Source organism: Vigna umbellata, chromosome 2 (genome assembly GCF_029865625.1).
Source record: "Vigna umbellata cultivar VRB3 chromosome 2, Vumbellata_1.0, whole genome shotgun sequence".
NCBI classification, from domain to species: Eukaryota; Viridiplantae; Streptophyta; class Magnoliopsida; order Fabales; family Fabaceae; genus Vigna; species Vigna umbellata.
The window spans coordinates 9639925-9711770 of NC_142166.1; the positions used below are offsets into that span (position 1 = coordinate 9639925).

General features: G+C 31.5%; 8 protein-coding genes across 18 annotated transcripts; 5 read left to right on the forward strand and 3 right to left on the reverse strand.

The window, feature by feature from the left end:
* The first annotated feature begins 12043 nt into the window (after positions 1-12043).
* Positions 12044-15461, forward strand: LOC124845714 (protein Dr1 homolog). Its single transcript, XM_047322860.2, has 6 exons — positions 12044-12213; positions 12310-12365; positions 12497-12586; positions 13151-13245; positions 14286-14354; positions 15071-15461. Exons 2-6 carry the CDS (start codon positions 12311-12313, stop codon positions 15230-15232), a joined length of 471 nt encoding a protein of 156 aa, XP_047178816.1. The 5' UTR covers positions 12044-12213; position 12310; the 3' UTR covers positions 15233-15461.
* Positions 15462-15875: 414 nt separating this feature from the next.
* On the forward strand, positions 15876-17920 carry LOC124845712 (protein MIZU-KUSSEI 1-like). Its single transcript, XM_047322859.2, has 2 exons — positions 15876-16039; positions 16779-17920. Exons 1-2 carry the CDS (start codon positions 15917-15919, stop codon positions 17577-17579), a joined length of 924 nt encoding a protein of 307 aa, XP_047178815.1. The 5' UTR covers positions 15876-15916; the 3' UTR covers positions 17580-17920.
* Positions 17921-21877: 3957 nt separating this feature from the next.
* Positions 21878-32744, reverse strand: LOC124845716 (kinesin-like protein KIN-8A). 8 transcript variants are annotated; one of them, XR_015784089.1, is made up of 9 exons: positions 32135-32744; positions 31198-31471; positions 30811-30861; positions 30628-30720; positions 30180-30545; positions 29337-29987; positions 28917-28939; positions 22681-22763; positions 22345-22480 (listed from the first exon to the last, which is right to left on the reverse strand). XR_015784089.1 is itself a non-coding variant. In XM_088106041.1 (8 exons), exons 1-8 carry the CDS (start codon positions 32527-32529, stop codon positions 22327-22329), a joined length of 2067 nt encoding a protein of 688 aa, XP_087962167.1. In that variant the 5' UTR covers positions 32530-32744; the 3' UTR covers positions 21878-22326. The 8 variants fall into 8 exon arrangements, 4 of the variants coding, with proteins under 4 accessions (XP_087962167.1, XP_087962168.1, XP_047178818.2 ...); XR_015784090.1 differs by having other exon boundaries at positions 22464-22480; positions 28917-29078; XM_088106041.1 differs by lacking the exon at positions 28917-28939 and having other exon boundaries at positions 21878-22480.
* A 2836-nt stretch (positions 32745-35580) lies between these two features.
* Positions 35581-41785, forward strand: LOC124845701 (DEAD-box ATP-dependent RNA helicase 27-like). The gene is made up of 11 exons (XM_047322847.2): positions 35581-35984; positions 36070-36441; positions 37536-37619; positions 38467-38508; positions 38688-38759; positions 38842-39141; positions 39843-39881; positions 39984-40088; positions 40483-40551; positions 40651-40776; positions 41471-41785. The coding sequence occupies exons 1-11, from the start codon at positions 35673-35675 to the stop codon at positions 41579-41581; spliced, it is 1632 nt and encodes a 543-aa protein (XP_047178803.1). The 5' UTR covers positions 35581-35672; the 3' UTR covers positions 41582-41785.
* Positions 41786-42033: 248 nt separating this feature from the next.
* Positions 42034-43185, reverse strand: LOC124845720 (protein ASPARTIC PROTEASE IN GUARD CELL 1-like). Its single transcript, XM_047322869.1, has one exon. The coding sequence runs from the start codon at positions 43183-43185 to the stop codon at positions 42034-42036; it is 1152 nt and encodes a 383-aa protein (XP_047178825.1).
* A 5638-nt stretch (positions 43186-48823) lies between these two features.
* LOC148203357 (uncharacterized) lies at positions 48824-49453 on the reverse strand. The gene has a single exon (XM_088107590.1). It carries the CDS (start codon positions 49451-49453, stop codon positions 48824-48826), a length of 630 nt encoding a protein of 209 aa, XP_087963716.1.
* Positions 49454-57013: 7560 nt separating this feature from the next.
* LOC124845710 (uncharacterized) lies at positions 57014-59018 on the forward strand. 2 transcript variants are annotated; one of them, XM_047322856.2, is made up of 4 exons: positions 57014-57418; positions 57530-57651; positions 58399-58566; positions 58706-59018. In XM_047322856.2, exons 1-4 carry the CDS (start codon positions 57197-57199, stop codon positions 58797-58799), a joined length of 606 nt encoding a protein of 201 aa, XP_047178812.1. In that variant the 5' UTR covers positions 57014-57196; the 3' UTR covers positions 58800-59018. The 2 variants fall into 2 exon arrangements, with proteins under 2 accessions (XP_047178812.1, XP_047178813.1); XM_047322857.2 differs by having other exon boundaries at positions 57279-57418; positions 57517-57651.
* Positions 59019-61965: 2947 nt separating this feature from the next.
* LOC124845708 (protein CHUP1, chloroplastic-like) lies at positions 61966-64365 on the forward strand. 3 transcript variants are annotated; one of them, XM_088106043.1, is made up of 4 exons: positions 61966-62225; positions 62387-62462; positions 62549-63169; positions 63339-64365. In XM_088106043.1, the coding sequence occupies exons 1-4, from the start codon at positions 62008-62010 to the stop codon at positions 64245-64247; spliced, it is 1824 nt and encodes a 607-aa protein (XP_087962169.1). In that variant the 5' UTR covers positions 61966-62007; the 3' UTR covers positions 64248-64365. The 3 variants fall into 3 exon arrangements, with proteins under 3 accessions (XP_087962169.1, XP_087962170.1, XP_087962171.1); XM_088106044.1 differs by having other exon boundaries at positions 62017-62225; positions 62383-62462; XM_088106045.1 differs by having other exon boundaries at positions 62017-62207; positions 62383-62462.
* The last annotated feature ends 7481 nt before the right edge of the window (positions 64366-71846 follow it).

Consider the following 71846-nt stretch of genomic DNA (forward strand, 5'->3'; position numbering starts at 1 on the left):
GTGTAAAGAAAATATAAAAATGCCTTTTTTTAACTCATGACTTACAAAAGGAGAAAAGACTTCAATCATATCTTAATACACACATGTATGAAATAATTGCAAAAATTGAACAACACCAACTGCCTGCAAGAAAAACATGGCGAAATTTAATCAACTCACTCAATTCATTTGGACACACAGTTGAAATTCAACTCATTAATCCTTATTTGTCGTTTCTTAAACAAAAACAATGGTAAAATAATTTATTCTAATAATTAACATAAGAATTTGTGTTTTTACCAAAAAAATCAAATATTGCTTTAATGGGTCAAACAGATGATGGTGATATTGTAGATTTTGTCTTAGATTTATAATGAAATTAAAAAATATTTTTACTCGTTTTAAGAATACAAGTCACTAAATGAGACTCTTTAAAAGATAAAGAAATAGACTAAATTTAATCCTAGTGATAAAGGATAGATGAATGGTTTAACATATATCTTTATGGCGTTAATCCCATTTAAGTTGAATATTATTTTATGTGATTGAGCAAAACTCTTCAAAAAAATTATCTAAATTAAAAAAAATTTAGAATAATATTTTACTCTTGTTAACAATTGGGTTCTTTACTTCATTTTTTATACTTTTCAGATGCCATTAATTAGTTCTGTGAAAATGGGTTGTAACCCGCGAGTCAATCCAGCCCACCACGGGTTTGAGTCAAGTTGGATTTAAAAAAAAAATTAATTTTTTGTTAGCCTTTTTTATTATAATGTAGATGGAGATAAAAAAAATGTTTCAAGAGAAAAATTATCAATATTCAAAACTTATTTGTTCGTCTTTTGTGTTTGTTTTTGGATTACGCTTGGATTGTATAATATTTTTTTTATTATTTTGAATTGTCTTTGGAGTTTAACATCGTTTTAGAATGAAATTTATTTAGATTTGAATTACAAAATATATATAATTTTTTATTTAAAAAAAACTTATAATTAAGTGAATCAGTGAACGAACCCGTTTAATCCACTAACTCGTGGTAGGTCGAGCCGGTTCAAATTTATTCAGCTCGCTAATAAGTGAATCGGGTTGAGTTGGTTCAGTAAGTGATCAATCCGTAGTGGACCGAACCGGCCCGTTTTGATAACTCTATTAATTTAACCAATTTACAATAAATATGTCGATTCACTATATGTTTAGGTTTTTTTTTTCTCTTCTTCTTTTTCTCCGGATACTCGCACTATTTTTTTCACTTGTTCATTAGACTAATTATTCTATTACGTAGATAACACTACTACGAAAAAAATCCAATGATAATATAGATGATAAAAAATAATATATTTTTTTCTTATATATTCCCTCATATGAAATTAATGTGTGATTATTTATTATTCCACCAAACATCAATAATATCTTAGGATTGTCGACACAGGTTCTTCTAGAAGTTATAGGTTTGTCTAGAAATTATAACTCTGTGAGAATTTGCAAATCTGCCCTTACAAAAAACACCGGAATTTGTAACAAGTTCTTAACGGAAGTTGCTCCCTCCACCACCACAGCCTTCTTCGGGCACCTCCTCAATTTATTTTTTTTTCCAAAAATATCCTTAAGTTAAATTTTTTTACTTTTACCATTAACTTTTTATACTTTTAATTAAAAACTCTAATTTTATATCTCAGTGTACACCACACACACCCACCCCCTCTCTCTTCTTCTTATCTTTCCCGTCACCCACCCTCACACCTACCACTCGTCCCTCCTCCTTTCCATTTCCGTACCTACTGCCTTCAAAATCAAGGCCTAACAATGCTAAATGAAAGCACATACCTATGTTCAAATTTACTGGAATTCGTTAAAGGTAAAGGAAACCATCTTCGCCAAAATGTCCAGTTGGATCAAGAAGTGATTGGAAATGGTTTAGATGGGCAATTTATTGTTGAATCTGAAACTAAAATTCATGGGCTCAAAAGCGGTACTGAGGGTTTAGTAAGGAGTTTGCAGACAATGTCTTTTCTTTATTGTTGGTAAACTAGCTACGATAAATGATCAATTATCTGAGGTAAATTTCTTCATAAAGTTTTACTTAATGGAATTAAATTGTGAAACCTTTGTTCTACTGTCTGCATGTTGATTTATTTTAAATCTGTTTTACATAATTTGTTCATTGAAAATTCATGTTGATCATGTTGATACTTGTATAGGATTCTTTAAGAACTGAACTTAAAGTAGAATGTTTGTTGGAGCTTATTAAGAGAGAAACTGTACTCTAAAGAGCTCCAAGCTGAGCAGATGGAAGTTGCTAGCAGTGAGAACCGTTAAAGGCCAAAACGGATGTCAAAATTGGTTTGGCCTTCAACGGATATGGATATTCAGATATCCCATGTCCGTTTGGCCATAACGGATATCGATATCTGTCAACGTGTTTTTTTTTACGTTTTAACTATGGTAGTCTCATTTTTATTGAAGGATAATTGTGGAATGGGTAGTCCAGGAAGAAATCTGTGGTGGTGCAGGAAATAACTCCCAAATATAAAATATGACGGACGGATGTCAACATCCGTTGAAGGTGAAACAGATGTTGACATCCGTTTTAGAGAAGGGCAAAATTGGTATGGGGTGGTGCAGGGAGCATTTGGTGGTGGTGGAGGGAGCAAATGTCGTTCTTAACTTATATTAATTTGTTTCAAAGGTGGGTGGAAGATTTACGGTCAAATTTTTTTTTCTCTTAAGTCTCCTAAAGTTGCATTTGGTGTTTGTTACAAAGTTTTTTATAATATTTAATATTCCAACCTCAAACTGTAAGTACATGTCAAAGACACTCTGACACTCAAATCAATTATAGGTTAATCGGTTATTACAATAAAGTCTTAAATTTATAATAAATACAATCACCTATCTTCTTACTTTACTTCTATATTTATAGGATTCAAAATAGATTTTTAATTAGGATTAACCAAATCATGGTCCAAAAACTGATAAATGTGTTTTTGTTTTCAATTTGTAATGTGATCACCTAATAGTTGTTTGACCAAACAATGACTTACTCTTTGGATCGATTGTTTCGTTTGTAGAAAGTAAGTACATATGTGAGAATGTTGACCCTCACTCACCTAATACTCATCTGAGAACGTTGACCGTCCGACTGATAGGGGATTAGTTAGTCACGCGGTACAATTTGTATAAATTGCCCTGATAATTACTTTAAAAATTATGTCACAAAACAATAGTGGTACTATTTCCTTATTAAATGTATTAAAAATATTTATTAAAAAAGTGAAAAAAATAATATAGCGTAACAAAGAAAGTATAGTATGTTCAGAACTTAAAAAAAACACTTTACTTCTTAAAAAAATAATAAGATGCTTAATAACAATTGTTGCTATTAGTTTGGTAGTGAAAAAATAATGATAAAAGTATTAAAGTGCCTTTGCATGATTCGTATAGTTGTGGCAAAATGGGATGCCTTTGCAATAAACTTTACATCGTCTAAAGAAAAAATGTCATTATTTTACACTTTGGCGTTGCATTGATGCCTTGTATGATAAGAAAATGTTAAAATAATGGATGACACATAGGTTTAACGTGCCCATAACATTTTAAAGGTAGAACTAAACCTAATAAAGTTTTGAAAAACAGAATTAAAAAATATTATAGTTTTAAAGCCAATTATCACGTATAAGATTATCCACTTTGCCGTTTAATGACTTTGTCATTAAAATGTCTCTTTTTGGATCAATAGGTATTGGCTTCTACTTTTAACCCTTGCAACAAAGTTTTTGATGTTTAAGGTTTTGAATTTATTTGTCTTCAACAAATAGTATTGCTGGAGATCTAAATTTTGTTGAGATAGTTTTTTTAGAGTCAATTGTATCCTATGTATTATTCCTTTTGGAGTCCAAGACTCCACTCACGTTTTTGTTTTTGAAAAATATTTCAAAAAATTGAAAGAAAAATATGTATTTAAGTTATCTCTAATTGTGATTCCTAGATAATTAAAGTATGAAAATGAATTAATATTTTAATATCAAATATGTTAAAATAGAATTATTAAAATGAAAGATTAAATATGTTTTTAATCCATAAATTTGAAAGTAATATTAGAATTTATCTATTACCAACTTTAATACTTTTTAGTCTTCCCATTTTGAAAATAAATGAATGGATATAATTATTTTTAATCAAATTGTATTGAATTTTTTTATATGTCAAACACAGGTTAATGTACGAGTTGTTTATATTGTTTATATGTTCAAATGTGAATTTAAAACTTCTTTTAACAAATTAAAAAGGAAAATAATGTTACTAGATTAAAAAATTATACCAAAATTTAAGATAAAAAAAAATTTTAATTTTACGTTAAAATTTAAAAACTCAAAACATAAGTAAATCTTCACGTTCAAAATATTATACAATCTAATTCATATAAATGTACTTCAAAATATTATACAATCTAATTGATATAAATGTATATGAATAGAATAACATGAACAAGAGAATACAAAAGAGTGGTGAAAAAACAAAACATTTGGTTACGCATATAGCTTTTGAAAAGGAACAGTTGAAGCAAGACTCTCCTACTTTCCTTCCCCACTTAGTTCGGTGCCATGCCAATTACATTGACACTTCATTGCCTTTTACAAAGTTTGAATGACCAACAAGTTAAAGATAAGGGAAAATGATACCATGTGATGAAAAAGTAGAGAAAATTAATTTAAAAACATATTATGAAAATATGTGAACAAAACTATGTTACTTAAATTAGCATATTGGTAACTCCAAATTGAAATGGGATAGAAGAAAAAGGTACCAAAAGAAAAATAATCTTGTTTCAATGTTTTCTTGGTGAATGAACATTCTATTTTTTTTTTTTGTGTGAAACATGTTAAACCTTTGAATAACTGATTTGGACTAAAAATGATGCTTTTTGTCTCTATGCAAAGGGTGAAGTATGATGTCACTTGTGGGTTTTAGAGGACACTTCCTATCTTTGACCTTTATTATCCTTGTCATTTAATTATTTCAGTAAACTACCTCACATTTAAAGAAAAAGCAACCTCACTAACAAAGAATTATTTTAAAGATATCAATAGTGAAAGAATGTCTATTTTTTTGTTAAATAAATTAGCTTAAGTTAAATGGAGTTTTATTTATAAAATTTTCTTTTTGGAGTTTTTATCACATCAATGAAAAAACATTTATAAGAATTTATTGCATTAATTACAATCATTTATTGTAATGAATGATGTAGTGATAATTTTACAAATACGAAGAACTTATATATTACTTCAAATTTTAACTTAGTGATTGAATATTATAATATGTAATAATTTTTTAATACAATTATTTTACTGGAAAGCAAACTCCGTGACCTTAACATTAATTTTAATTATTGAGTTAAACGCTTATAAACCAAAAATTATAATTCATTCTTTTGTATATCTTTTTTTGTGTGTAGAAATTCAAATATCACAATTCTAGCTATTAAACTTATTTTCTGTTTACAATGGAATAATTAATATTATCTACAATAATAAAATTTTATATAATCATTCCAAGAAAGAAATTGTCTTAATTAGTAGCTTTTATTGTGAATGGTGAGTTTGAAGGTAGCCAAGGGTAGAAAAAGTGGTAGAAACAAGTGAGTTCATTTCCAAGAACCCATTTATTTATAAAAAAGCTGTTTATTTCAAGAATTTTACATTTAGTTTATGAATATTAATAATATATTCAATAAATTAAACCAACTAACTTACAGTTGACAGATTTTCTTTGTCAGTTTTATTGGTTCTCACTCAAAAACCAACTTCCCCTATTAATTTTTGAACATATTTTGTTAGCCCAAAATTGGTTATGGTAATGGTTTTTCTTATACAATTTTGTTTCTATTATTTTTTAATTCAAAACCCATTTATGTTATTGGACTCAATTTTCATTTGGGCCGATATTCCAATCTCTAAGCTTGTAGCTTCTGCACCTCCATAAATCTACCTGTACCTTATATAAAAATGATTTTATTTTTGTTTTTTTGTTGTTGTATAATTCAGAGTTAAAAGTGATTTTCAAAAGTTAAAGAAAATCCAGGAAAATAATAGTTTCTGAATTTCACAACTAAGAAAAGAAAAAAGTAAAAATGAAATTTTTTAATATGGAGTGCAGGATAAATTCACTAAAGTATACGAAGAAGCTAACGATATTGTCCATTTTAGTTGAACTTTCAGTTTCTATCCCTTATATGCAAAACCATAAACACGTACCTTCATGAAATATAAGCTTTAAAGAACATGATTTTTTTTCTTTTGTTAATAAGTGGTTACTTGAAGTTGTAGAACATTTTTGTAATGATATATAATTTAAAGTTTCTTATGTTTATGTTTGTAATGAAAGAAATTATTGTGATAAATGAGTTAATTTCGTTTTTGATTTGTAAATTTTATCCTCAGTTTAATATAACTCTCATACTTTTTATTCTTTTCTTTTATTTTTTAATAAATTTTCTAGGTACCAGATATATCAAAATTCATAATAATAACATGACTTTATGTGAAAATCTTTCTTGTTTTTACAAATAATAATTTAATGAAAATTTATATGTGATATGATTCCATATGATTTTAGTTTTTTTTAGTACTTTTAGTTTTAAAATTTTTACATCCTTTTTAAGAATTTTGCTAATTTTATAATTACCTATAGTTAATTTAACATTAAAAATAAATAAAGAATAATTTAATTAAACAATGGATTATTTTTATATTTCATAACTTAATTAAGTGATATTTTTTTAATATAAATAAAATAGTTTTATGTATTATTATTTTTTTAATCAATAATTTACATTCATTCATTGATTTTTTATTAAAATTAATATAATTTATGTAGACACTTATACTTTATTTTTTATATATTAATTTTGAAAGATTTTAAAATTTTCTAATATATAATGAAAGTTTATCTATGGAGATAAAAACTATAAATATTTATATTATTATTATTACTGGTTATAATATATTAAAATTACAATAAGATAATCAATGATCATTAATATTTTTATATTTATATGTGACATTCCATTTTAATAGTTTTAACATTATTGTGGAAGCATTACATAGTTAATAAACAAGAATGGTTAATTTAAAGAAAATGTATTAGAATTATCTAAATTTAACCATAACATCAAACTTAACTTTATATACAATTTCTAAAATTAAGAGTACCTATACATAAACTAAATGTTTTAAAATACTTTTTCAAAACTTCAAATATACATAAGAACTCATCCTACTATTTATACATTAGTTACCTCGCCACCGAGCACCTACTCCACTGAAATATCATTCTAGGCTTACACCAATCAGACAACAATAAGATGATCATTGCATAAGAAAAACACAAGCAAACATATAAATAAAACAAATGATAAGTTAATTTTATCAAAGAAATAAACATACATTTTAGTTAAGAATAAAATAATTGAACACAAACAAATCCCAAGCATACATACATTAACTTTAGACTTGACCATCCAGATACATGTATTAATGTCAAACTTTGGCAAGTTCTACACTTGTAGTGGTGAAACAACTTGTCCACCTAAGCTACCACACAAGGTTAGTCCGTCTAACACATATGGCCAAGGAATATCATATTATAGACTAAGACCTCCTACTACTCCTCACAACATAACCCACACTTCTCTACTTGACATATGATGGTTATTAGAATGTCAAGATAATCCTTGAAACGTAATCCCTACATCAATACATACACTACTTGAAACAATCATAAGAAATTCCATTTAGAACTTTTTCCATAACATTCTTTAATCATGCATACATCCATGTTCATCAACCATAAAACATCCATAATTTTGACATAGGTAACCATTGAATGTATAAACAAGAATAAAAAAAATACAAAAAGCAGAACATGACTTGAAATAGGACGCTTAACGCCAGGACTGACACCCAGCGAATCAGGTCTCTTCGCCCAACAAGTCAACCTCCCGCCCAACGAATTAAAGAGAAAAAGGGTCCAAACTTGTAGGGGGAGAAGTTGCACTCAACACCCAAAATGGTTGCTTAGCACCTTGGAGTCAAGTGACTTTCTAACTTTCTAGAGCTTAGCGCCACACTTGATTTGGATGCACTCAAGACCTATCCAAATGATAAAATCGGTATCTTTAACACTGTAATTGATTTGAAAACATTTTTATACCTCATATTTGATACCAATTTGCTTAATTGATTTGTGACTCAGTCCATCAGATCAAATCAATTACCATTACAACCCCAAACACTAATAAACATACTAAAGACTCCATTTCAGCAAAATAAATGGATAACGAAGTCCTAAATGACCTAAAAACAAACTCCAAGCATCAAGTTCATTCAATGTACCACTCCCACAAAATTTCACTTGTTAAAACCCCTCTATTTTAGACCAAAAACCAACCATAACTCAGTCTTTCACTCCACTAAGATCTAGCAACAATTCTCAACTAATTATAACATAAAATCCACTAGCTCAAACAACCAAAACAAATAACATTCACCAAGAAATCATAATAAGGCTCTTGCAATACCAAACAACATATATTTAGACCAAGTTTAATCAATCGAGCTTTTCAAAAATCCTATTTACTCAATCTCCACAACTGAGTCAATTTAATCCAATTAGATCGCATTAACTTGGATTATCAAAGTACTAAAACAATAGAAATGAGATATTTAACTTCCCTTACCTATTAGAAGCTTAAATAGCTCTAAAGAATCTAAAAGTGCTTCCTTAGCCTAAGAAACTCTATTTGTTCTTACAAAACATTGAATCATGATCAAGGTACGCGGTTAAAACCACTTATCAATAGAGAACCTAAAAGAAAACTTAAACGACACATGCGACAAAGCCAACATTGCATGTATTGGAAAAATATGAAACTAGAGAAAATAATAGAAACTAACTTACTCTTTGAAAAAACTGATCGAATAGAAATGAATATATTATCATAATGACCACTTAGACACGTCCTAATATTCAAAGAATGAGTTTTAAAGATTTAGTATGTGTTTTAAGTAATGAAATTCATTAACAAAATTCTATTTGTACTTTTAGCTTTTTAATATTAAAATAACATAGTCTCATCATTTAAACCACGTTATCAAATCTATAACTTATTTTCTAAGTTATGACATTACGCAATTAAAAATAATATAAATAAAATTTTAGGCATAAAAAAGTAATATTAACAAAGTATGAAATATTTAGAAATAAAAGAAATTACCGAAAAATATTCCAATACTTACAAATAGTTAAGTGAGAAAACATGGTTATCCCTTAAATATTCCAGTAATTAACATACTTACAATAACATTGATTAAATAATAAATTGTTATCCCTTTATTAATACTCGGAGAAACGTTTGTATTATCTATTTTTTTTTAATATGTGATACTTCGTTACTTTTATATTTCATATAAATATCTATAAGTTGAATAAAAGTAATTTAAGAAAATAAATTTGTATAAAAAGGATTGTAGCTGTAATTGAAGTGCGCACAGTTAGATCAATTGATAATTTTGAAAATATAATTAAGGATAAAATAAAAATATGAAATGTGTAAGAAAAGGAAGAATCGGTCTGAGAACTATATTAACATAGTACATATACGTAAACTATTAAAATTCTTTAAAATTAAAGAGTTCATATACATATTTAAGCTTGTAGGTCTTCGCTTACCATGAAAGGTGTATCAACCATTATCTTATACTCTACTCATATCAAAATAATATGATAATTGTAAAAGAAAAACAACATAGAAAAGACAAGAATGCAGGGTAAGTTAGTGTTAAAAATTAAACTTCATACAATAATTTAACTATATTTTATATTAATTCAACATTTATAAAGTAATATAATTCATATAAACATACATATAATTGACTCTAAACTCAATTATCTAGATACATGCTTTGACATAAGGATTCATTGTAGGTGTACACTCGAAGTAGTATTTATACTCTGCAAAGTCATAAGCACATGGCCTATCACCCTCCTACTAAGGAGGTTAATATTTCACGCTTAAGACTAAATGTATCGTGAAAGTCGTCCAGCGAGACTTGTCTTGCCCATCCAGTATCAAGTCAATGAGTTCTTTAACTTTGATTTCGTTAGTGAGTAAATTCTCGCCCAATGATCACCAAGTCAATAGATCTTTGACTTTGACCTCGTCCAACGAGTATATGCTCTCACAATGAGTTTGCTTAATTATATAGAATATAATTATGTAGATTTATGTCACGCAAACCTCTTCAATTCAGTCTAACACTAACCACAGATACTAAAACAATCAACCATCATATTATGCAAAATTCAATAACTTAATTTACTTCAATTACAAGATCAATAATTCAACACATCAAAATTCCAATCACCTTATATTATTAAAGATAATTCAAATCCCTAATCTCAACTCAATAAGTTAATTTTTATCAATGTAACTAGTTTATCTTATTTGAAAGATGATCAAACGACTTTAAAAGTCCTAAAAGAGTTCCACAAACACATGAAACTCTATCCACTCCTACGAACAATAGAAATACAATTAAGATACACAGTTATGACAATAAATCAACAGAGACTCTTATAAAAAATTCATGCCTCACATGCAAGCCAGAATCGTTTTCATGCACAGAAAAAGAAAAATACACAAATAAAGGAAAAAAGTAAAAACTAACTTACTCTTTTATAGATAAAAGAAACTGATCAGATAGAGTTGAAGATTTCGTCTGAAAGATTATTCCGACAATCTTTAATCTTCAAAGAGATATTATAAAAAAAAGAAAAAAAGTTCTTATAAACAAACTTTAAAAAAATTATATAATTTTAAATAATGAAATTTATTATCTAACTTCAATCTTTAATTTAAGCTTTTAATATTAAAACAACTATGTCTCATATTTAAAACTTGTGATCAACATTTAAAACACAAATTTCAAGGTTCTTACATATATATATATATATAATAATAATTATATTAAATAAGTAATTAACAATATTTATCTTTCACATTAAGTAATATAATTAAAAGTAAAGATAAAAGGCTAGTTAGAAAATGTGGAAGGTTTAAACTTAATAAATATGGATAACTGTAAAGAAACACATAATTTATGTACAAAAGAAACATATCCCTGCTTCATATTTAAAAAAAAAAAAGTAACCAGGAAAAGCTAACCTTGTAGTAATGAACAGGACCAAACTCGGACGACGAAATTCAGCTCCATCAAACGTGTGTCTGAAAATTATATATTTTTTTAAAAATAGTTCTCTTAAAATTAAAACTTCAAATTCCGTTTAAATATTTTAAAACAAAAAATTATCGTAATTTTACTTATTTAATTTCAAAATATTTTATTTATAATCTTTGAAGTATATTTCATAACTATCTAATGAATACAATGAAAAGTTTTGACAATATAAATTTTATGTTCGATCTTCAATACTGTCATTAAAAAACAGAAAATTGAAATCACTTTAAAAACCAAAATTATAATATTTTTTAATATTATTAATTTAGTTATAGTATTTTTTAGTTGTTATGATATAATGGATAAAGAATAAAAGGTATATTTTGTTTGACGGACGTGATTGATACATTATTTTAAAGCTGACAATAAATAATTAGTAGGTGCTTGCATGACATATTATTTTTTAATCAACCCACAGAAATAAATTTTGAGATATATTTTTTAATTACTGATAAGAAACTTAGAAAAAAATATTTTTAAAATAAAAATTAAATGAGGACCTAATCCTAAAATAATTTTAAAGGACCAGGGAGAAAGAAAAAAAAAGTTTTAGAATTTTATAATTAGGGAAGAGAGAAAAATGAATTATTGAGGAGATGGAAACAAAAGAATGACGTGGGGAGGAAGTAAGATATTGGTTACGTGACAACAGAAAGTTTGTTGTGGGGTCCCGCAAGCAGTGGGGAACGCGCTGGGGGAGCGCGTGGGGGAGGTTGACGTCAACGTGCTTTTGGGTTGCCCTAACGCAAGGGAGGGCATGACGGAAGAACTTGCTGTTTCTCTCTCTCTCTTGTTCTTATCCATCGCATTGAAAAGCAGCACCATCACCACACCACACCACACCTTGTTTTCATAAATATGGGACTCTCAGCCTCAGCCTCAGCCATGTCCACCATCTTCCCTTCTTCTATCAGTTGACTCTTCCACCTCTATTCATTAGGTGTGTTCTTCTTTCTTCGCTTCTATTTTTCTCAGATCTGCTTTTTCTGTTTCTCTTTTTCTTTCTCTCCTTTTGTTCACTCGTTTTCGATCTCAGGATGGAGCCTATGGACATAGTTGGAAAGGCCAAGGAAGACGCTTCGCTTCCTAAAGGTATCTCGCTAGATCTTTTTTCTTTCTCAGATTTGTTATTTTGGATGCTTAATTGTAAAGGAATGTATTTTTTTTTTCTAAATTCAGAGAAGTATTTTTATATAGTGTTTGAAAGATCATCTTTCTCGCAGCAACAATGACGAAAATTATTAAGGAGATGTTGCCCCCGGACGTGCGTGTTGCCAGAGATGCGCAGGATTTGTTGATCGAATGTTGTGTCGGTGAGGCTTGAAAAACGAAAACGCTTTTCGAATTTTGTTTAATTTATTGTTGAGTGAAATTTTGTTAGTTCCAGTGTTGTTTTTGAACTTTTTTTGTGTTCCGTTTTTTTTAGGTTTAGTGGTCTCTTGTGTAGTTTTATTTTCTGTGCTGAATGGTGTCTGTTTGTCACACTGTTCTGTTGTTTTTGTGTCAACTGTGGTTTTTTTTGGTAGATTAGGGTTAAATGGTGTTCGTTTTTTTAATTTCACCTTGGGTGTGTACGATTTGTTAGTGACACACTGGTCTTGGGTAGAAAGTAACAAAGGGGAGGGGAGAATTTACTAGATCGTGTTGTTTGACCTGTAAATGATGTGAAATGGAAAGATGGATTTTATGTTTGAGGGTAAATGCATTTTTATTTTTATGTCCAGACTTTTGCTAATTGCGGTTTTTGCTCGTGTATGGTATGTATGGGCAGCAATACATGTTGCGTTGGATTTAATTCTGTTTGGGGTTTCTAATCTTTTGTTCAAATTTTTCTCCTTACTGAATGTGATTTTGTATGTTGATCTGTATCATTATAGAGTTTATAAACCTTGTCTCATCTGAGTCCAATGAAGTCTGTAACAAAGAGGAAAGAAGGACGATTGCACCAGAGCACGTGTTGAAGGCTTTAGGGGTATTTTTCTAATGATTGATCTGTTGTTTTACTAAAGTTTTCATGCGGATGCTTTCCAATTTGTATTTCGTTATTTATTTGATATCTTCTTTGATGTGCTGTATTCTGTATTTTATTATCTTACATTTGTTTTTTGCATGAACAATTGAACATGTGCGTTTGTATGTGTGATTCTCAATTTACTTTGTGTTGTATTGTAGCTTGATACTCAAATGTTGCAAGTGACATTAGTCTGATGAGCTGATTCCTTGATTATACTCTGTCTGACTGTAATCAGAATATGGGCAATATAATTTATTTTCGTTGTGTATGGAATTCTGGATATGTCCGAACATGACTATACAATTTTATTTATTTGCTACATAAGTTTGCACTGTAGCACAAACAATTTTCTCTTGGATGGCGATACTATTAGCTGGTAATGGCATTGGATAAAGATTCTTCGTATTTTGGAATATGGTTCTAAAAGCAAAAGTTAGTAATAACAATGCCGTCTTTTTTATTCTTGTATTTTTATTTGATAGTCAAAATGAAACCCCTAGGAATTCACCTCTTTTCACATCCCCAGTGAGACTGGGCTACTGCTTTCCAAATCACGGAATGAATATCTCCAAGTGCTTTCTCTTTAGCCTGTCCTTTCTTGCTTATTATTTTTCCTGTCCATCCTAAATGTTGTCATGTGCTTCGTGCTTTCCAGACATTGAAATGTGTCAACTCATGTATACTCTTATTTTTAGAAGTAAAAATTGTTCATTCCCTTCTTTTTATGCAAACATTGTTGATAATTGATTGGAGCAATATGCATCTTTGTTATAAATATATATTTAGTATTTTATCTTTGTCGTATAAGATTTTGTTTAGAATCTTTTAAATAAAATGATTTCTTTTCAATGACCAAGTGTTCCAAACATAGTACGTATTATATTATTTCCTCTGTTGTTACTATATTAAATATTCTTGAAAATGTTATTATCAATACAAGTAATTTGTACGCTTTTAAGTGATTGGGTTGGTTATTGATTTCCACATGTTTTTGACAGGTTCTTGGATTTGGTGACTACATCGAGGAAGTTTATGCAGCATATGAACAACACAAGCTGGAGACAATGGTGATTGTTTAATGTTTAATGGGTTCATGGGCATGATATATTACCATTTGACATTAGAATTGTTTGTCTTCTATCTTTCCACAATTGTTTATCGGTGAACAATATTATAAACCATTTCTTAGCTTTTATTTGATGATCTTTGTACCACACTAGTGGAGTTGCCAGCCTGTCTTAATGTCGTCTGTCATAGGGGAGAAGACCAGGTTGACCATGGTTCTCTTGTTATCATACTGATTGCCTGGTAGTATGACCCATGCAAGTGTTGGAGATCATAATGGTCCTGATACCTAGGGTTTACTCCCCTTCTCCGCTATTCTGTTTATAGTCTGTTGTTCGGGAGCATGATCTGTTGTGTGGTTTTGCCCTAGTCTAGGCTCTTGTACGACTTGTAGAGGAACCCACTAAATTTTTTTGGCTGGTGAAATTGATTTATGAATCTCGAATTGTGTATATGGTTCATTCTATATGCTTGTGGGAAAGTATTATGTTATCGAGATTCATGATGCACGACTGATCCATCTTGGCTATTGGTTGATGAATGGCATGGCATTTTTGTTTTCATAGTATCGGTTCTGAATTTTTTGTATTAATGCTCATTGTGGTCACTATTGATCAATATGATTAGAAAAGCGAATTTTCCAACATCAAATACACTATTGTTTATAGATTGGCTTGAGCAAAGAAATATTTTCTGATTGGTTTTTTTAAAATTCCAGCAAGACTCTTTGAAAGGTGCCAAGTGGAGCAACAGGGCTGAGATGACAGAGGAAGAAGCATTGGCTGAGCAGCAAAGGATGTTTGCAGAGGCACGTGCTAGAATGAATGGAGGAGCCATTACTTCCAAGCAGCCTGACGCTGACCAAAGTTTAGAGAGCTAACTTAGGACCTTTATTTTCTTAAAGCATAGGCAAGCATCTCCCGACTCTGTCCTATGCGTTGATTAGCTCGATTTTGCACAAATACCCATTCACTAGTTTGATGGTCTACGTGAATGTGCTCGACATTTGTGTTCTTTTTAGTAATCCATATTTGTAAGTTAATGATGTAATTATTGGAGTTCGTCTAAACCTTCGTTTATTTAGAATTACATGTAAATTATTTCATTTACCTATTGTATCTCCTAAACTAGAAGCACTTGGCTTAATTTTGACAATAGTAGCTATATTAGATTGTAACAATCTATTATAATCTGTTATAGTTAATATGTGAAAGGCCATGAAGGTTTCCATAGAAATTAAGTTCGCTGACAACTTCACATTCATATGCCCATTTAGCTCTAGTCTAATCTTATATTCATTTAAACGAGTTTATGTCACAAATGACTGAACGAATTTATGAGTGAGAATATTTGATATTAACATTTTAATTCTCATGTATTGACAAATGCCTAAATGCCAAAACCAACTTTAGTATGGGAAGTCATTAAAACAAGTTTTGAAATATATTTCTTCTATGATTGGTTTTATTCAGTCAACTAATCCAAAATATTGCGATATCAGTTGGTGAAATTAGTTTTCACACATGGTGGGATTGAGAATTGAAGACAGAATCTTCCCAATACGATGAATATTGAAATAATTATCGGAGGCATATCCTTGCCTAGCCCTGACATGAATATAGAAAGTCTCAGAAGATGGTATACTGATACCAGTTTCAATTTGAAAGGCCGACTCGAATTCAACAATGTGAGTTGATGGTTTATATCCTTTTAATTCATGATTCCTCTTTCTATAATAAGGAACTGGGGTGATGATTTTGGGTAGAATTAGAAAGTTGTCTTTGAAGAAATTAGGAGTAATAAGATGGAGTAGGGAGGACTTTTTGTGGGGCCAAATGGGGAGGTGTCAGTTCGTAGGTAGGTGTAATGTAGTGTCTGGAGGCAACATGAAGCACGAGAATTCAGTAACTCTCAACTGATGAGTGATGATGTCACCACCACCGTGAACCGTTGCACTAGAAGACATGGATGCAGAAGAGAGTGGCACGTTGAGATTCAACAGTGATAGCTTTGGGGTTTGTTTGTTTTGGCTTTATTTTTTATCCTTTTCTACCGTTTCGGGTCCTCAAGTCAAAAGAGTTAGTCAAGCACAATCCCCTCTCCCTACCCTACAAGAAAGTGAAATTACGAACACTATGTCTCCTTAGATTCCTTTCTTTTTCCACTTGTAATGCACATTATCCCATCTCTTTTCGATTTACTACATCAACTGGTGGGGACTGCCCATGTTTCTTTTGTCAGGATTCTCTTGCACCACTATATACCAAAGGAGAGGCCTGGAATCACAAAGAACAATTAATTAAATTTAAGGCCTCACATATCCATCGCCAGGAATAAAAAAGAAGCAGCTAGATTCTCTCTCTGTCTCTCTGTCTTTCCCATCTATTCTTTAAGCAGCAGCCACCCTTTTGGTTTTTCTTTCTCAGATGAATACAGTCATGGCCAGAAGCTCTCAAGAAATGTCCTCCAAGAGGCACTTTCACTGGACAAACAAGGTTGGGACCGAAGATGGTGAAGCTCCCACTTCAGAATCATTCTCAACCCTCATCCAGGAGGAGAAAAAACAGGATGACAAGGTTTTTGTTGCTCCTGAGACTCAACCACCTACAGCAGCCACAGCACATGTAACAAGGAAGAAGCTGCAGGCAGTTGCGGTCTCCAGGATTCGCTCTGTTCTCACTGTTTTCAACAAGAACCGTTTGAACTCATCTTTTGGCCTTGGTTCTCGCGTTGTAGGCACACTCTTTGGCTATAGACGTGGCCATGTACATTTTGCATTTCAGAAGGACCCCACTTCCCAGCCAGCCTTCCTGATCGAGCTCGCAACACCAATCAGTGGTTTAGTTCGTGAAATGGCATCTGGGTTGGTCAGAATTGCCCTGGAATGTGATAAGGAGAAAAGAGCCGAGAAGAAGTCTGTAAGGTTGCTGGAAGAGCCTGTATGGAGGACTTACTGCAACGGCAAGAAGTGTGGTTTTGCAACCAGAAGAGAGTGTGGGCCGAAGGACTGGGATATCCTCAAAGCAGTGGAACCAATTTCAATGGGTGCAGGTGTTCTGCCAGGAAATAATAACAATGGAGCTGAAGCAGGGCCAGAGAATGAAATCATGTACATGAGGGCCAAGTTTGAGAGAATTGTTGGGTCCAGAGACTCTGAAGCCTTCTACATGATGAATCCAGATAGCAATGGAGCTCCTGAGCTCAGTGTCTACTTGCTTAGAGTCTAGTAACCTTCCTAGATCTGTTTATTATACTTAGTTTTCCTCTTTGTTTTGGGTTATTGGTATACTACTTGCTTAGCTCTTCAATCATGAAAATGGTGGTCTAATTCTCTTCTGTTTTGTTTTTTTTTTCATTTTGTTTCCTGTGGTATAAGAAGTGGGTTTACCTTTTTTTTATCTCCCTTTTTTTAGAATAGGCGAGTAGGCTAAGTAAGTCAGGAAGGTGGGGAATATGGGTAACCAATACTTTACAGCAAATTGGTGTGGGTTGGTCATGAAAGGTGTATATGTGTAATTTTTCTTTTCCAATCCTTTAATTAATGACGAGAGACGGAGGTTAATGCAAATCATCATTGTCTTGACACTTTAAGTTGGTTGAATAGCTTTTGCTAAATTCATCATGCCATTTTGTTCAATTCCAAATGGTGAATTGCCCTCTCCGCCGTTTTGTCCTAATAGCTTCTCCATTCAATTAATTCCCTATAATTGAAGTGCTGCCACAACTTAAGTGGATGTAGCACTCTTCCAATTTTAAATTTACACTCAAAAGAAGAAACAAACATTGTGGCCACATCTTATTTTTCTATTATTGGGTTTAATATGTTTTATGTGCCCTTAATCTGTATTCTAATGCTTTCTTTCCCTGTTTAGTTGGGACACTTTATCAGTATCCCCAATCCCACAAAAATTCAGTATTTGGCCTAAAAGTTACTATTGTTGCAATTTTCCTTTTATGCGCAACTATTGTTAGTGAAATGATCCCAATAAATTTTATTGAACCCCAATCATCAAAGTCATAGAAAACTGTGTATATATATGCTAAAGGAAATTTATATCCGATTACTGACAGCAGACCCCATCTTCTCCTTTTTCCTTTTTTTATACATTGGCCATTAACTTTACCTCTTGTTGACTGCTTTTCTTTACTTTGTCTAATTCAAATGCGTGCTACATTTTCATAAGTTTATACCTCATAGTAGTTTGTGCAGCATGAGTTGAAACTTGTAGACTAGCCCAGTTCCCACCACCATTAATGTGGAAGAAGATGGAGCTTTTGCATCATTCTTTTTCGTATTTGCAAGCTAAAAACAGCACTAAAAACTCCTCCAAAATTAAATTTACAAAGAAAAAACTGAAAAGAAAAGAGTGAAGAAGATCTTTTCTGTGGCTATCTGGGTCTCAGCAGTGAAAGTGTGGTACTCTTTTCCTTGTTTTCTGGCTTTCAATTTTCTACTATTTTCCTTGCAACTTGAGAAACCAAACTCCCAAGATTTCTTTCACCAAAACCGAAGTTGTTCATCATCCAGTCATGATCTTCTAAATAAAAGCCAATTGCTGCACATAAAGTCTGGCAAATGCTTTTTACAACCATAATGGCTCCAATTACTACACCAAAATCCCTTAATCCACCACTGGGAAGAGAGATGGAAGAAGAGAGCAATTACAAAAGTTCATTTTGTTTCCACTTTTTAATTTTTAATTGTAGGGTCTATTTGGTGTTGCTGCCTGCATCCTGCTACTAGTTTGGTGGATAACCAATTGATTTCCTGAAGAAAGAAAAACAAAACAAGAGAAGAAGTGACCACCCTGGTGGGCTACATGTCATTATGAGTAATGTTATAATTGAAGAAGCACATCAGGTTGTTGTTTGATTAAGGACAGTCTTTGTGTATATTTTCATAAGACGGCTACCCCATATAAGGACTTCAAGGCACCACCACAACTTGTCCCTTCTCTGGGATATGTGCTGTCTTGGGTCCCACTTCAATGACTGGATCAGATAATTCATTTCATTAAAAGATTCCAATTTCAGATGGAATGCAATGCAGGGTCAGAAAATTTCATGTAGGGTCTTGGAAAATATTTTGGTAGGTCCTCTGGGCCAAGGAACAAGAAAAATTGCTTGGATGAGTTTATGTCTATAACATTAACATATGCTTGTTGTCTCTTAATCCAAACGTAAATAGCACTACCAATAGTTCCATCGTTAATGCTGAGTATATGAAATGTCTAATCATGTGTTAATGTATCATATTCATGGTTCAAAAGAGTATCCAAGATGGCAAAGTCAATACAAAGCTCTTGTCAATTGGGTATGAAAATTGATATAATATTAATAAATGAGTTTATTAGGTAAGATATGTGATTACTTATATACTAAAAATTGGTTTTATATAATTAATACGAGATTTTGAACATTTATAAAATTATTATCAAAATTAGAGTCATATTTGTTGTATTTGTTGGTTATTTTATTGAAGGAAAGGTTGAGAGAGTGGAACAGAGAAAAATGAGAGAGTGGAACAGAGGAATATAAAACTGCTTAATATTAATTTTTGGAGTGCAATTGCTTTTATAAAGCAAATAAGTGAACGTAAATGTACGAAAATGTTGGCCTCTATAACCACTAACAAACTAGTGCTCTTAGTGCCTAGAAAATAGCAAATAAATTCTACTAGTCAACATGACTTTTATTTTCCTAAAAAATAGCATAACATATAATTTTAATTTTTTTTAATTTCCAATAGTCATTAATCAACAGTATTTATACGTAGTAATTACAATGAGTATCGAACACTTTGTTATTTTTCTCTTCAATTTTAATATATAAGCGTGTTGGAAATTAATATAAGTATGAGTCTAAATCTTACATTTGATGAAAATTACAAAGTTAAATACATATAAAAATACAATATCACTATAAAAGTGACATAGACTTTATAAAAAGTAAAGAATAATTAAAACGAACTATCTTACTTGTTTATTGATTAAGAAATAAGACCTTTAAATAGGCGTACATTAACAATCACTATCAACTAACATTCCTTTTGACTAGAAAGAAAAAAAATAAAAAAATACAAACGTATCTAACAATTCCTCTCTTAAACTAATATTTCTAACATTAGTTTAAACTAAAAATCTTTTATCATGTCTACTTCAAACATCTTTCTCAATTTCTAAAATATATCTATCTTGACATCTTTTGTGAATAAATATGCAATTTTATTCTCACTTCTACAGTAAACAAGATTAATAACTTCATCTTATACTATACTTCTAAGGAAATGATATTTGACATCGATGTATTTGTTTCTTCTATGCAAAACAAGATTCTTAGACAACTTTATAGTTGAGCTATTGTCACAATAAATTATTGTTGGTCCATGCTTATTAAGTATATTTCTCAACCAAAAAGCTTGATATGTCCCTACTGTTGCAGTTACTAACTCAGCCTTAGATAAAGTGACAATTGGTTGCTTTCTTTAGCACCATGAGATGGTTGCAAAACCCATCATGAATACATATCTTGTCCATTTTTTCTATTATAAAGATCACGTGCATAATCACTATATGTGAAACTAAACAAATATGACTTTTCACCCTTTTGATAGAATAAGCCATATTCAATTATCTCTTTCAAGATTACTTTTGCTGCAAGAAGATGTATTTATTCTGAACATTCCGTCTATATGCTAATAATACTTACAACATTCATTATGTCTACCCTTGTCATTGTTAAGTACAATAGACTTCCCACAACTTGCTTGTAAACAATGTTGTCAACCTTCTACCTTCATATTCTTTAGCCAACTTCATACCTGCAGCTAATTGTTTTACTTCAATGCCCAAAAAATAGTACAATTTTCCAAGACTTGTCATATCAAATTCAAGCATCATAGGCTTCTTAACATTCTCAAACATAACACCATCATTTCTAGTGAAGATTAAATCATCAATATATAGATACACAATTAACATTCTCCCTTCATCACCATTCTAGACAAAATATGTAGGTTCATATGGGCATTTTTTGAATCCTTCCTTCAAAAAATAAGCATCAATTCAACTATATCAAGCTCAGCTTGTTTTAGTCCATACAAGACTTTCTTTAACTTAATATAGTCAGGAGGTTGATCAATGAATACATGTTTTGCAAATTCTCCATGCAAGAAAGCTTATTTCACGTCCATTTGAAAGGTAGGCCAAGAGTTTTGTGCCACAAAGCAATCACAAGTCTGATTCTATCATGTCGAGCAAGTGGAGCAAAAACTTCCCTATAATCCACACCAAATTCTTGCTTATAGCCTTTTGCTACTAAACATGACTTGTGCTTATCAATCTCTCCATTATCTTTCAATTTTGTCTTGTATACCCACTTAACACCAATTGTATTTTTCCTTGTTGGAAGTTTATTAATTCCCAAGTATCATTTTTCTCTACGGCTACGATTTCATCATCCATTGCTTATCTCCATTTTGATTCTTTGGTTGCTTCCTCAAAGGATACTCTACAGAAGGGGTAGAGTGAACAAGTGGATCATTGGATTGGGTAATTCCTACCATTTCAAAATCACTCATCTATGCAGGCCTCCTTCTATTATGTGGTGGTTTAAGCTCTTTTATAGTTGTTGGAATTTGTTGGGTTGCACCTTGCTTATCTTTTGAAATGTTTGTTAGTTGTTTTTTTGTTCCATTTTCATCACAAAAATCTGGAAAAATAAGTTGTTGGCCTTGCTGACATGCATCTTTATTACAATTTCAAAAAATTTCTTCATCAAATACAACTTCTCGACTTATGACATATTCTTAACGTTAGGATTATACAATTTATAAGCCTTTGAAATATCACTAACACTAAGAAAAATACACTTATCTCCTTTGTTGTTCAACTTGCTCCTCTGCTAATTTGGAATGTGAACATATGCAATGCTCCGAAAAATTTTAAAGTGGCTAACATCTGGTCTCCGACCACTTCACGTTTCCTTCGGTGTCTTATTTTTAACAGCTAATGTTGGACTTCTATTCAGAATGTGAGTACTCCACTTGACTGCTTCAGGCCAAAAACCTTTAAAGATGTTGCTCAATGTCAAAATACTCCTCACGATGTTGAGAACGGTCTTGTTTTTCCTTTTACAAAAAATTGCAAACCCATTAGAATAATATTCTCCACCATGATATGTGCGAAGGGTCTTGATAACCTTTCCTGATTCATTTTCCATTTGAACTTGAAGCTTTTAAATATAGAAAAAGCTTTTGATTTTTCTTGCAAAATATTGACCCAAACTTTTATAGAAAAATCGTCAATGAAAGTAATTATAATCTTCTACCTCCATTGGATGTAGGTTTGATTGGCCCACATAAATTTGAATGCGCTAACTCCAAAACATCCTTTGTTCTTCATGATTTGCCACTGGAAAATAGAGAACGATGTTATTTGTTAACAACACATTCTTCATAAACTTGAGAGAGAGTAGTAATTTGTGAATGGCCTATCAAAGTTCAAGTGACCATAACGGTAATTCCATAACCATATGAATGATCATTTACTTTAGCCATTAAATTGGGTTGAATGCTTTCAATCTTGAGTGGAAATAACCTCTTTGAACTCATTTGTACAACAACAATAACACCTCTAATATGATCATAAATTTCACAAAAAGCTTTACTAATGGTGATAACATAGCCATTTTCTTGTAATTGTCCAACACTTAACAAGTTACTTTTCAAATTAGGGACATATAACACATTATAGATTTTTTCAACAAAACCATTTTTGGTTCTTATATTAATATATTCATTTCCCATCACTTGCACACTAGAGCAATCACCAAAGCTTACACTAGAGTGAAATTTTTTTATTTAAATAATAAAAAGAAGACTTGTTGCCTGTCATGTGGTTACTGCAACCTATATCCCCATACCAAATATTTAGCTTAATATTGTTTGGTTCTTCAATGGCCGTAAACAAAGTTTCTTCTTCTTTACCTCCACAAGACTTGGACTTTCCCGTTGTCACAAGGCAACTTAGTATAAAGGACCATAAGACTTAATGTCAAAAGGACCACAAATATTAGTGTGTATTAACTAAAAAAGTTGATGGCTTCTTGTGGCAGGATTCTTTGATATGTGTTTTTTTTGTTTACCCTTAATACAATCAATATATACATCTCAGTCATCAAAATCAAATTGAGGTAAAATTTCATTTTTTACAAACCTCAACATCCTTTTTTTTTGGATATGTGATCAAATATTTTGTCATAAGAAAGTAGAACATTCATTTCGTGCATTACATTTACAACTAATAGCCTATTCAATATTAAACAGGGATTTAAAAAAATTAACATCAAGATTTAACCCATCCAATAAAGTACCAGAACCATAACAGTACACAAGTTTATACAAATGAAAAATATTGTTTCCAATCCTATAATTAAAATTTAAACAATCCAACTTTGCAATAGAAACTAAATTCCTGGCATAATTAGAAACATAGAGACATAAGATCTAGACAGTAACCAGTGTCTAAAATCAATATGTAAGTCATAATTCATTTATCTGAGCATTCATTTTGTTTCACATATATAAACACTTTTTCATTCCTTTTATGGGCTAGATTGAAAAGAACCCCTGCATAATATTAGAAACACGAGTGGTAGCTTCAGAATCCAACCATTAGATATTATTAGGTACTTTAATAAGATTTGATTCAAAACTTAGAGAAACATAAAATGTACATTTCTTTTCGAACCAAGATTTTCTTTTCAGACAATCTTTTTTGAAGTGACTCACCTTCTTGCAAAAGAAACATTTTTGGTCCTTTTGGATTCTACCCTTTGTCCTTCTTTCTAGATTTGGTTTTTGCTAAAGTTAGCCCCATCATGAGTTGTGAGATGGATAGAATGGTCTTTCATTTTCTTCAATCTTCTTTCCTCTTGTACCAACATGACCTTAATTTCTTGAAAGTTCCATTTATCCTTAAGGGTGTTATAATTCACCCTGGCCAAAATTAGGAGGAAGAGAGTTCATGATAAATTGTACTAGAAAATACTGATTCACTTCCATTCCCATCGACTTCAACATTGTCGCTATATTAGTCATTCTAATTACATGATCATGAATGGGTTGTGACCAGTCAAACCTTTTAGTTTTCAGCTCACTCATAAGACTTCCTACAATAGACTTGTTAGTTATATCTTATTGTAAGTACTCCTTAATTATTTTCATAAATTCCTTTGCATTCTCTATTTTGGGCATAGATGACTTTACATTTTCTACCATAGTCATGCGCATCAAGTTCAATGATAACATGTTAGACCTTTGTCAAGCCTCATAGACTTGTCATCACTTGTATTGGTCTCAATAATTGCTAGGGGCATTTCATCCACAACTATTGTCATGTCCGAGTCAAACACACCTAATTGAAACTGAATTTGTTCAAACTAACCAACATAGTTTAGCCCATTAAACTTGACCACATTGTTGCTCATACCAAATAAATTCATCAAAGTAAGAAATGATATACAAGCTCATACATTAATGATTTGAAAAAATTTAATGGACTCAAACAAAATAATTATACCAGTCATACATTTAAGTCTGCCTTTGGATGATACTTAAACTAACAATTTCAATAAAATCATGATGCTAAAGTAAACCTGTTTCAATAGACAATTAGTCATACTTAAATACACATGCATGCTACCTTTGAATATACGAACATATTTATTAAATATATCAAAAGTCTCACTTTAATGTCATTGATTATAAGCAATGATACACCTTAAGAATTAATTGTATGGTAACTTTGTAATCACCAAGTAATCAAACTTTATGCTTTAATTAATTCCAAAGTTGTGTTATGGCAATTATCCATGAAATAAAAGATGTTAAATTATGGATATATTAATTGGTTTATAAGATTAATTGAAAGTCATTGTTACAAGACATTTATGGATTATCCAAAGGTGGACCATTACTTATTATCAATGACATTAAAATGAGACTTTTGATATACTTATTAAATGTGTTTATATATCCAAAGGTAGCATACATATGTATTTAAGTATGATTAATTGTCTATTGAAACATGTTTATTTTAGCATTGAATTTATTGAAATTGTAAGATTAAGTATCACTCAAAGGCGAACTTAAATGCATGACTAGTATAATTATTTTGTTTGAATCCATTAAATTTTATCAAATCATTAATATATGAGCTTGTATATTGTTTCGAGCTTTCGTGAATTTATTTGGTTTGAGCAATAGTGTGATAAAGTTTAATGGGCTAAACAACTATGTTGATTAGTCTGAACAAATACACTTTTAACTAAGTGTGCTTGACTTGGATATGACAATAGTTATGGATAAAATACCCTCAACCATTACTAAGACCAGTACAAGTGATGACAAGTCTCTTTATGAGGCTTGACAAAGGTCTAATAGGATATCACTGAACTTAATATGCATGACTATGGTAGAAAATGTAAAATCATTTGTGCCTAAAACAAAAAAATGCAAAGTAATTTATGAAAATAATTAAGGAGTACTAACAATCATACATAACTAACAAGTCTATTGTGGGAACTTTTATGAGTGAGCTGACAACAAAAAGTTTGAATGGCCACAGCCCATTCATGATCATGTAACTAGAATGGCTAATATAGCAACAAAGTTGAAGATGATGGGAATGGAAGTGAATGAGTCTTTTCTAGTACAGTTTATCATGAACTCTCTTCCTCCTAAATTTGGCCAGTTCCAGATGAATTATAATAACACCTTTAAGGATAAATGGAACTTTCAAGAAATCAAGACCATGTTCGTACAAAAGGAAAGGAGATTGAAGAAAATGAAAGATCATTCTATCTAACAACTCATAATGGTGTTAGCTTAAGCAAAACCAAATCAGGAAAGAAGAACAAGAAGGACAAAGCTCCAATGAAAGTGAATGAGGGTAGAATCCAAAAGGACCAGAAATGTTTCTTTTGTAAGAAAGTGGGTCACTTCAAGAGAGATTATCCAAATAAAATCTTGATTCGAAAAGAAAGATATATTTTATGTTTTTGTAAGTTTTGAATCAAATTTTATTGAAGTACCTAATAATACCTAATGGTTGGATTCTGGAGCTATAACTCATATTTTTAACATTATGCAAGGATTCCTTTCAATCTAGCCCATAAAAGGAATTGAAAAGTGTTTATTTATGGGAAATAAAATGAAGGCATAGATAGAAGGAATTGAAACTTACCGATTGATTTTAAACATTGGTTTTTGTCTAGATCTTGGAAAGCGTCTCTATATCCCTGGATATGCTAGGAATTTAGTTTTTGTTGCAAAGTGGGATTGTTTAGGTTTTAATTTTAGGATTGGAGGCAATATTTTTCATTTGTATAAATTTTCGTACTATTATGATTCTGATACTTTATTAGATAGTTTATATCGTTCAAATTTTGATGTTAATTTTTCTAAATTCCTGTTTAATGTTGAACATGTTATTGATAGTAAATGTAGTGCACGAAATGAACATTTTGCTTTCTTATGGCATAAAAGCTTGGGTCACATATTCAAAGAAATGATGTTGGGGTTAGTAAAAAATAAAATTTTATTTCAATTAGAATTTGATGATTGAGATGTATGTATTGATTGTATTAAAGGCAAACAAACAAAACACACATCAAATAATCCCACCACAAGAAGTAATCAACTTGAAAGTCAAGACATATATGCACAATACACAATGTCAAATACACCAAAAAAAATGGTGTAGAAAAAAACAGAATCATTATTTTATGAATATGGTATGTTAAGTCATAGTTGTATATACTAGTCATGCATATTTTAATTGACAAAAATCCGTCATTAATGTAGGGTTGCAATTGAGTTTGAATGATGACAAATATTTTACACATGTTTATAGTTTTATTGTACATTTAAAACACCTATTTTTATTTTGTAAATTATTTTTGTTTTGTTGCAATAAATTGGATTTCTATATATATAATTACTTTAATTTTCAGACAATTTGACCTTTGTTTATTGTTTATAGAAACATACATATACATATATTGATATAAGGGCGTGTGATCCATTTACACCAGATTAAAAGCTAGTTGAATATTCATTAATGATTAATAAATTTACGTTTTATAGAAAATTATTAAACTTAAATTGATGTACATGGATTAGACCAAGGATGAGTTAGAATCTGTTTATACTAAGTATAAGTCTAAAGATTTACATCAAATATCAATAGTTAATTCCATAAAATCTTTACTGTTTAGATCAATTAACAAATACATGTAAATTGAATTATAAAACATTGTGTAAAAGTAAGTCTATGATACTTACGAGGATAAATATTAAATTTTGCACTTCTCATCCCATCTTCTATGGGGACGGAGACAAGGTGAACTAAAATCATCCTTGACTTGGTGGTTCACATACCAGTACCCCAACTCCCCTTATTAACAAGAGGGTTGATGTAAACGTTAAAAATAACTATGTGTAGTCCAAAGTATTTCTGGAAAGCAATATAATTTCCTCTAACTATGAACGCTAGGTCATTCTTGTCAAAAGTTAGATATGTTTTTTTTTTTAAGAATTAACTATGTTATTTTTTCCTAAACTATATAACATTGTAGTTTGTAGTTTGATCTAGTTAGATTTTGATTTGAAGGAAAGGAGAGAAGGACGATCCGTCACACGGAGGTGGAGGAGTACAAGGCCGATGATGTCGACAATGTGTCTGACTCCAGCAAAGGCCTTGAAGAACGACAACATGTTACAATGAAGCCGCTCTGATCTCCCATGGTCGTCATGATCTGGAGTTGAGAAGAGAGAGCTATGCGTGAAGAAGGAGATGGAATGAGTTGACCGACAGTGCCTTCGATTGTAGTTGCAATGGCACAGGTGGCAGTGCGAAGAACGTCGATGGCAGGGCCTCCTGGGAGTTGGGTGTGTGGCTCGGTGAAGGGTGTGACTCACCTATGAATGGGGAAAGGAGAGAAGCCTCTTGGGAGTTGGGTGGGTGGTTCGGTGAAGGGTGACTCACCTGTGAATGGAGAAGGGAGAGAAGCCTCGTGTCAAAGCACGATGGTTGACACATTCCGAAAAAGGACAGGGTGACATGGCACTTTGTCAAGTAAAAAAAAAATTAAAATCGTCAATTCCATGTATTTCGGAAGGATAAGAACTTACATCAGACTTTGAAACAGAAACTTAAATTTAAAATTTTATAGTTTAGGGAGAAAAACATAATTAACTCTTTTTAATTATTTAATTTGTCCTGAGTTTAATTACTTGTGAACATCTTTGGTCTTTCAACAATCACGAACCTAGTTTGAAAATTGGTGAGCCGAGGCGTTAATTTTCCAACTCAAATTACAAATGTACAAATATAATATCGATTTTGGACTTTTCTTCAAAAGCTTCAATGAAGCATGTGATGTGAGCATGTAAAACAACATCACCTTGGTTATACTACTAGGCCTACAGAAAGTATCATCCTAATTCCTATGACTGAAATACACGAGAAGAGATAAGATGGTACGAAAACGAGCACACCAACCTGCATTGATCTCTTTCATATTCCTGAAAGAATTTGAGGACGTATCAGGGTCTTGAAAAAAAAATAGCAGACCTTCTGTACTTGACATTCTGTCCTTAAACTTCCTCTTCTAACTCCTTACTAGAATATTTAAACATCACCCTTTTTTCGAGCAAACCCGGGCTGAATAATGTAATCCACAAGACACATCAGTAACACCGCAAAGGAAAAGAAAAGTTCCTTTAATTCAATTAAAAATTGGCATTTAAATTAGTTTTTCCATAGTTAACTTCTTTTCTGAGATAAACACAAGAAAAAAAAAGTCGCATTAGGAGTATTGAGCACTAGCTGTTATTGCAGACCTTAGATTATGTAGCTTTAATTTTGTTCTATGCAGATGTGTATGGAGGTAAAGGTAAGGAAAGAAGAAACACACTAGACCTGAATAAGCTTAGATGGATGTGCAGTAAGCTCAGAAATGATATAACTTCTAGTTTTTCTCCCATTCAATGTGGTAACTGATGGGCTGTTCGCAGTGGTTATGTCCCAAAAGCTTCGTTTCTTTGCCGTTGGAACTGGGGACCGAAAACGATGGCTTGGACTCTTCATTTCTTCAGTGTTGGCCTCCTTTAGTAGAATAGCTCCTGCTGCTGCCACTTTTTTCCCACCCTTTTTCGAAAGCTCCCGAATTACATCATCTTTCTGCTTTAGCTGCAAGCTGTGATCCTTTTTCACTCTATCTAGCTCTGCTTCCAAGGCCTTTACTCTTTGTTGAAGTGTTCTGATTCTGACAGCTACGTCATCTCCCTTGTTCTTAGTCTCTGGAGTGAAATGAGTTGCAGCTAAGAAAGAGGGTCTGGTCCTTCGTTTTTCATTTGGCGGGGCAGAAGTTGGAGGAGTGGAAAGAAGTGATGTAGCTGAAGGTGGTGTTGGGGGAGCTAATGACCGTGCTTGGAGTGTCACAAGTTTCTGGTGCTGTTTCGCTAGCTGCATTCGCAATTCTCGATTCTCTTTTTGGAGGTCAAGTACTAGCTTGACCTGCTCTGTTTCTGTCTGGGGCACTGGCAATGCATCTTCATTTGCATTATATCCCTGGAAACACAAAAACAGGCTAAAAGAAGTTTAACGCTGTACTTTTAGAAGTGATAAACTGAAAAAAAAAAATGCATGTTGTCTCTTTAGATAATCCAAATATTATTAAAGTGAATGCATATTGATTAATGGAAACATTTGGAAGATACTAGTTTGCATATGAAAGCTTGAAATGGTAAAAGAGAATTTGACCTTTGTTCGAATCTCCTTGGCTCTGTCAGCCCAATGAAGAGTGTTCTGGTTTTCTCCAAATGAGAGATTACTTGGGCTAATGTTTGCAATCATGACAGTGTTGCAAGATCCTCCTAATGAATCCTTGAGAAGTTGAGTGAGTTTTGAATTTCGGTACGGTATGTGTTTCTTGCCTTCAACGAGAGCATTAATGCAACTACTTAGTGCCAGAAGAGACCGGTTTATGTTGGCACCCTCAAGAGATCTAATTGATCGTTGATCTGTGGCAAGAGCTCTCTCTGACCCTGCAAGATCAATCAGTGAGAGCTTGCCCATTTTGTTAATAATATTCATTGCAGCATCTCTAACTCGGTACTCAACCAAAACCTAGATATAACAAATTACGCACGTCACAATCACAACATTTAAGGGATTGCTCATTTTTCCTTAAAAAAATTTCAAACTTTACCTGCAAAATAGCATGGGAGCGTGAAGATGTTTCGTTTGCACGAGTTGGTTCTGTGGTTCTGTTCCGATTTCCTTGTTGAAGCAATGCCATGACCTGAAGCAATAAAGAAAAGAAAAATAAATTTTATGAGATTAAAACAGATTTTTAAAATTCCAAGTCGGACAAATCGGATCAGAATATTACTTCATCAGTGGAATAAGCTCGGTATTTTGTAAGACCTGCTGCGACAATTCCCTATAATATAATTAGACAATGTCAAGGATAAAATTGAAAAGGATGTTTATTGAGCAATTAACATATATTTGATGCCCTCCAAGAGAAAGTCCTTACTTACACCTAGTATAGATGGCCTTTATCAAAACTTTGGCTTATGTTTGCAAATAAGACTATGACCAAACACTGGCAACAAGCAATACTATAAATAAACCACTCAGATTTATCTCCAGAACAAGCACTATCAACTCTAATCACATATACTATAATATGACTGTCACTTAGCACAGGTAATAAATAATGCCCTCTTGAATTTTTCTGAAGATTTTACGTTATTTAAAAGATAAGAAAATGGACCTGTTTATCTTCTCTTAGAACCAGATGTCTTCCAGGTGAAAGCAGATCCCTGACAGTTTCATTATAAACCTCTAGATAGGACAAATGAACCGCATGGTTTCCATCACAACTTCTAATTCTGATTTTACTAAACAGATCTTTAATTGCCAACACCATCACACCAGGGCTCTCCACTGTACCAAGCATTGTATAAGTCTTTCCGGCTCCAGTGGCACCATAACAGAAAACTGACCCATTCCTCCCTTGCAGAACTGCTTCCACAAGTTCTGAAGTTCTGAAAATGTAAAGTCAATGTACCTTTCCATGAAACATAAATGACTGCCTGAGCATAAAACTTTGAATGCACGCTGAACATTAAGCACACAAAGATTCTATAATGCTATCAAACCTTTTTCTCTTGTTTTAATTTCCAAGTACAATAAAAGTGGAATAACCCCTAAACTCCATTGAACTTGAAGCTCAACTAGTAATAACATTGACATAACAAGCTCAATAATCCCTCCACAAACCACCTATTTTTTGCGGCCGAACCACAATCAAGCAAAACAAATAAGCATGTGATAAAATGCGTATAAAGAAGTCGAGAAAAACAAACTAACCCAGATTACACAAATAGAAGAGAAAATAAAAAGAAACACACCACTTGTATCAAAACAAGCATAATCGCTATTTAACTACAAAAGTATTTAACTACAAAATACTGAGAGCATGCAATAACTCAAGGGCTTTTTACTAAATCAAAATTATATTTCTAAAACTATTTTGCTAAGAAGCTCTAATTTTGACCGCGAGAGAGCAACAAAAAGGAGAGAATTCAATTGACAAAACAACACCAACAAAACCTAAATCATTGGATCCAGTCGGCGTTCTTTCCCTAAAACATAGCTAAATTACAAGTAATGATTTTATAATAGAACAAATGGAAAGCGAAACTCACGTGGCGGAATAAACTTCCTGCTGAGAAGCAGAATCCGGAAACGATGCGTCGAAGGTGAAGTGGCGACCCCTGAGCCTCTTCAACCTAAGGTAATCCTTCTCGGCGGCGAACTCCGTTAGGTAAACGTCACGGCGATCCACGATTCTGACGCAGCACCGCGCACCCGCTTCCGTTTCCTTCTTCGCCAACGGCCTCAGCCTGACGAACACCAGAATGCGCCTCCCGTTTTTCTCCCTTGAGGACCCCAAAGAAGGGTTCTTGGGAGCAGCAGCAACACTCTTCTTCTTGTGTTCCTCGTATAATGCCAGAAGCGCTTTCATCTTCCCCTTTAAGGCATCGTGCGGGTGCTCCGAGTTTGGCTCGTTCGGCCTCTGGGACCGAGTCGACACGGGCATTGTAGGATCGGGTTAGTTGGAATTTGAGGGTTTGGGTTGGGAAAGAAACGATGGATCGGTGAGGATGAGCTTAAGCAGAGGGAATCTGGTGTTGAAGCTCCATTTTCTGCTCATTATGACACCTAATCTCAAAAGTCTTCTTCACCCTTGATATTGAAATTCGTTCATTTTTTTAACTGGAAAGGTGAAAAACGAGAGGGATGTGTGGTAGTAGAGAGTAGAATAATGGAGAGTGGTAGATAGTTTTCAATTTTGCAGTATTAATTTCGAATTCTTCTGTTTGAATGTAACGGTCAATGTAGCTCAAACGTAAATCCTTGGCCCCACTGACATTCTCTTTCTTTTTCATATCATTTTTATCATGCTTATTCTCTCACCTAACCCATAATTTTTTTCTAAAATAAGCTAAAGTTAAAAATTAAATAAATATATTTGTAGTATCAAATAAATATACATTAAATTAAATTTATATCTTAAATTTTAATATATTTTTGTCACTGAATAAATATAATACTCTTAATTTTCATATAATGTTTTTTGACTTATTAAAATAATGATTAAATGATTATTTTACAAAAAAAAAGAACACACTAAATGAAGTATTATATTATCAAGTAGTCACTCAAAGATGTACATTTTATTTTCTCCAATGTTAAATATTAAAAAAAATATATAGATATTAAATAACAATAAAATAAAAGTAAAATACTTATAGAGAAAAGTAAAATTAATCGATATGTGTCCAATAAATTATGAAACTAAGGTTTAAAGAAAAATTAATATATGTTTTTTAAATTTAAAACTGAGACAAATATAAAGACTGAAACAAGTATATATATATATATATGGTAACATCTCACTTTAATAATATAAAACTACCATTGAACCTTACCTAAATGTTACAAGAATAACTAGGTAAAACAAATCTTACACAAAGAAAATATCTGCTTTTGTAGATCGATCTAAATACATTTCTATTTTACTTTCACCTCTTGTTGGAGCATCTGTAGAGACTGTCTTCCTAAGCTCACACACTTAAATGATCATTGCAAAAAGAGAAGACAATACATAACAGACAACACAAAAACAGGGTAGGTTAGTGATAAAACATTTTATCATAGTAAAATAACATTTTATCATGTAACAAACTTAAACTTGATTATCTAATTAGTATTAATATCGATCTATGGAAGTTCGTGAACTCAGTTGACACACCCCAAGATACCACACAAGGTTAGTTCGTTATCACTCAATTATATCACTTGTAACACTCAATTTTTGCAACCAATAGCTTGAATAAGTCTTAATGGACTTAACAATAGACTTTCAACTATCACAGTTAGTCTAGAACATCTAATTCAAAATCTCACTCCTGAAAACTCCTAAAAGTAGTTAAAACCAAGCTAAAATCAACATTTCAATTATCAAAGTTTGTAGCATCAGTTCTCTCTCATTCTTAAGGTCCAGACCAATTTTGAATTACCCAAAAACAAACATAAAAACTCTAGTTTATATCAGATTTACTTTCTTTAGATTTTCACCTACCAAAACCCCTAAAACACCTTAGAAACTACCTTTAAAATCATACTGTTTTAACTAACATTCCATTCCAAACTTCATATCAGTTCGTTTTCTTCAATAACAAATTATTAAAGACCTATTAAACTGTCCAAGACTACTATACTTATTATTAGATTAACATATCAATAATACACTTCTCAAACCTCCTTTTCTAGACCAAAAATCTATCGATTTCTTACAATTGATACCATTTAAGATGTATAACAATTTGATAACTTCAACCATATATTCAAACCATCATTTCACTTATCAAAAACAATTGTAACATTCAACTTAACAATTTCTTCACAAATTTCACAGATTCCTACCTCATTACATAACAATTTCAAGCAATTTAAAACACCAAGAACATCATATCAATTTAATCATACAATTCAATAGATCATACCCATTCAATAACAACTTTTGAACAATTTAATAAATGAACATCAGTTAATCTAGCTTCCCTTCCCTTATAGAAATAACTCTTACAACTCTAAGAACTCTCAATCGTTGCTTCCATTGTAAGGAACTCTATAAAAGCTTGTTCAGATAAAGAATGGATCGGGTAGAAGTGGAGATTACTCCGTTGTGATCTCCTATGTACCTCCTAATCATTAAACAGATGATCAAAGAGTTAGAACTCTTAGATAGAAGGTAAAGAACTCTAGAAAAGTGGTTTCTAGAGAGATTATGAAAACAATGAAACTCGTTTATAACAACATTATTTATAAATAACCCATTCAATATTAAAATAATCGAGTCTCACTATTTTTAAACTACCATCACTTCTAAAATATCATTTTCTGAAGTTTTACATTCTCTCCAACAACAAAAGTCTTACTTCTTCACCTTCTTTGTCACGACCATTTATTTGACAAAGATATTACTCTCTAACACTTCACTGACATGAAAAAACTTGTCTTTATCTTAAAATACTCTAGTGTTCAATAATATAAATTAGTCTAGTCACTGCTTTCAAACAAATTCTTAATCTCGAAATCTCAAACGATCATTACTTAAAACACCACTTATTTATCTTCCACTACCTTTGGTAAAAATCTCAATGAACTAAACCATTATTCCATAAAATTTGATATATATATTTATTTAAATTTTACTTCTTTTAATATATATATATATATATATATATATATTATAAACATATTTTATTAATAGATCACTATAATTTTAAAAACATATTTTAATTGATTAATTAATGTATATAACGAAACAAAATTTAAAAAATCCTACTTTTATATGTTAAAATATTTAAGTATAAGTGTTTATAATTTAAAACTTTATTTTCCAAATAACATAATATAAATATTTGTAATTATTTAAATTATAATTTTTTATTTTAATATTTTAAGTTTAATCCGTCTGTAATCTGATGGGCTGGCGGGCTTGGTGAACGGGTTAGCGACCTTCAAATAAATGGGACCCATTTGCCAGCTCAGCAAGGGTTGATACAAGTACTAGGGTTTAACGAATGCCAAAGTTTTTTCAAAGAGATAGAGAAAGTAGTGTCTTCGTTCGGCTGTCGCAAAACACTTGAAGGAGCAAAAACCGCAGAAGCAGCCATGGCTGAAGCAGAAGACAAGGATACCAGCTCGCCTGAGCGCGAAAACCAAACCAAAATTAACAAGAAGAAGCTTCGCAAGAGAAAAAGACCAAATAAAAGCGAGAATAAACAAGAGGAGAAAAACGATGCGAAGATTGATAGCACGCTGACACAAACCGAAGATGCAGAAGAGGAAGAAGAAAAAGAAGAGACAAAGGTGAACACTAACGATTCATGTGGAATCATGAGTTCCGAGTTTTTCTCCTCTCTTACCTTGTCCGAAGCTACTTCCAAAGCCATTGCGGACATGGGCTTCGACCGTATGACTCAGGTAACGCCGTTTCTGCATTCCTTTTTTTTTTTAATTAGTTGATCAAAATTTTTCATAATAATAAAATTGTATTGATCAAATTTAGATTCAAGCGCGGGCGATTCCGCCGCTACTGATCGGAAAGGACGTGCTGGGTGCGGCGAGAACGGGTGCTGGGAAAACCCTAGCGTTTTTGGTTCCGGCGGTGGAGTTGCTGTACAATGCTCAGTTCACTCTGCTCAATGGAACGGGTGTTGTTGTCATATGTCCGACGAGAGAGCTCGCGATTCAGACGCACGCCGTGGCGAAGGAACTGCTGAAGTACCATTCGCAAACGCTCGGGTTGGTGATTGGGGGTGCGGGGCGAAAGGGAGAGGCTGAGCGCATTGTGAAAGGGGTAAACCTATTGGTGGCGACGCCGGGTAGGCTCCTCGATCATCTTCAAAACACGAGGGGGTTCATATATAAAAACTTGAAGGTATTGAGTTGTTGATGTTTCATAGAATTCTTTCCTTGTTTTTCTTCATTGTAATTGTAATTGTAAATATGCACACATTTGGTAGACAAAACTTAGGCATAATCAGATGTTGATGCTGCCTACTGTAATCAATTTAAGTTCACTTGGTACAATGTAAGTTTTGTCTACCGTAACTATATTCTGATTGGAGAACTGCACTTATGTTTCATCTGTATTTAATTACTTTCCCTGACAACTAGCATTTTTGTTTAGGTTTTAGTGACATAGGACTATGGGAGAAGTTTCTCTCTAAACTAAAAATAGCCCATGTATAAGTTAAGTCTAAATTTGGAGGAGTTACCATGGGAGAACATTTGTAGATTAGCTTATGCGTAAGTTAGTTTCAGCTATGGAGAAGTTTGCTTAATTTTTTTTTCTTAGAAGTGCTTACGTAGAAGTTCATTCTAACGGCTCATATATTATTAGTATTAATTCTTATTATGTGCTATTGTTTGGTTGGTGCAAATTTTTGTTGAGCTCATAAATCTGTCTATTTGATGTGTATTTGTATTAAAGTGTGTGTATGGGTGTACACACACACAGAAATAAGTTTAGAAGATGACTGAAGCTTTTCAAAGGTTATATGCTTATGTGAGAAAAGCAGATAAAATGGAAGATGGTCTCTGACTAAAAATCATAGGTGAATGTTGTGAATTTTTTGGGAAAAGAATACCATTAAAAGTGATCTTGGGCTGAATTGTTTTATTCAAAATTTGATTGGTGATAGGATTATAGGACCCAAGGACTTCATCATTGTTGTTAATTTGCAATTTGCTGACATCAGTCAGATTTTCTAACTGTAGCTGCTTAGTTTCGTTAGAAGCATTTATTAGGGAGAAGCTGATTGGTATGCAATGACAGTTCAGCATTCAATGCTGAAATATTATACATTCTGGTATTATAGGTTTTTTTGTTTTTCCCATTTTGGGGTTTGAGTGCTATATCTTGATTTTATTGCGTTTAAATATCTCATACTTGGAATATAGTGCATATGTAAGTCTATAACCTAGTTATCCTTCTTGATCTGAGGCATTAACTTTTGCTCGATTTGGCAGTGCCTAATGGTGGATGAAGCTGACAGGATATTGGAAGCAAACTTTGAGGAGGAGATGAAGCAGATAATTAACATACTTCCAAAGGTATCAGAACTCTTGTCATGTGTTGTTGATTTCACTTTCCCTTCCCCCCATTTGGTCTTGCAAAAAGAATACAGAATTTTAGTGCTGTCATGAAATTTCATCATGTCTAAGCACTCCAACCACGGAACTGATTTATGAGTGATGTTAGTTTACTGGAGAACTCAACCAAAAAATCCTTTGTAATAAGTATTACAATGTCATTTTAGACAAAACTAAAATGAAAAAAATAATTTACAGCAATTGGCTTTCTGAGTTGAGATGTCTTATGACTTTTGACCAGTTAATGAAATGGATGTTTGTGATGCAACATAAAAAGAGATGTTTCCGAAGGACTTGAAGTAAAAAAATAGAGACCATAGGTGTCCTTGATTTGGAAGGAAGGTTAAAGTTCCATTTAACATCGTTTTAACAAATATATGAATATTTTATTATCTGGGACAACAATATGTAAAGTTGTTAAAGGTTTCCCACTTTCATTTTCTGCAAAATTAGTCTATTTATGATGCTATGACATTTTAGGTGTATACTGCTTTACAACACTACCTGAGATTAGCCACTTCCATCTAGCCATGATACTTCCTAGTGAGTTCGGGTTTGAATGGCAGTGACTGCTTGCAATTAAGCTTGTAACATATTGAAAACACTGGTCTTTTTTTTTTTGTTTTTGTTTTTCTGACTAGCATGTTTTAGGGTTGAGGTCAATCTTTTGAAGGCTGAGATGTGGCTGCTGTATCTCCCTGTTTAATTTTCCTCTTGTGAAGTTAATGTATCTTAAGCTCCATGTCTAGTCTTTGTTTCTACCTAATACTTATGAGTACGGCTAATTACTTTGCTTTTCATTTAACAGAAAAGGCAAACAGCTTTGTTTTCAGCCACACAGACAAAGAAGGTTTGTTCTCCATTTTCACTCTTCATCATGCTCCTTCTTCTAAAGCAAATCTTAATTCTAATTGTTTACTTAGTCATTTTTCCCCTTTGATAGACTTGGACTGAATGCTTGATAATGCAAACATACTTCTTACTTATTGTCCATGCTTTTTTTATTTAAGTTTGTGTGTTAAATTGCAGGTTGAGGATCTTGCCCGCTTATCTTTTCAGACAACTCCTATCTTTATTGATGTAGATGATGGGAGAAAAAAGGTGATGCCTTTATCTTCATCATAAGATTTGAAATTTGTTTTCAGCACGATTAGATTAAATAACATTATCCTTACCAATGTAGGTCACAAATGAAGGATTGCAACAGGGTTATGTTGTTGTTCCCTGTGCTAAGCGTTTTGTTGTTCTCTACTCATTCTTGAGGAGATATCAATCAAAAAAAGTGATGGTTTTTTTCTCTTCGTGCAACTCTGTCAAATTCCACGCAGATCTTCTCAAGTGCGCTGGGTTGGACTGCTTAAATATTCATGGAAAACAAAAACAACATGCCCGTACTACTACGTTCTTCAACTTCTGCAAAGCTGAAAAGGGGATCTTGCTCTGTACTGATGTTGCTGCTCGTGGACTTGACATTCCTGATGTGGTATGCTATTTTTTCTTATTAGGTTACATGAATATTTCTTGCTTTTGAATGTGATAGGCTGTACCATACTGTTAAGGTTTTCACCTTAGACTCTTCAGTTGTAATTCGCAACCAGTTGCTCAACTTCCTGTACATAAATGTTGGAAGAGAACAATGCCATCTTTGTTTAGAAGAATTTACATAAAGAAGAGAAATAAAGGGAAATTCTGCAGTACTCTAGAATCCAGGTAGCCCCCTCCCTGACTGGTAGTGTTCTTTGTTGTTAGGTGACCGGATGGATTTGGATATAGAATTTAATGGTGGTTGCAGACAGGCCAGATTAATTGGGTACCTAAGAAACCTCCAAACTTATGAGAGATCACTTGGTACAAAATTAGAGACTTGCTTAATGACAACCTCTTAAAAGCCGTTAGCTGAGCAATAAATAATCTTGAAAACCACATTATTTAATGACGTTGACAATAGTGAAGCCATTGGTATAAACAAAATAAACGGCACTGAAGAGTATTGACTCTTGCCTTTACTCTAAACCTGAATTGATGTTTGTGAAAATTCCAGCCATATTCCAACTTTCCCAAAAGTACTAGAGTAACTAGCAGCAGCATGATTAGTCTAAGAAACGTTAGGAAGTAAATTTTGTGAGTTGGAAATCAATGCAGAGCAAGTAAACATTTAATCATGTATGTTCCTTTTCTTTGCAGGACTGGATTGTGCAGTATGATCCACCTGATGAACCAAAGGTGCTTCCCGTTCTTTGTTGATGTTTACTATCTATTCCACTTGTATCTTTGCAGCCTTACGCATCAATACATAGTATAACGTCATTTTTGTTTTGTTTCTAGGAATATATCCATAGGGTTGGTAGAACAGCTCGTGGGGAAGGTGCAAAGGGAAATGCTTTACTTTTTCTGATTCCTGAAGAATTGAAATTTCTTCACTATTTGAAGGTCTCTCTCTCTCTCTCTCTCTCTCTCTCTCTCTCTCTCTTGTGGTCTACAGCCCATAATAATCTTTAAACCATAGAGGCTTCAGAGATACACATTTGGGCCTGGGGTGGCTTAGTTTACGGCCCAACAATATGTAATAATAATAATAATAATAAAACAGAGGTCTTCTAGTGTATGCCCGCCCTTTCTTTATCTTAGAAAGTTCCAAAATAGATCACTTGAGGAAACCTTGGGTTTGTCATGGTTTATGCCTATTTAAGATAAGGGGAGGGGAGTTTGTCCCAGGGGAAATTACCAAGGCAATGAAATGAAAGTATAATATATAATATAGGTTTGAAATTTCTTGGATCATTATACTGAAGCATTTTATTTTAATGCTTATGCTTGACTTCAGGCAGCGAAGGTTCCTGTGAAAGAGTATGCATTTGATCATAAGAAGCTGGCAAATGTACAATCTCATCTGGTATGTTATTCCTGCTTTCTGACGTGCCAATTAAAATTTGATATAATATGGTAACCAGCTGCTGTTTATCTTATGCTGAGCCATCTGTGGACTGTGCAGGAGAAGTTGGTAGCTGGCATTTATCATTTGAACAATATGGCTAAAGAGGCATATCGGTCATATATATTAGCATATAATGCACATTCTATGAAAGATATATTCAATGTTCACCGCCTAGATTTACTGGTAAGGCTTTGTCATGACTTCATTCCTGATCTGAAACATACAATGTATGAACTGATCTAGGTCTTTAAGTTGTATGTGTGCATGCATAAACATCTACATATATTACCTGTATTTTTTAGAATTTGGCAGATGATTCCATCAAAGTGTAGATTCTAGGATATAGAAATGAAGATCGTCATAGGGTGTTTACAAGCTGTTGTTACTTGTTCCTTCTTTGCTACCTACCCAGTCATTCATCCCCTCATTACCTAACATCTTGTGTTAATGGTAATTGTTAACCTCACTTTCTTTTCTTGACTAACTTATTTGTCTCATTTTATATCCTTGTTTGGTTCTAAATACTAAGCTCTCTCTCTCTACTCTCTGTTTGACGTTGTGTTAACTGCAAGAGGAGTAAATCTCTGCACAATTTGACGTTGCAGAAATTGTTCAAATAATTTTAGTAGTAGACGGTATTGACTTTTTTAGTTTAGTTGGAGCAATTGCTAAATTCTTCCTATTCGGGGGTTTTATGAAAAAGTTATTGTGCACTCAGTGGCAGTCTGACTTTTATGTAATATTTGTCTGTTAGTCATGTTATACCGTGCAGCGATTGAGGAATCGCTGGTAAACTTCGTTGCCAAATTTTTGGACATTATATTATATCATGTCTAATATATAGACTTTATGTTTGTCATTCTTGCGTACTTCGCAGGCTGTTGCTACTTCATTTTGTTTTTCAAACCCACCGAAGGTGAATCTGAACATAGATAGCAGTGCTTCAAAGCATAGGAAGAAAGTACGCAAACTGGAAGGAAAGAGATGATGTAAGGTTATTTGTTGAGCCTTTGCACTGGGCTAGACAGTTTTTGATCCTCACATTCTCCCTCCCAATACCGTCCTAAAAATTTTTGTTAGGAACCCCTATTTTATTTGAAGAAGATGGATTTTGTAACTTAAAACAATGTATTAGAGGCATCAGAATATTAAAGTAAAATGAATGTTATATGTTCGCATTTTTGAACTGTAATATTCTGCATGATTACCAGTGCCCCAACCTATGTTCCAATTTGCAAGCTTATTTAGTTTATTGAAAATTATATAATCAATCGTCAAAAGCAATTGTGGAACTGAACTAAGCTATCCAATTCTCTCCTGTTATGTGAAATTAAGTACATTGAACGTAGCTAAAGAAAGGTTTTATTTGTGGTTGACTTCTAGCAAGCTTCCATTATAATGGTGCTATAAATGCCTGAACAATGAAACTTTTTCTTTATCCTAACATTTATTACATGTGAAGATAATAATATCATCAACCAAATTATACGTTAACAGAGTTCCTTGGAGATGGTTGGTGCCAATAACAGTAAGTGCAGAATTTTTTGCTTCTGCAAACGATAGACAAACTATTCCCTCATGTGGTGTGATGAGTAATTGACGGTTGTTCAATTTGAAGGACACGAAATTTTCACCCGCAATGTTAGCATTTTCAAAGTAAAATTCAACTGTTGGATACACATTGGTAGGACTTTCTATGTAACAAAACTCTAACTCCTTGTACCCTTTCTTCTTTGTAAAGTTACCATCTGTTCTCAGTATCTCTGACCTGAATATATTGTACGCTTCACTAGGCAAATAGGTTAGCACTTTTCCCGTGTCTATAATAACCCCACCATCGTAGTTCAAGCCATAACCCCAAACTCTAGATGGAATATCCAACATGAACCCGTTAATGCCTATTCCCACAAACTGCACAAAGTAATAGAAAGGGTATCTACTGTTCTCTCTCAAGGGAACCATAATGGATTTGTTAGTGTTACCATGTTGTTTGGGTAATGTCTCATAAAACTCAAGAGAGGAAGGTTTCTCCGATCCAAGACTCACTATGAAAAAGGAAAAGGCCTTCGAATGAAGCTGACTTTGCATTGAAAGTGGACCTCGTCCGAGACCTAAAACTCCCGAAAACTGAGTCCTAAAGGGACCCTCAAAAGAGTTCCCACACCCCATTACGAAGTCCTTGACTTCAACATTGGAGTGCTCAAAGTTAAGGGTGTCAGTAACCATGACACCAAAGGAACGAGATTGAGATTTCATGTCATATTCTACATTGTATCTACAACTCAATCCTTTGCAGTTTCCAAAAATACCCCTCATCATTGGAATGAGACACGTGTCGTCGTAGCAGCCAAGTTGTCTGAAGGAGGTTGATGCAGGTGAGTTGAAGAGAGGGCGGCGCATGGGGTAGCAGTGGGTGCAGGGGCCGCACTGGAACCACGTGATGGGGCTCCCTGTGTCAATCATAAGGAAGACAATTTGCACTGGTGTTCCCACCCCCAAGAACATGGCATACGCATCATCTGCAGGGAATATATCTGCTGTGGCTTCTGCATTAGGCTCCTCATGCTCCATCACTGTCTCACGTTTCACCATTGCTCTATGGTACAGTGGTATACTAAGTATTGAGGCTGACTCAGATACACGAATAATCGTTAATAATGCAAACCAAAGTCTGAATATATTATCCATTTTGGCTTTTTACTAAATGCAAACTATCTTATAAATTGTATATATAATGTTGGCGAATTCAGTTGGTGGGTGACTCATTTCATTTGCCTGGTTAACATGCAACGTTGAAATGACTGTCATTGAACATTTGGATAGCATGGTCGTGTCACTTCTTTCCCATTACAAACCTACCAACAAGCACAAAACTTCAAGTAACTTTTTTGCATTATCAGCAAATATATGTACAGCTGCAATGCAATTTCAAATCATTAATATGAGCTAAGTTACTTTTTTGGAATATAATAATGGGGTTCAAAAATCTAAAACCTCATTAACTATTCTGACCCCACTACTCGTGTAATTTTCTTATTTGTATTCATTGGAAGAATAAGTGGACTTAGGCAGGAAAAACAATATTCTGCATATACATATACAATAGAGTGAAATAATAAACTACCTTATCTTTTCTTATCAACATACGACAAAGATTAATATTAGGCTATTACATTACTATGCACTCAACCAAATTTGTATAAAGGAGAATGAACTCTAGATTCCAAAATAACATATAAAAAAGAAATAAAAATGTAATTTGTGATTGATTTTAATCATAAATTAAAACTTTTATATCTATGCGATTTCACAACTTGAACTCATTTTTATATACTAAGTTTTGCTTGATACTTTTGTTTAAACGAGTGAAATGTTTCTAACCCTAAATTACTTTTAGTAAAACAAATTTAAACAAAAAAAGAGATTGTTTTATGTAAAATTTAATGGGGTTAAACAAAAGTTTATTACTTCAATTCTTTACGGACTTAAAAATAGTTAATACAATTTTTCATTAAACTAATAGTTTATGATGAGGTTGTTTAATTTTACTTTTTACTCAGACACCATACATAAACCCCAAATTAATTCTACCAACATTCCTTAAAATCAAATTTAGAAAATTCCATTCGAAATATATTTACGCCAATTAGAAAAACTTATTTTTAAGCATTTTAAGAGAACCAACATTTAGTTTTTCAGTTAAAATCATTTATACATAAACTAAATATTATAAGTTATTTATTAACTTTTTAAAATCCATTTTTTTAAATTATGTCGCAGAACAATTATTTTTTTAAGTTATACAAAAGCTAATTTTATTTATTTTTAAATATTTACAGAGAAACTTCTTCCACACTCTTATTCATGGATGGAGAAATACAAGTTTGATGATGCAATTCAGACATAGAAGATGATGGAAAAAAATTATGGTTAAACATGTTTTTTTTCTTAAAATTTGATGTAAAATTGAATTTTTTTTTTCTCCTTCAAACTCTAGTATATTTTGGTTCAAAATTTGTAAAATCGAATAAGTATAGTTCTTCTAATCTAATGATGATAATTTTGCTCGACCTATTAAACAGTATCTTGAATTATTATTTAAATTGAAAGGTGTTAAAAGGTATAAATAACTCAAATATCATCTTAAACACATCAAAAGAATTTAATGTAATTGGATTAAAAGAATTATATCTACACAATTTTTAAGTTCAAGATCAAAATGTATCAAAGATTGAAATATAATCAAATTTTAATTTTATACCAAAGTTTATATTAAGACCGAGCCCAGTACTGTGTACTTAAGAGAATGGCCCAATGCGTCATGGCCCGTAAGAGAGATAAAGATATCTGAGGAAATGAAAACAGCAGACATAGCATAAACACCCGCGTGTGAGAAGAGAGAGAACGGAGCGTCCAGAAAGTTCTTCCAGACGGTGGAGAGAGGGTCATGGCAAGGCAGTCCAACGGCCTTAGAGGCGTCGGATGACAGTGGTGAAGAAGACGAAAATGGAGAGGGCAACAAGGAGGGTAAGTAAAACGCAACCTTTTCTCCTTTCTGTAAACTGTATTCTCATTAATGTATTCTGTTACTTACACTGAAAAACAAAAAGAGGAGCTCTATTTATAGAGCTCTGTAAACTAAAACAGTAAAACCTAAACAGGAAAAAGAAACCAAAAATACTGTCCTTTTGACAGTAATGAATCTATCAGATTCTCAATAGCCTCCCCTCAAGCTAGATGGTGTATGGTCATCAGTCCAAGCTTGGGTACAATAAACTTGAATCTGACGCGATGAGGAAATTTGGTGAAGATGTCGGCAAGCTGTTCGTCGGATCGCAAGGGAAGGAGATTTAGAAGATGTTCCAGAACTTTCTCACGAACAACATGACAGTCAAGCTCAATATGCTTGGTCCGTTCATGAAAGTTCTGGTTATGGGCTATGTGCCTTGCAGACTTGTTGTCGCAATACAAGGCAGGAATCCCTGACTCTTCTATTTGAAGGTCCTGTAGGAGATAGCAGAGCCACTGTATTTCACATACAGTGGCAGCAAAAGCTCTATACTCAGCTTCAATGGAGGATTTGGAAACAGTTCTCTGCTTCTTAGATTTCCAGGAAATGAGAGAGGACCCGAGGAAGATACAGAACCCTGTTGTGGATCTTCTGGTGTTGGGACATGTCGCCCAGTCAGAGTCACTAAAGGCTTTTAGTTACATAGGAGAGTCAGCAACGAAAAATAACCCTTCAGAGGGCTTGGATTTAATATACCTAAGAATGTGCTGAATGGCACGATAATGATAGTCAGTAGGTGATTGCATGAATTGACTAAGTAAATTAACTGAAAAGCATAAATCGGGTCTTGTATTTGTAAGATAGAGCAACTTCCCTGTTAGCCTTCTGTATGGGCCTGGATCATCCAGGTAGCTGTCCAATTTGTACAATGAGGTTGTGTCGCTTAGGAAAGGAGTAGAAGAAGGTTTACATCCCAACATTCCTGTCTCCTCCAGTATGTCCAAAGCATATTTCCTTTGACACAGATGGATACCCCTTTTTGACCTGGCCACTTCCAATCCTGGGAAGTATTTGAGTTCTCCAAGGTTCTTTATTCGAAACCTCTTGTGTAGGAGTTCCTTTATGCAATTGATTTTCATCATAGAGTTTCCTGTTAACACAATATCATCCACATATACAAGTAGAGCAGTAAAACTTGTAGGTGTTTTTCTAATGAACAAGGAGTGATCAGACTTAGATTGAATATAATTGGCAGATATTAGAAAAGAAGATAATTTTTCAAACCACTGCCTACTGGCTTGTTTCAAGCCATATAAGGATTTGGTTAACCTGCAAACCTGCCCTTTATTGTGGATATTCAGACCTGGGGGTGGTTCCATGTACACCTCTTCATTAAGATCTCCGTGTAGGAAAGCATTGTCAACATCTAGTTGGTGTAGGAACCAATTGTTTGAAGCAGCTAGAGCAATGAGTAACCTAACCGTGGTCAGTTTAGCCACAGGGGAAAATGTGTCAATATAATCTATTCCCTCCTGCTGTGTATAACCTTTCGCCACCAGACGGGCTTTGAACCTTTCAATGCTACCATCAGCTTTGTATTTGGTTTTATACACCCACTTACATCCTATAGCAGTTTTTCCTGGAGGCAGTAGAGTTAAAACCCATGTGTCATTGTCTTGCAGAGCTTTGATCTCTCTCTGCATGGCCTCTACCCATTCATTCATGCCTTTTGCCTCATTGTAAGATCTGGGTTCTTTATTTCCAATGACAGCCATGGTGTACCTTAAATGTTTTTTCTGAAAAGTTATCACAACACAACAGATTAGAAATCGGGTATGGGGTTTTAAAACCGTTCTTTATAGATAAGGATTGATTGACCTGATGAACATAATCTTTTAGGTATTCAGGAGTCTTTCTGGGTCTGTCAGATCTTCTGTGCCCTTGAATCTCTTGACTGTCTCCTGCACTAGCACTATTGCCTCCATCATCAGAGGGCTGTTGTACCTCTTCTTGGTCAGTAACATCTAATTCAGCATGTATGTCATCATCAGTGGGATAGTGATCTCTTAGAAGATCATTGAGGGAATCAACTTTGTCCTCCTCATTAGCAGAATCTTCGTTGTTGCCTTGCAGGTTTTTGTAAGAAAAAATGTCTTCATGGAAGACAACATTTTTGCTTATAAGGAGTTCCTTGGTATTTATGTCAAGCACAATGTAACCTTTTACACCACCTTTGTATCCTAGAAAAATTCCTTTTCTAGCTCTTGGGTCAAGCTTACTTTTATTATGTTCAAGAGTTGAGGCAAAACACAAACATCCAAAGGTTTTGAGGTTTAAATAGGTGGGGGGCAAGTTATAGAGAAGGTCATGGGGAGTTTTGTTATTGAGAATGGGAGTAGGCAACCTATTTACTATATAAACAACATGTCCAACAACATAAGACCAGTAAACATTAGGGATGTTAGCTTGAAAAAGAAGGCCACGAGTCACATTTAGTATGTGTCGATGCTTTCTTTCAACAACAGAATTATGTTCAGAAGTCTCAACACAACTCCTTTGATGATTGATGCCATGTAAATTATAAAAATCCACACATCAGGACCATTATCAGATCTGATAGTTTTAATCACTTTGTTAAACTGATTTTTAATTTTAGCAACAAAATTCTGCAATAAATCTCTAGTTTGACCCTTATTATTCATCAGAAAAACCCATGTGTGTCTATTATAGTCATCTACTATGGTGAGAAAGTACTTATGACCATGAACCGAAATAGTGTTAAGAGGACCCCATATATCACAATGCACAATTTCAAAACATTCAGTAGTAACAGAAACACTTCTTAAAAAAGGCATTTTTCGTTGTTTAGCATAATGGCAGGTGTCACAAACAGTGTTAGTACCTATTTTTACATAGGGAAACTTTTCGCATATTTGTTTTATAACTTTGTCCCTTGGATGGCCTAATCTATAGTGCCATAGGTTTACATCAACATTCTTAAAAGAAAAAGCAGTCTTTGAAATGTATCTTTGATCGGGTTTAGGAAAAGCTTGCAGATAATAAAGTCCTTTCCAAGAATTAGCACATCCAATCATCTTCAATGTATGGTTCTCCTTTATCTGACAAGTCTTAGAAGAAAAGGTCAGACTGCAATTCAAGTCCTTAATGAGACTTTGAACAGAAATTAAATTGAAACAAAACTCAGGGATATATAGGACATTGAAAATGACAAAGTTTTTGGAAAATTGCACAGTTCCTGCCTGCTTAGCAGTGAGTGCAGTATTATTTGGTAATCTGATAGAGATAGGTTTAAATTCATAGAAAGTAATAAAGTTTGTTTTATCATGTGTCACATGATCTGTGGCACCAGTATCTATTATCCAGGAAAGATTACCTTGTTTATTCTCAGTGTCATCCCCTTGAACTTGATTAACTTTGTGAGTGGGCTCATCAACTTTGTCTATCATTCGGAGAAGCTTTTGCATCTGTTCAGCAGTGAAAGAATTAAAAACATTACTGTTATTTGTAAGCTGTGTGTTCTGAATCCCTTCAGGTTCAATGTTGTTCTGGCATGCATTGGCAGAACTCCAGTCATTCCTTTTATCTTGGTTGTTGTCTCCTTTCTTATACCAAGGTGGGTACCCGTGCTTAGAATAGCACTCATGTATAGTGTGGTTCATCTTGTTGCAATATGAGCATTGTTTACCATAGTTAGGATTTCTACCTCTTCCTCTTTCTCTTCCACTGACTGTTTCTGTCAGCAACATTGGCCAGAACTTTGACATCTGCAGAGCCATGCTTCTCTTGTCTCTCTTGTTGCATAATAAAAGAGAAAACCCGATTGATATTTGGAAGAGGATCCATTAAAAGAATCTGTGTTCTAACAATGTTGTAGGAGTCATTTAGTCCCTTTAAGAAACATATCACATGTTCCATTTCTCTATACTTCAAGGAGATTCTTGAGAGATCACAGCTGCATGGAACTTTACACGTGCAGGTGGGTATGGGTCTTAGGAATTCCAGCTCCTCCCATAGGATCTTCAAGTCTGTGAAGAACTGACTCACTCTCCTTTTTCCTTGTTTAATGGAATGTATGTCTTGAAGTAAGTCAGAAATCTTGAAATAATCACCCTTGGAAAATCTTTCTTTCAGCTCATCCCATAATTCTTTGGCTTCTTCAACGTATATAACACTTTCAACAATTTGTGGGGAAAGAGTCTTTGTTATCCAAGATAAAATCATCATATTGCATATCTCCCATGCATCAAACAAAGTGTCGCTTTTCTGGGGTTTCTTTATGGACCCATCAATGAATTTTATCTTATTCTTGGAAAGCAAAGCTCTCCTCATGCTTTTGCTTCAAGAGGAATAGTTGTTCTCATTCAAAATTTATGTAATAAGTGTGAGACCCGGGTTCTCACCTGGGTGTAGATAGTAAGGGCTGAATGGGTTGGAAGATTCACCCGGGTGTAGATAGTAAGGGCTGGATGATTGATCCGCCTGATCCATGAAGAAAAAGAACACAAGAAATAGTCCAAGAAGGTATCAAGATTTTCAACAGAGGCAGCGAAAGCAAAGCAGGTACTAGACCTGCTCTAAAACCATATTAAGACCGGGCCCAGTACTGTGTACTTAAGAGAATGGCCCAATGCGTCATGGCCCGTAAGAGAGATAAAGATCTCTGAGGAAATGAAAACAGCAGATGTTGCATAAACACCCGCGTGTGAGAAGAGAGAAAACAGAGCGTCCAGAAAGTTCTTCCAGGCGGTGGAGAGAGGACCACGGCAAGGCAGTCCGACGGCCTTAGAGGCGTCGGATGAAAGTGGTGAAGAAGACGAAAATGAAGAGGGCAACAAGGAGGGTAAGTAAAACGCAACCTTTTCTCCTTTCTGTAAACTATATTCTCATTAATGTATTCTGTTACTTACACTAAAAAACAAAAAAAAGCTCTATTTATAGAGTTCTGTAAACTAAAACAGTAAAACCTAAAAAGGAAAAAGAAACCAAAAATACTGTCTTTTTTTGACAGGAATGAATCTATCATATTCTCAATAGTTTAAAAAGTTAAAACACATATTTAATCTAAAATATATATATATATATATATATATATATATATATATATATATATAAAATAGTAAATTTATAATGACTACGAAGAAAGAAAAAACAAAAGTTATATATAAAAAAAAAATTGGAAGAAGGTTAAAGGAAATGACAAATAACAGCTGGCCGTAAAACGAATGCATTGAACATTATCAGAAATTTTTGCATTCACTAACAGACAATGGTAAAGTTTGGTAACTCCAACAAGCTTCGCTTTGTAAATGGTTAATTAATTTTGTTTCTTTTTCCTTTTAAAGAAGTATCAGAAACATTACCATTGTTGTCACTTGTGATGTTTGATTCCTAGTTGCCATAATAATCACAGAGTACAAATGGTTTGTCTGTAACGATTCATCTTATGAATGTTACCAAAGATTGCAAGTTGATTTGTCAAACAAATTAGGGTTTAATAGTGTTGAAATTTTTTAATGGGATAAAAGGGAGGAGATCGAACACCATAGATATATGACATACTTATATAAAAAATTTGAAACTAATATAAAACTGGATCTAATATATTAGAGATCCGATATACTTATATAAAAATATAAAAATTTGGTACCACTTCTAATATAAAAATATAAATACTTATAATATATATTTAACTTTTTTATTTCTTGTTATTGTGAACTTGTAACTTATATAAAAAAAATTAATTGATTCTTCACAAATAATTATAAAATTTATACGAATTTAATAATTAGAGATAAATTTAATGAACTAACATATTTAGTTAATACAATATATGGATATAAATAGGTAGATAAGGGTCCATTCAGTAAAAGTTGTTAGTCCAATTAAATATTTAATAATGTTTTAAAGATACAACTTTAATCAATTAATAGTTGAGTTTTATCTACTTATTATTTAACACTATTACAAGAATCTGTTCTCACCTCGACTGATGTGAATACAAAATACTAATGCATAAAATAATATTACGTTATAATAAGATGTAAGTGTTAATTTTATAATCTTCTGAATGAGATATATAAATTTGATGATGATAAAGAAAACAATTTTGATTGGTTTAATATTATAGTTATATGAAGAACCAAACAAGAGCATGGATGTTTAACTTAGTTTATCTCATCTTCTACTTTGTACTAGAGGAGTGACTTGCGTATTATTACAAAAACGAAGTGTACTTTTTGTTTGTTATCATCTTACTTTAAACTTTGAGCAACCTTTGTTTTATAGCATTTTTGCATTGTGGATGTTTATATATCCATATCAAACTTCAAACTTTTCTTATAACTGTGGGTTTCCTTTTCCACACCAAACTTCAAATTTTGTCTTAATTAATTTGTGATTAATTATTTTTTCAATTTTATATAAAGATTATTAGTTTGATACATTCAATAATTTTATATCATTTAGAAGTTGACATAAAGAGTAATTTAAATAATCTTTTTAACATATTTCAATTACTTTCTAGGAATTTGTTTTTAAGATAAAAAATAAACAATACTTTAAAAAAGTTGATTGATTGTAATAACATTATCTTAACATATTTGAGTTTAGAATATCTCAAAAATATCCTTAGTCTTCGATTAAGAGCTTATTTTGATACATCTCAATAATTTTACTACATCACTTAGCCAAAAATAAGGTCAATTTTAATACACATTTTCGTTAGGTTCCAAAGCATTATTTTTAATGTGGTGATTTGTAAGTCAAAAACACTTTTAATATTCAACTAATAGAGGCTTATTTCATAACATCCTATTATACTATTTTTATTTTTTGGATTCTAACTAGATTATAAAATTTTGTTTTCACTATTTGACATAAGGGTGACAAATGTTAAAATTTTTTAAAATAATATTTTGATTAGTAGTTCATAAGAAAAGAATAAAGTGATGGCTTTACACACATTTCTTTGAACTGCAAAATTGACTATAGATGATGAGTCTGGAAACGAAAACGAATTAGATAAAGGTTGATGTGTTTGGAGAATAGATTGAAATGTATTTCTTGAAAAAGGTATGACCAAATTAGATGGATAGTTTTCCATACCAAAGGATTATTCATATTTAAATACATTTGAATCAAATAAAAGAAAAAATCAAGTAATATAAATTGTTTGCCTTAAAAAAACACGAACAAATTTAATGAGATTACACAACTCCTATTGTAAATGGTAAGAATTCAACTCTTTAAACCATGAATCTAAAGCCTTAAAGAAATTAAATTAACAATAAAAATAGTTCCAACCAAATTCAACTCTATTTTTTTTAGGGAAAAATAAAAGTAATGGAGACGAAGAAAAAACATAATCAATAAATTAATTTTTTACTTGATGATTGTGACATCGTGAAAATAAGTGAAATGATTTTAATATAAAATAAGATATGATTAGTGATTGTGACATAATTAATGTTATTATTTTATAATTGATGAGGAAGAAGCGGAAGCACACGACGAGGCCATTTTGAATGAGATGTGCGAAAGAAGCATATGTGATGTCACATTCATAATCCTTAACATCTTATTATTTAATGTTCTTAAGATTATTTTTAGAACACAACAAAACCCTTACCTACTTTTTGTCCCATTCTGGTTAAATTTATGTAAGAAAAGCTATGTAATACTAATTAAGCCATAACAGTCTATTTCAAAGGTTTTTTCTTTTGATACAAGTCTACTTCCAATGTTAAAATCAAGTTAGAATTTGTTGCTTGAAAATTAAGTTTTTTTACAATTTTTTTATCATGTTTTATTATAATTTGGCTTCATGTGATGGTTGTAAAAATAAGTATAAATTATATATGAAAATTTGTAGTATTCTACCAATGTAAACTTGTAAGTAGATTAATAATTTGTATCATTTCAAATTAATTTGCTTCGATTGTAAGGTAAGTAGAGTCCAATTAATTATGTTAAAGATGAAACTCGGATATAATAATTTATCTATTTTTTTTTAATTTAATGTGTAATGTTATAAATTATAAGCACGTTTGAATACCATTTTTCATAAATATATTTAAGATGATTGTAGAGAATGAATGGTGGTACGGAAAAAGGGTAAGGGTGCTCTTTTTAAACCTCAATTATATTTAGCTAATAGAAATACTGATTACAAGTATATTATTATTATATATTAAAAGTCACTCTCTTGCAAAATATTTTTAAAACGTAATTTGTAATAGTGTATTTTGAAATTACAAGTAATTTGTTATATATTCCAAACTTTAGTCTAAAAATACCATTCGTGTGTAAAATATGAAAAATGAAAAAATGTCATAATTGTGCTTTTGGATGTCACAGGTGCAACTTTAGTAAGACTTTTGATTAAAAAAAAGGGACTGATGCTATGTTTGTTTTAGTCGTTCACCTATAAAAGGCAAATACAAATTTGATAATCTAGATACGTAGAAAAGAATGAAGATTTTTCCTCTATACATTTTTAAATATTTGATGATGTAGTAAACTTTTTGCTAGAATATTATTAAGTATAAAATTTGTATAGGTTTTCTTTGATCTATTCCAATTTGATCTATTTCCATGTAAGTGGGTTAATTTTTTTCCATGTTTTAACTTTATTATTTGGTCTAAAATCGCACTAAGTAGAAGCATACCAATATATTTATCTCTTTTTCTCTCTCTCTCAAATTTAACTATTATCAATTTTATCATATTCCTAATTAGTTTATCCTTATAGTTTACATTTTCTATTACTAAACATTTAAGTTTTCAAACTTAAAATAACATGTGGGAGAAGTCAAAGTAATGATATCACAATGGGATAATAAGAATCTACAAAATATTTAGCAAAATCCTATATGAGAAATTTTCATATGATTTATCAAAGTAATGATATCACACAAATCCTACTCCAACCTTCTTATGATGTAAACGAAACTAGGAATAGTAGAATATTCAAAGAATCAATAAGGAAAACAAGGGAATTCAAAAATTTTCAAGAATGAATTCTAATTTTTATTGAAAGAATGAGAATTATAGTGAAAATCTGAATTTACAACTCCATGAATGAAACTAATTAGTCATTGTTATTTATTCTAACCTATTCAAAATAGAACATAATTATTATTGTCACGTAATATAAAATGTAACTAACAATTGTTGGATACTATTGTGCTACGTGGTTTTTGTCGCTAACATTTCCTCTAAGTATATGTTGTATCAATACCCACCACCCGAAGAAAATCCTTGTCCTCAAGGATTGAAACATGGAAACCTCTTCTCCAAATCATGATAAAACTCTCAAGTAGCATCCTTAACCAGTTGATGCTTCCATTTAATCAACACCTTGGTTACTACATGGTTGCCCCTTAACATATATACAATCCAAAATAGACTCAGGTTCTTTGATAATAGAAGAAAAATCAGTATCAAGACAAATAGGAGTTATAGTAGCATCTCCCAAAAATTTCTTCAACTAGGAAATATGGCAAACATCATGTATTTTAGAAGTGAGTGGAAGTTGTAGCTTATAAGAAGTTGCACCTATGCGATCAATCACTGGAAAAGACTCATAGAACTTAGGAGACAACTTGACATTGTTCCTAAATTGGACAAAAACCTGTCTATATTGATGAAGTTTTACATAGACAAGATCACCAATCTAAAATCTCTGATCAGTCCTATGCTTGTCATCCAACTACTTCATGCTATGTCGAAGAAGACCAGGTGAGGTAAAATTGTCATATTTAGAAGTTTGACAAGTCACACAATAATGGACAATCTCCTTAACATCCTTAGATAATCCTTTCCAATAAGCCACTAATTTAATTCTCTATAAAGTGGCATATCGTCCATAGTGACCACCACTAGTAGAACCATGCATCCATAATAAAATCTATTTCCTGAGTTGTAGATCTCTACCAACCAGCAATCTACCTTTCCTCCTGAGTTCATTTTGTTGCCAAGTGAAGTGCTTGTGAGAGGAGTTATTGAGTTGCAATTCTGCAATGAGTTTCTAAATGAAAGGATCAAATTGATAAGATTGTTGGATCTTAATGTACATATCTGAATCAGGTTGGTAAGTAGTTAAGGCATGATAGTAAGGAATATCCAACCTGGATAAGGCATCAACTGCTATATTTTCCTGTCCTTGCTTATATTTAATCTGAAAATCAAATTTGATCAATTTGACTAACCACTTTTGTTGAAAAGCAATGGTAAGTGTTTGATCTAGAATGTATTTAAGGTTGCAATGATACTAAACCTTTTGTTAAGTAAATAGTGTCGCCATTTTTAAAAAACCAACACCACTTTTTAAAAGTTCCTTCTCATAAGTGGAAAATTATTGTTGTTGTTTGTTAAGACTCATGCTAATGAAAGCAATTGAATGATGATTCCACATAAGTACAACACCTGTATCCAACCCAGAAGCATCTTCTTCAACCATAAACTCCTTAGAAAAGTCAAGTAAAGCAAGTGTTGGTGCTTGGATCAATTGCTATTTCAATTGGTGAAAAACCTCCTTTACTTAAGTGTTCCATGAAAATTCATTATCCTTTCTTAACATCAGTCAATGGTTTATCAATGATACCATATTTGAACATAAATCTTCTATAGTATCCACAACAATGGTTTACCCTAAAAACTTCGTAATTATTTAAAGGATTGAGGTAATGGCCATTGTTTTACAACTTCAATTTTTGAGGGATTAGTAGATACTCGTTGTTTTGAAATAAAATGACCCAAATATTCAACCTTATCCCAACAAAATAATACTTGAATCTTTTTGCAAATGAATTGCTTTTCATAATGTGCAACACTTTATACAAATGAAAAAGATGATCAAAATGAGACTTATTGTATATAAGGATATTGTAAAAAAAAATACAAGTAAAAATTTTCTTAAAAAATCCTGAAAAATAGAATTCATCAACCCTTGAAAAGTGGTAGAAGCATTTGTTAGTCTAAAAGACATGACTAATATTCATAGTGCTCACCATAAGTTTTACACGCAGTCTCATATACATCTTTATCCTCCATTCTCACTTAGTTAATTATACCGAGCTCTCAAGTCGATCTTTGAAAAAATGGTTGAATCATACAACTCATCTAATAAGTCCTCCAAAGAGAGATTGAATACTTGTTTGTCTTTGTTTATTCCCTATAATCAACACATAATCTCCTGTTTCCATAATTCTTTTCCACCAAAACTATTCGGCTTACGTAAAGACAGCATTGAATTACTTCCAATTACTCTTTGATCAACCCATTAATAATGTGTTTTTGCTGTTTAGCATAACTATAGGTCTTAACATGTTAACACCTTTAAGTAAAGAAATTTTATGGTTATTACTGGGTCGTTTTATAATTAATATATATTTAAAAATAATAAAAATATTATTTTACTTATAACTACTATTAATAAAAAAATTCTTTTCATTATCATTTTGTAACCGTCATTTTAGTAAATATATATTCTTACCAATTTTAATTTTATTAATATATATTTAATTTTACTTTAAAAATTTAATAATTATTTATTAAATTCAATTAAATACTTGTAATATAAAAAGCTACTTATGATAAACTTATAAAAATATTTATTATATAAATTTTTTATAAACATAATTTTTTTAATTTAATAATTGTGATAGAAATTAATCTTTAATTTTTTATTATCATAAAAATTAGATATCCATAAACATGTGTTTGTACTGGTTAGGTTATAAGATGGGTTTATCTATAAATTTACAATAACACCAAAATATAATTATATGACCTAATCTGTCTCTTTCAGTGGAAATTTCAGAGTGATTATTGAACCAAACCCATTTTAATAATGTTTTTATTTATATTTTGTTGATTGCAGGCAGACAGGGCAGAAGCAGAGCAGGGAAGAGTTTCCATTTATCTTTGCTTCTCTAATATTAAATTCAAGGTCAATCAAGATTGAAACAATGGACACAAACTTTGAGAGAGAGAAACAAGACAACCTTGGCTGAGTTTAAGATTTATATAAACAAAAGAACATGTTCGAGAGAGAGCATTAGGGTGCTAGAGATGGATATGAAGAAAATTGTGGTTGTTGTAGAAGATGTGGATGCAGCAAGAACTGCTCTGCAATGGGCTCTCACAAACATCATTCGCTATGGTGACATAATCACTCTTCTCCATGTCTACCACTCCACAAGATCAAAAAGCAGAAGCAAAGCTCGTGTTCTTCGCCTCAATGGCTTCAAATTGGCACTTTCCTTTCAAGACATGTGCAACAACTACCCCAACGTACGTACCCTTTTGTGGTGTTTCTTTTGTTCTGTTCTCTTTCGGTTTGTGATTTAATTTCATGTGTTCAAATTAACGGATATGTGTCATAATAATAGGATTGTGTTACAGACAAAGGTTGAAATTATTGTCACGGAAGGGGACCTCGAAGGAACCAAGATCGCCGCCACGGTGAGAGAGGTTGGAGCTTCCATGCTTGTGGTTGGACTCCATGATTGTAGTTTTCTATACAAGTAAGTCCAGGAATTGATGACATTTCCAAGTTTCTGAGTTCAATTTCATCAGTTAAATTCATATGGGAACTATCAATGAAGATTAAAGGTGTTTTTTTGTTTAGTTCAATTTCATCAGTTAAATTCATATGGGAATTATCAATGTAGCTTAAAGGTGGATTTTTTTAGTTCAATTTCATCAGTTAAATGCATATTGGACTTATCAATATAGCTTGAAGGTGGATGATGATGACTCTCCTTTCGTAATATTATATGGGTCGTCCCTCTCCCTAAAATTTATGACTACTTTTTATCAATGAACATCTGAAATTGAAGGCTCTTTGGGAAATGCATTTGGTGAAACAGCAAGTTCAGGTTGTGAATAGAGGTCAACTTCAAATAGATAGGTTATGAGGCTTCACATTAACTATCTTATTCTGCAAGATCTTGGTCTTCATATGACAACATCAACATGGATTGGTGGGACCTGGTTTATTAATTGTCCAATTTGTGTTGTGTGTTCCTTCTTTCTGGTGCTCTGAGAAAATTTATGCTGGTGAGCTCAAAAAATGGGTCACCAGAACTCCTTGGCAAATGCACCTGCAAAAAGCTTTAACACCTAATCACCTATTATTATATTCTCTTGAGCACATACCAAATGCATTCTTTGTGTTTGTTTGTTTGCTTCTTTAATCTGTTGGTTTCTTTTTCCTTGTGCAACACTGTTGGTTTCTTTAATCTGTTTGCTTCTTTATTCATTTGTAACAGATTGACAATGGCCCATTCCCACCATAGCATAGCCAGCATTTTCAACTGCAGAGTACTTGCCATCAAGCAGCCTTGTGTGTCACCATTGAGGCCCATGATTTCTGCAGTATCAGTGCTGGACAGTTCAACCAACTTGGATGTTTCACTAATTGATCTTTCTAGATTACAGTAAGTTTTTTGACAGCACATCGTACCATCAATAATTTCACAACATAGTAAATTTAATTTTTTTATGGATGTAAGTGAGACATTAATTAAGGTTGTTTAAGACAGCTTTTAGTGACATGATTTGAGAATGGCATTGCAGAGTCCCTGGTACCCCTCCACCAAAAATTCCATACAGAATCTGTCCTAACCCATCAGCAATTATTTGGAGATCAAGGAAGTCTAGAAGACGGTGAAGGACACACTTTCGTACACAGAATCTATTCTTAAAGTAGTCCCCAAAAGCAATTTGGCTTTCTTTTTTCTTCTACTTTCTGATTTCCCATAACATATGTTCAACTGCTACACATATACACACAAAATGCTGCGATCGACACAGTATAGTTCGGTTGTTTATGCCTATAATTTTATGATTGTATAAAAGGATTCTTTTATATAAACATTACCTTTCTACAGATTCCAGAGTGGATTAGAGTTTTACCTATTTGTTTATATTTGGAATCTTTTCACCTGCTATAGACTGCTAGTGCTAGATGACAGCTTAGTTTTTATCACTTGTTCATGCTGAAACAAATTCAAATGTCCACATTCATTTTCTTTGGAATATATATTTCTTTTCAATTTATGAAGTTTATGATTGTATTACTAACACTATTTTTCCTTTTTAATCGAAGTTTTAGGGGTATATTAGATTAAAATTTTAAAACACTTCAAATTTTAAAAGACTATTTTAGCATAAAAACATGTCTTGTAAATTTTAAAGAATATGAATGCGATAACTTGTAGAACTTTTCTTTAAAACAAGTAGTATAATCAAGTTTGAAGTTTAAATTTGTTAAATTTGTAATAAAATTTTTTATGATTTGAAAGAACTTTGTGTCTAAAAGATTTCATAAAAGTATAAAAGAGTTAATTAATGAAAAAATGACAAAAAAAATATTTGTTTAAAGAAAAAGTTATTCCAAATTTTAATACCATATTCTACTTCCCTTTGAATTACCGATCAAACTTTTTTACCCATAATGATCAAGAAAATAACATTAATAAAAATATTTATCATATTAATTAAAGAATGCGTTTGTAAATAATATTCTCTTAAAAATTGAATTCCTTCTCGTAAAGAGATATAGAAAGTTGACTTATTGAAATGAAAATGAAAAAAAAGTTATACTTTCAACTCCTCTCGTTTATTTTATTGATATGTGAGTTTGGAAGATTTCATACTCATAGTCACGCAGGATTTTGAGTATCTTTGTTATTGTAAGTCATATCTAAATATATCTAATAATATGTTATAAATTTTCTTTAAATTAATTGTTCTATAATATTAAAAATCTAACAAATTTAATAATGATTAAATATTATAAAAAATTAAGATATTATAATTAGTAATATAATCATCAGTATAATTTTATTATTATTATTATTATTATTATTAGTTTTACTTTCTATGACGCATTTTTAACATAAACAATGCAATATTAAACTAGTATGTTTGACTTTTTTATAACTTCAAAATTTATGTTATTTCCTTGTGTGCAATTTACCACTTTATGAAAATTTGAATTTATTTATATAAAAATGATATTTTAAATACGAAAAAGCTGACCAAAGAGCGAATGAAATATAATTATCTCTAAAAGTAAAAAATAAAAACTCAACTTCAAAAAATTAATTATTAATTAATTTGTAAATGAAATAATTTGTAGAAATTTTTAAATAGAGGTTCGGATCTTAAAAGTTAGATGCAAATACAAAATAATAAACATAATAATATTAATAGTAAATAATAATATATTATTATTATTATTATATACTAACTTTATAATATCGAAATAACTAAATAAATTCCAAATCTTTAACAAAAAACTTTTCTTTTATATTTTAAGTATTTAATAATATTTTTATATTATTTATCTAATAAATTAAATACTTTATTCAAGTTATTTGAGTCATGTAAATAATATTCAAGTTATTTTACATTTTGCAATATATCACAAGTTCAAATCTGAACCATGTAAATGCTCCATTAATGCAGAGAGAGAAAAAGAGAAAGATTATTGAGAATATAAATGTGTCATTAATGCAGAGAGAGAAAGAGAAAGATTGTTGAGGATAGTGGGAAGGTGTAGGGTATTTTTGGAATAAAAAAAATAATGGGAAAGTGTAGAGTATTTTTGGAATAAATGAAAATAGTAGGGAGGTGCAGGAGCACTTGGGGTGGTGGAGGGAGCAAATATTCATATGATGTGACAATTGAAAAATTGACATCACATTGGGCCCAATGACCAAATTTATGCCAGCAACAACATATGCAAGAAGGCAATTTTGTTCTCCTTAGATTAGATTCATTAATTAGATTATTTTAATGTATGGATAAACATTGATTCTTTATTTGTTAACCTCTTTTCTCTTTTGTTTAATACAATGCAAAAGGGAAATTAAGGATTTTTTTTTTCACTTTTGTAAAATTTTTCCTTTAGTGTGTACACATATCCAATAAAAAAAGATAGCAATGACTAGAGATTAGAACTAATATTTTTAAAACAATAACAAAAACAAGTATATTTCATTATTGTTAAAAATAATTTAAGAAAGTATCAATTTAAGATAAATTTCATGTTGTATATGATTTTACAAAAAAAAAAATTCTACGTAAACTAATTTTAATTTTTTTTCTTATTTTGCATTCGTACATGTCAATAGAAATTTATCCAAAGCATTGGAGTTACTAGAACCTGTTTATCCCTTCATTCTGAACCGTCGAGAGCTATGGCAAATACACATTGTCGGTTTTCTCTTTTCGCACCCCATAATTTTTAACTGCAACTCCCTAATTTTCAAAATGATAATTTTGTTTTTTTTAAGTAACTTTCAGATTACCTATTTTAGAAACATTTCAAAGCAAGTTTTCTTGAATGTTTTTTAAAACAGAATTTTTAGAAAAAGAATTCAAAATAAAATTTGAACAAACTTTCAGAAACACATTAAATACTTTTTAAAAACAGGTTTTCTGGAACGTAATTTTTATAACAAACTTTTTATAGAATATATTTTAAAATGAGTCCTGAAAAACTAGTTTCTAAAACACAAAATAGTTTGTCTTTTTCTAATAATATGTGGGTGCACTTAGTAATAATAGGTACTGAGAAAAATCCTACTTGTTTACTATCAAAGAGATATTTTTATCGGATAAAACAAAATATCATGATCTTAGGTACTCTTTCCCCACACACGTGGCACCAAATCATGCAAAGGAATACACTGATGACTATGAAACTAAAGTTTGTGCTTTGATGCACGTGCGTAGCCCAAAAAATGAGCGTACAATAAATACAAAATTGGGTTTCATTTTCTTCCAATTGCAATCAATTCCATAGTGTTGAGGAAAGCCAGCCACTGCTTAGTGATTAGCTTCACTGATATAGATATTTTAACTTGGATATGTTCTATGAAGTTGATAAGAATGTTCTGATTTTTAAAGGATTTCACTGGGTTCACTTCAGTGGGATGCACCAAAGTCAAAATTGTTCTTGCTTTTGTAGAGAACAACATGATTATCAGAGTGAGTTTCATGATTGTAGCTTCAGTTGCTGCAATAAGGATTTCGCGCACAAAAACCAGTTCTTCTACAAGGAAAAAGGGTACATTAAAATGTTCAGGTGCCAACATCTTTAATCTATTAATAAAAATGCCATTTTTTTTTCTTTTCACAAAAAAGTTTGGTAATTTTTGGAAGGGATGTTACTTCATTCATTTCTGTGTCTTCGTTATGTTGATTTATTCTACTCTTTTGCATGATGCTTATGGGGTGCTAAGGAAGTGACGGGTCACTCTTAGAACAAGAGTTTGAAGAGGTGGAAAATAGCACTGTTAAGGTTAATAATAAAGTGAGACAGGTAGTGAAGTACCCTCCATGTGTTTGTCAAAAAAAGGAATAGGAATGTTGAAAGAAACTCACTGTAGAATTTGCTTTTTGTTGCAGAATGAAGAGAAGGAGATTAACTTTGAAATGCCAAAAAATCTGCTGACAGGAGAATTTAAGGACTTGGAGCTGCTATTAGGTGATGAGAAAATGTACAATCTTACGGTGAAGGACACAGTGCAGAATTTGGTACCAAATTACAAGCGGAGAGAAGCAAAGCTTGAAAAGAAGCTTCTTGAATTGAATGGTCTAAAGGAAAAGCAATCTGCCATTGCTCAAATGCAAAAACAGTTGGAGGAAAAGACAGAAAAAGTGGACTTTCTTGAAAAAACCATTGCTTCCTTTCGGTCAGATAGTGAAATTATGCGAGAAAAAATAAGAGATGATCAAATGTCAAAAAATCAGCTAGATGTTGCAAAGAAAATGATAAATGAGATACAAAGGAAAAAGGGTGATGCAGGTCCTGCGAGGGAGCAGATATTGATGCTCCAACAGCAAGTGACTGAATTTAAGAAGTTTCAAAGTTCAGGGGAAAATTCTTCAACAAATAAGAAACTCAAAGATGTTCAAGACATAGAGGTGGAAGTTTTGGAACTGAAGAGGAAAAACAAAGAGCTTGAATTGGAAAAAAGGGAGACAAAAGTTAAGTTGGCTACTGCCCAAGCAAGAATCAGAACAGAGGTGAGTAACACTCAACCATAGTTATAGATACGAGAAAAAACAAAACCTTTTGAAACCTTTCTGACATTCTCTACCTAGAAATATTTTTTTTTCCCTAGTTCTTTTTTGTTAGAATTTATTCACTAGCTTCAAGCATTACGAATTTAGCACTGTGTTATTACATGTGCAGGAGCAAAAAAGGTCAAGACTAGAAGAAGAAATTGCTGGTTTACAACATGTGCATGAAGAACTTTCAGAGCTAGTTGAAACATTGCAGAGAAACAGATTTGACATGGTCGAGGAAGTTGTGTACCAAAGGTGGCTTTACACATTGTTGAGGTTTGAAATTCAGGATAATCAAAGACAAAGTAGAAAGGCCTCAAGAAGAGATTGCAACAAGAATTCAAGCGAAGAACTCTGTGAGAAAAAGCATGCATCAACATCTGATACAATTGACCTTGAGCTTGAAAGCGTCTCCTCCAGTGTCACATTAGATGAGAGTGATGAAATTGAAACCACCACCTTTGCAAGCTCTTCTAGTAGCCAAAGTAGTAACAGTAGTATGAAAATGAAGGGATGGAGAAAAACCAAAGATTGGTGTAACAAAATTTCATCAAAAGGTAGAAATCTAGGTAGCAGCCCTGGCTTAATACGTAGGTTATCCTTTTCCATGTCAAATATTGGATCATATGTATCCAAGGCAGTGAACAGTGGTAATACCCCAGTGATGAACTTACTCCAAAATGTGAATTCTAATACTACATCCAAATTATTGGCAAAGAAGAATAGAGTCTCTTTCAGTGATTCAGTTAAACTATCTACTCATTCAGACATTGCAGAGCTTGTTCAGAGTGCAGAAGATGAGAAAGAAGAGATATCTGGGAAGATCGTGGAGCTCACTTCTAAAGTGAACTCCATCAACGTTGATTCCATTGAAGAGAATGAAGGTGCCAGGAAAATAGTTGTTCATTCTGATGAAGTGTATTCAAGGAATGAAGCCATTTCTAGCGTTGGTGTCAGGATCAAAATCATAATGGTGTATCTGGTGGCATTTTTATTCTTTTCCCTGATTTTGCTAGCATGTGCATGGATCAGATAACAATATCCTTAATTGTATGAAACACAGTTGAATTTGTGGTGACACTTTGAAAATGATGGTGCATTGAATGGAGAAAACCACCTGTGTCTTTAATGTTACCAATCAATTTTTTGTTGAATTCGTTTTCTATTTCAACTTTGCACTTGATTCGTTAAGGTTATCTATATAGTGAATGCTGAAATTCAACTCCCATTCTACTAAAATGGTGCAAGTTTTAAGAAAATGACAAATATAAGTACAGCTTCATTAGCTAGAAATTGTGAAAGAGCTCCACCAATACGTCTAGGATTCCATACAAAAATTATCAAGTTTATTTAAGAAAGGACGATTTCAAACTTTTCCCAAGTTATGAAAACAATATAATAAACATTTTCCTATATCCAATTCTCCTTTCCAACCTATAAAAAAAAACTTGATTATCACTATCATTTATAGTATACAACTAATGTTCTAAGTCACTATGGGTTATCATCCTCATCTCTTTTTAAAATAAAGAATAAGCATTCTTTAATACTAAACTGTTGTTTATCTTGATTATCCCTCTTAATTATAACATAAAGTTATTTTTAAAAAGAAAATATGAAAAGAATATATATGACCTATAAACCCTGCTTACATGAAAAAAAAATTTAAAAAGTTAATATTTTACAAATAAATATCACATTTTATACTGATACGGCACTTGAAAAGCTTTATAATATATTATTACATACAAAACACTTAATTCTACATAAATATGTAACTATTATATAAAACTAATCATGCATTAGTTATTAAATAAGATGAAACACCCATGGTAAAAAAAGTATTTTTTTTAGTAGTGCTATTCAATAAAAAGTAAAATATAATAAAGTACTCTAGAGAAAATTGGAGTAAAGCACAAAGTAAAAGAATAAACATTATCTTATAATTTGGAGGTTTTTTCAGTGTAATTTTTGTCACAACTTTTTACTGAAATACAAAAAAAATAATAATTATGTATATGAATTAGTTGTGCTAGCTTGACATTATTTTATTGGAAAGAAGTTATATATGCATAACACGATTTCAAAATGAAATTGTAATGATTCTACACAATTTTTGTCTGAGAAAAGAAATTATATGGATCAAAACACGACTTTGATTACATTTAATCTAGTTTTATTTTATTTTTTTAATTTTAAATTGAAGTAATGCAAGATTGACATAATTTTAATATAATATGATTTGAAATAAAGTTATACAAGATGACACAACCTAACGTGATTTGATATGAATTTATGTCACGCATACACTACTTCAATAATAATTAAAAGTAATAATAACATAGCAACTTTAAGTATAATTAAAATCATATTTAATTCATTCGATTTATTTCTCTTAAGAAAAAAGTTTTAGAAGATCATGACGACTTTAGTTAGGATGATGAGCATTGTGATGATGTGTAGAAAATATGATATAAATAGCATTTATGATGATGGAGAGTTTAAACGGTTACTGTGACCGACCTTGAATGGGAGTAGGGTAGGTATTTCTAATTTAGAATGTCACCAACTCTTATATAGGACACAATTTTCGTTTTACTTGCTACCTATTCCTACAGTGGCCAACATTCATGGTCGTCAAATTCTCAGTATTCCCATATGAAATTGGGAGCAACGTAATTTGTCACGAATTTAGAAACACAAAAACCATGTTTTGCCCAATAAAACAAAAATAATTTCTCAAATCAACACCAATATTAAAATAGTTTTTTTTTCCTTGTTATAAATATTTTTGTATTTTATTGGTATGAGTATATCACTAAACAAATATTTTGTTATAAATATTAAATTAAATATATTTTAAAATTTATATTTAACTTAATACCACTTTTGATCCGTATTTTTGTCAATTATTTCTTTAATGTGAAGCTCATTGTTTTTCGAATGTTCAATGTATCCTTATATTGTAATTTATGTTTAATTTTATCATTTTGGTTAAGGATGTTTAAAGCAAAATGTCCACGCAACAATCACTGACACGTCACTCTTGATACGTCATCATTATTTTCTACTTCCAGAAGTTATAATTTTGATTATGTTCTGACTTTGCATTGAAAAAATACCAATGTGGCAAACGTTAGCAATCAAACATTTCATCACACGTAGTCAGACGATAGCTAGTTTTAATATCGTTAGTTTTGGAAGACGAAAAATTATAGTTTCCTTAGAGATAAGAATATACCCAAATTTTAAAAAATGATTAAAACTAAAAGGGACTAAAAATATATTTAACCCTATTATTTAATTAAACTAATTTGTTTACCTAATCCATGGTATATAATTTATTTCAAAACTTGTGTGACGAACAATGCCTCGAAAAATCTTCTACTCGAAAAGAAAAATAAACAAGTGATAATTAACAACTGCCGGTTTAAATGGATAAACATGTAATATAATAATATATCATTAATTATCAAAATTATATGAAAAAAATGTATAAACTAAAATAGAAAGTTGGTGAGCAACACCATTACACTCTTTTTTTATTTGTCATTTTGATTTTCGTAATGAAAAAAACAAGTACTTCGTCACCATATTCAACTCAATAATGGAATTATGCATTTCTAATTAATTGTAAATTCATTTTTGACATTTATTTCCTAAAACTTACCTATGTGGCCTATAATTACTGTTTATTGTCCACTTGTTACTTCTTCTGAAAAGACACATTTTTCAAAATGGTTCATCTTCTCACCTTTGTCATCATAGCAACCCCTTTCAATTTCCCAAATTGCAGTCCGCTTCTTAATCATCGCATATATTTAGGTTTAAATGTTTGAAATAACTTCCATTAATTTATTAAAGGCTTTTACAGCGTTATCATTAATCAACATCCCAATTTTCATATTTTTCATCACATTTTTAATAATACAAAACAATTAATTCGAGAAAAACATATAAATTATTATTATAATTATCTAAATATAACATGTAATAGCAAAAAATATATATATAATCCTACACCAGAGAAATATTTACTATAATAAACCAAAAGCGTAATATAACTTATATAAAAAAAGACCAAACGTTTGACTTTAAGCCTCAGTTCTATTATTTGTTACACTTACTCACTAAAAACATCATTTTATGTTCAAACCATTAAGATGATCATTGTCAAAAAGAAAAATACACACACAAACAAAGACAAAAAGATAAGCTAAAGTACCAAAAAAACATTCATACAATTTAAATAATGAATATCTCAATAATTGTTCAAATCAAACAATACAAAAATAAACATATCAACTTTAAACATTGAACATCTTAATACATATATTGATATATCTATATTGATGTTGAACTCATGGGGGACATGCCACTAGTGTGGTGAAACAACCCTTTCACATCAAACTACCACACACCAATGTTAATCTGTTAAACATCTATAGCCAATACATGACCATTAGACTAAGGACTTCTTGCTACTTTTAATGACGTAATCATCCTTCTTTACTTGAGATTGGAAGTTATTAAGAGTGTCAGAATCATTCCCAATCTCAGAATTCCTACTTCAATACATCACACTACAGAACAACGATAAGGATTTCCTTGTGGAATTCCTATCACAACATACTTAATTCACATATTCCATTTCATTTGAACATAATCATACATATAACACATCCATGAGTACTATTATCCATTCAACTACAACATACACACGCATAGAATCAATTTACATCAGTCTAAGCCAAATCAAGAATAAGAAAAACACAGAAAACCAAAAACATAAATCGCAGCAGGGCGCGCTCAATGATACAGGACCACCACTCAGCATCCTGCGTCTAGAGACCAAACAAAGACCACTGGAAGGCCAACGCTTAGTGGTACGGAGTCGCTGCTCAGCGCCACACATCCAGAGGTCAAAACCCATGCCATTGAAAGGCTAACACTTAACTCTATACCAATGACCCTCAACACCATATAAGAAATCAGAAACTTCAAAACTTGATCTAATTGAACTAGAGACTTATCCAAATGACCAAATTGATATTATTAACACTATAATTAGTTAGAAAACATGTTTAAACATCATATTGAATACTAATTTGCTTAATTGGACAACGACTTAGTACATTATATCAAACCAACAACCACCACAGCTCAAACAAATAACTTAGCATATCAAAATACCATATTTCGGCAAAACAAAAGGCTAACCAAGTTCTAAATGACTCAAAAATAGACTTCAAACATTAGGTTCGCTCATAACTTAACTCTTATAGAATTTCACATGTCAAAACCCCTTATTTTAGACCAAAAACCAACAATTACTTTAACTTTCACTATATCAAGACCCAACTGACATTTCCAATCAATTATAACATTAAATCCACCAGTTTAAGCATCCAAAATAGGTACATTCAACAATAAATCACAACAAGGTTCTTTCAATATCAGACAACGCATATTCAAACCAAATTCATGCAATCATGTTGTAATACAACACAATTCTAGCAATCTCAATCCATTTAATTCAAATTAAACATTCCAACTCATATTATCAAAGTACTTACAACTTAAAACAATGTATTTAGCTTCCCTTACCTTATAGATTACCAAACAGTTCTAAAGGACCTAAAATAGTACCAAATGCACATGAACTTCTATCTGCTCCTACGAACAATGAAAACATGATCAGTGCATACCATTAGGACCACTGATCAACATAGAGTTTTATAGAAGACTCATACATCACATGCAACCACAAAAAGCTTACATACAAAAAGGAAAATGAAATTGACCAAAGAAAGGAGCATAAACCAACTTACTCTATAAAGAAACTAATCGATTAAACTTAAAGATCTCGTTGCAAGAATCACTTAAGTGGTTTCTAATATTCAAACATATAAATAAGAAGTGAAAACCCTTAGAAAAATGTCAGAAGATTCTAGAAAAATGATTTCTAAAATGATAATATATTTTAAAATAATAAAATTTGTTCGTAACGAAACTATTTATATTAAAATCCTTTAATATTTAAATAATTGAGTTTTACTATTTTTAAATTACTATCACATCTAAAAATGTCATTCTCTAAATATTTACAATATAAATATATATATATATATACATATATATATATATATATATATATATTTATATTTTAAAATAATAAAATTTGTTTGAAACTATTTATATTAAAATCATTTAATATTTAAATAATTGAGTTTCACTGTTTTTAAATTACTACCATATCTAAAAATTTCATTTTCTAAATATTTACAATATATATATATATATATATATATATATATATTTTAAATAATGAAATTTGTTACTAACGAAACTATTTATATTAAAATCATTTAATATTTAAATAATTGAGTTTCATTATTTTTAAATTACTACCATATCTAAAAATGTCATTTTCTAAATATTTACAATATATATATATATATATATATATATATATAACATTTTTTTAAGTATTGTTTTTCAGTTTTGGAGTTTTTATGCATTCTATCATGACAAACTTAGAAGAAAGTTTACATCATTTTCAACTAATTATTCAAAGTTTTCTACGATAATAAACAATACTAGATTTTGATATACCAAGTTTTGTTCAATGTTAATCAACTTAAATTACTTTAAAGCTAAATAAACATAAATTGTTCTCCGTTAATATCTTGTAAAGAATAGTAAAATGATTAGAAGACAATGTAACATACAAATAGAAAGATAAAAAATCTCACGAAATATTATTAGATGGCTCAGAAAAGAAAAATTAAAAGGATAAAAACCAAGAAAAATACACAAGCATTAACCTCGGACAATACATGTTTAATACAAAAGTATCTTTAGAAGAATGTCACGTGATAATATTGTACATTAAAGATGTGACTGGGGATTTTAAAATCTTCTTAACAATGTAGGTGTTGTATGGTAATGTGTATGTACAGAAGTGGTATGTGTGTACGTTAATGTATATTTTTTCGATATTATTTTTTAGTTCTTATATTATTAAAAATAAAATATAAAATCAATTTATATATATATATATATATATGCTAAATTCATTATACATTCTTATGTAATTTGATATACAATTTATGCTAAGACAAAAGTTGTTTTGCTCTTTATTCTTATCAATCACGTTTTTATTTTAACATATTTTTTGTTATAGAACAAATATTAAATCTTTATACTGTGAAGTGTCATTTGATATCTTATTCTACCATAATAATATAAATATTCGTATGTCATTTCCGAGGAGGTTTTAATTTGGGGTGCTTAATTTTACATCTGTATACAATTCACTCAATTTTACGTTTTCTAGTATAAGCACTTCAATAAGAATTATCTTCCCAATGAATATCTTTTGGATAATCACATTTGACGTTTAAAATTATTATTTTATTTATTAAATTATAGTTGTTTTATTTGCAACATAAATAGAATATAAAAGTTAAAAAATTTTAAAAATGTATTTATGCTATTATTTTGCGGCATAATTTTAAATATACCTAACTTTTTTTAACGGGTTAAATATGTTTTTAGTCCCTAAACTATTGGCCGTTTCTGGTTTTCGTCCCTCTTCCAAAGTAAGGTACAATTTGGTCCTCATTCTTTAGAAAAACGTTCGTTTTAGTCCTCAAAATTTTGTTTTTAGTCCTCGTTTTAGTCCTCAAAACGTTCGTTTTTTCGACTAAAACGAACGTTTTTTAAAGATTGAGGACTAAATTGTACCTTACTTTGGAAGAGGGACGAAAACCAGAAACTGTCAATAGTTTAGGGACTAAAAACATATTTAACCCTTTTTTAACTGAATTAAAACTTATTCAAAATGATAAAAACAATTAAATTAAGTAGTTATAATAACATTAAAAATTATATAAATCAATAGAACATACATATTTAAAATAAAGATTACAATTGAATTGGTTGATTTTATTTTATTGAATCAACATAAATCAAACAAATGAGTTAGAATAAATAAAATAGGTATTTTTTATGATTATGGATTAATGTGGGTGGATAATTATCAAAACTAATAACCAACATCAACATCAGGAATTTTGAAGTAAAAGGAATGGTTAAAAAAAATTAGAAAAATTATATGGATAAAAATTAAAATAAATCGTATTTATATAAATATTGGTGTAGAAAAGGATGTTAAAAAAATATAACTTAATTCTCTATATAACATTATAGTTTTTTATACATAACATTTATAAAGTTAACTATATGCTATTTAAAAATAGTAATTTTTTAAATTACTTTTATATTATAAATACATTTATATATATATATATATATATATATATATATATATATATATATATATATAAACTGTTATAGTAAAAATTCAATAATCCTATATATAGTTTTGATTAAGTGTTTGCTGAATAAAGTTGATGTGAATGTGGTTTATTTTGAGTAATAAAAACAAATTATGTAAAATGTATGTATTTTATTTGATAAATGATATAATATTTGACAAATTTTATTTTGTCTAATAAGTGAAACATTCACAAATTTTACATTGCATTTAAAGAAAACATTCTTAAAGCTTATAACTTTATGGCAAGATATGTTTATCAATACGATCAACACAGTGTATAAATCTATATCA

Coding starts and splice junctions, on each gene's coding strand:
- LOC124845701 (XM_047322847.2), top strand. CDS start 35,673: ATGGCTGAAGCAGAAGACAAGGATACCAGCTCGCCTGAGCGCGAAAAC. Junction 35,985..36,069: donor GCTTCGACCGTATGACTCAG/GTAACGCCGTTT, acceptor GATCAAATTTAG/ATTCAAGCGCGGGCGATTCC. Junction 39,882..39,983: donor ATCCACCTGATGAACCAAAG/GTGCTTCCCGTT, acceptor TTTTGTTTCTAG/GAATATATCCATAGGGTTGG.
- LOC124845714 (XM_047322860.2), top strand. CDS start 12,311: ATGGAGCCTATGGACATAGTTGGAAAGGCCAAGGAAGACGCTTCGCTT. Junction 12,366..12,496: donor AGACGCTTCGCTTCCTAAAG/GTATCTCGCTAG, acceptor TCTTTCTCGCAG/CAACAATGACGAAAATTATT. Junction 13,246..14,285: donor ACGTGTTGAAGGCTTTAGGG/GTATTTTTCTAA, acceptor TGTTTTTGACAG/GTTCTTGGATTTGGTGACTA.
- LOC124845720 (XM_047322869.1), bottom strand. CDS start 43,185: ATGGTGAAACGTGAGACAGTGATGGAGCATGAGGAGCCTAATGCAGAA.
- LOC124845708 (XM_088106043.1), top strand. CDS start 62,008: ATGTTCTATGAAGTTGATAAGAATGTTCTGATTTTTAAAGGATTTCAC. Junction 62,463..62,548: donor TTAATAATAAAGTGAGACAG/GTAGTGAAGTAC, acceptor TTTTTGTTGCAG/AATGAAGAGAAGGAGATTAA. Junction 63,170..63,338: donor AAGCAAGAATCAGAACAGAG/GTGAGTAACACT, acceptor TTACATGTGCAG/GAGCAAAAAAGGTCAAGACT.
- LOC124845712 (XM_047322859.2), top strand. CDS start 15,917: ATGAATATTGAAATAATTATCGGAGGCATATCCTTGCCTAGCCCTGAC. Junction 16,040..16,778: donor GCCGACTCGAATTCAACAAT/GTGAGTTGATGG, acceptor TTTCTTTCTCAG/ATGAATACAGTCATGGCCAG.
- LOC124845710 (XM_047322856.2), top strand. CDS start 57,197: ATGGATATGAAGAAAATTGTGGTTGTTGTAGAAGATGTGGATGCAGCA. Junction 57,419..57,529: donor TGTGCAACAACTACCCCAAC/GTACGTACCCTT, acceptor ATTGTGTTACAG/ACAAAGGTTGAAATTATTGT. Junction 57,652..58,398: donor GATTGTAGTTTTCTATACAA/GTAAGTCCAGGA, acceptor CATTTGTAACAG/ATTGACAATGGCCCATTCCC.
- LOC148203357 (XM_088107590.1), bottom strand. CDS start 49,453: ATGAGGAGAGCTTTGCTTTCCAAGAATAAGATAAAATTCATTGATGGG.
- LOC124845716 (XM_088106041.1), bottom strand. CDS start 32,529: ATGCCCGTGTCGACTCGGTCCCAGAGGCCGAACGAGCCAAACTCGGAG. Junction 30,721..30,810: donor GAGCTTATTCCACTGATGAA/GTAATATTCTGA, acceptor TTATTGCTTCAG/GTCATGGCATTGCTTCAACA. Junction 22,764..29,336: donor ATCCATCTAAGCTTATTCAG/GTCTAGTGTGTT, acceptor TCTATTTTCCAG/TGGCAAATCATGAAGAACAA.